The sequence below is a fragment of the Brachionichthys hirsutus genome, chromosome 12 (assembly GCF_040956055.1).
Source record: "Brachionichthys hirsutus isolate HB-005 chromosome 12, CSIRO-AGI_Bhir_v1, whole genome shotgun sequence".
Classification (NCBI taxonomy): Eukaryota; Metazoa; Chordata; class Actinopteri; order Lophiiformes; family Brachionichthyidae; genus Brachionichthys; species Brachionichthys hirsutus.
This window is the reverse complement of record NC_090908.1, coordinates 9101845-9173933: the sequence shown is the minus strand read 5'-3', so window position 1 is coordinate 9173933 and position 72089 is coordinate 9101845. Positions and strand designations below refer to the sequence as shown.

General features: G+C 42.1%; 2 protein-coding genes across 2 annotated transcripts; one reads left to right on the top strand and one right to left on the bottom strand.

Annotated features, from left to right (window-relative positions):
* Positions 1 to 14683: 14683 nt before the first annotated feature.
* On the bottom strand, positions 14684 to 20396 carry LOC137902100 (eIF5-mimic protein 2-A). Its single transcript, XM_068746156.1, has 12 exons — positions 20327 to 20396; positions 20002 to 20075; positions 19575 to 19751; positions 18071 to 18165; positions 17894 to 17959; positions 17609 to 17744; positions 16947 to 17056; positions 16601 to 16771; positions 16312 to 16458; positions 15929 to 16067; positions 15556 to 15678; positions 14684 to 15336 (listed from the first exon to the last, which is right to left on the bottom strand). The coding sequence occupies exons 2-12, from the start codon at positions 20063 to 20065 to the stop codon at positions 15305 to 15307; spliced, it is 1260 nt and encodes a 419-aa protein (XP_068602257.1). The 5' UTR covers positions 20066 to 20075; positions 20327 to 20396; the 3' UTR covers positions 14684 to 15304.
* Positions 20397 to 27783: 7387 nt separating this feature from the next.
* On the top strand, positions 27784 to 68944 carry myo1b (myosin IB). The gene is made up of 32 exons (XM_068746777.1): positions 27784 to 27909; positions 30447 to 30562; positions 42580 to 42674; positions 43671 to 43775; positions 47204 to 47250; positions 49279 to 49342; positions 50972 to 51070; positions 52022 to 52125; positions 53421 to 53568; positions 54076 to 54194; positions 54670 to 54756; positions 54864 to 54929; positions 55578 to 55583; positions 57597 to 57701; positions 58944 to 59006; positions 59154 to 59354; positions 59610 to 59836; positions 59935 to 60135; positions 61024 to 61117; positions 61844 to 61993; positions 62098 to 62166; positions 62268 to 62354; positions 62680 to 62766; positions 63890 to 63976; positions 64714 to 64800; positions 66218 to 66292; positions 66419 to 66553; positions 66857 to 66963; positions 67061 to 67193; positions 67804 to 67956; positions 68509 to 68639; positions 68734 to 68944. Exons 1-32 carry the CDS (start codon positions 27784 to 27786, stop codon positions 68864 to 68866), a joined length of 3507 nt encoding a protein of 1168 aa, XP_068602878.1. The 3' UTR covers positions 68867 to 68944.
* Positions 68945 to 72089: the final 3145 nt, after the last annotated feature.

The window sequence follows — 72089 nt, the reverse complement described above, 5'->3', positions numbered from 1 at the left end:
GGGGATTGGAGCAGATTTAGATAAAGCTTTGGAATGCATACACAAGTTCTGTCTGTGTTTCTGTTCAATAAACGAAACGAATGCTCAGAAGACAGTCGTGCTTTCAATCAGACAGCTATCAGTTATTATAGTTATTAGTAGTACTCTAAATAGTAGTAGTAGTATTACTAGAAATAGTAGTGGTGGTGATGGCGTTGATGCCAATAATTTTTTAAGTAATTACAGGAACAGTTCATCCCAAAATGCAGTCATAATCTACTCACCCCAAGTTAATAAAAAGTGCAGTTTATTCCCTAAACTTATTTCAAATTGAACAATGTTGTAGTATTCTTGGGCAGCACGGTGGCGCAGTGGCTAGCGCTGTTGCCTCACAGCAAGAAGGTTACAGATTCAAATCTGACTTGGGATCTTTCTGTGAGGAGTTTGCATGTTCTCCCCATGTCTCTCCAGCTTCCAGCTAATGGACAAAGTGGTTAAGAAGATGAGTGTAGTATTATTCCACAGAAATGAAGATGATGACCTGTTTTAAAATATTTTGATACAATGTGTATAAACATCAAATTACATCATAGGCTTCGTCCAAATCTTCTGAAACCCTGAAATCCCAAATCGACATAAAATTATGTAATTAAAGAAAAAAAATGTATCGTTGCTGTAGCCTCTAAGCTAAACGCAAACAAACTTGTGTCGATGGAAGACGGGATTTAAAAAGATGTGATACTCCAGGACAAATCCATACGAATGGCTTTCATAGGTTTCATCTACTTTCATCACACGTGTTCTTTTTTTTACTGCCATATTATAGAAAAAAACTTTGTGGTGGTCAGCTTGTTGATTTAATGCCACTGGCTCCTGTTATGAACAATCAATGTTCCGCTGCCCAGTGTACTGTGGCTTCTTGGCTGGAGTGCCAAAATATGTTTTAAAAGTAGTGACAGAGCAATATAGCAAAGAAAAAATAAACAGCACTCTCCGCAATTTACACACCCGAGTTTCAGCAGCAGGGTGCTGGAAGATGCCCTGCTGCTCAATCTGTGTGGGGGGGAAATTTACTCGGGAGTTTAAAAATATAAAAAAATCGAACCGTAAAACTGTCAGCAACAGAGACGCAGGCGGAAGAGTATAAATGCTTACTGAAAAAGGAATTTTAATGGAAGTAAATCACTGTGGGGTGACATGCTTTTTGCTGCAGCTAAGCATCTTTACCTCACAGCAAGTTGGTTCTGGAATCTGGACCCATAGAGTTCACATTTTTGTCCTCCTGTTTGTATGGGTTCTGCACGCTCTAGTTTCTTCTCACAGTCCAGTTAAGTAGCATTCAATGGGAACTGATGACACTAAACTGACCATAGATGTGAATGTCACATTGTTGTTTGATTGGTTGGTTGATGGAGCCTTGAGTTTGACAGTGGTGTTGGGATATACTGAACTTAATGGAGGAGAATCATTTGGAGTTAATACGACAAAGCAAATGTGTATCATCAGATGATTAATATGCATTAATCCTAGTTAGCTCCTATTTTCAACACATTACAACGGGAGTCTTTGCTGACAATGTCTGTCAGTTGTCTCATGTTCCACTTACACTCTAAGGAAGAGGAATATGTCCTGGAATAAAATGTCCGAGAACAAGAATCAGGTTTATTTCAAAGAAGAAAAAATTCCATATGCATAAATGGAGCACAGTGTGCCTAACTTTGGCCAGATAATCAGGATATATTTCACAAAACAATTAAAAGAAAATTCAAACAGCAGGGTCGGACAAGATAAAACAAGCATAAGGTAAAAGCACTTTGGGAGAAAGCAATGTTAAGAAGATGTCAACTGTGTCAGAGCCTCTTTTGGCCTTAATATTGTGACCGACAAGTAACCAATTTCAAGATTTCGAGAAGGGGGTAAAGCGGGCTGCCTGTCTGTTTTTCATCAGACCACATGCTGCTTCATCCTCTTTGAGCTCTGGCAAAGCACTTTATTATAAACCCCAGACAGAAACCATCAGAATAATCCAGCCTGCAACTATTAAGTTATCTGTGTCTGGCATGGTTACACCCAAACCTCAATATTCCTTAAATGACATAAGGACTATTTAGTCCTAACATGCTCTTCATACTAAGTATGATGTTTTGTAAATAGAGTGTATTGACGATGTACTATTTGTGACCAAACATTACTCATCTCCTGGAACCTGCTGAGGGCAGAATCACTCTGGAGTGATGAGTCATGTTTTGTTAGCTGTGCACTGAGACTCCAGAGAGCAAGCAGGGGTCTGTAGTTTGTTGAAAGTAATACTGATGATCTTTCTTTCAGGTAAGAAGTTACCTGTGGAGAAAGTAAAAGGTGTGACGGCGGTGGCCAAGCAGATCGGATGACAGTTCTTGACGTACACTCAGAGGTGCATGGAAATAACAAGAAATTCTCCACTTTCAATTGATTTTAGCATCTAAGCAAATGGAGACAAGAACTATCAATGAGGATAGGCACAAATATTTAAAGACAGCGGCAATTAAAAGAAACTTGTAGTCTGACAAGAATTGCAAATAATAACATAACTGAGTATTTGGTCGGAAAAGCTCTAAAAGTAAGATGTTTTTAACTCAGAGAAGTTACATTATTCTGGAAATTAATTCTCTGAATTCTTGAGCTATGAACCATAGCCTAAAACAAAATGACTTCGCAATGTCTATTTTTTTGTAAGTTTCTCTCCTCTGAGGCTAAAATATATTTTCTTATCTTTCGGGCAAGCTGTACATGTTCTTACAAACTTAACTTGTAGGTCATCTTTCAATTGGAGTTTTGCTGAGGCAGCTTGAATCACAGACAGACACAGAGAACAGCTGGATGTCATGTCCCTAAGATGGACAGTTGAACTGACAACTAGCATTCCACCCAGACAGGAGTGAAGGAAAGGCGACGCACAAAGGTCAGACTGTGTCTTCACCCGTTCACACCTGCCTCGTCTCTGTGTAAACAAGCACCACCTGGCTATACGCTCGCCATTCCATGTATTATATGTCATAAATAGGAGGCAGATACATTTCCTCTCTATTGGTTAAGTGAACTCAGAATCATGCAGTGATATATTCTGATGCAATAAAAAGAAAATGCTGAAAGGTCAATTTATAGCCATGGAGGCTGGCTGATGAGGGCATGCACGACATCCTTATGCCTCCATCTCATTGTTCATCTTCACCATGACATGTCCTCCTCTGTTTTTATCACGTAGCTGCCATTCGCTCAATAAAGCGTCCGACTTTCAACATCGCCAGTGATTACATTATTATTACCCAGACCTGCAAGCCGCACGCTTTCATATTGGTCTCACAATTTATCTACTCAGCCTCCCCTGGATATAGTTTTAAGAATAGAACAGCCTTCATTTTACCGTTCATTATAGATTTGAATATGCTGATGAGGCAGTTACATATATTTAGTAAGTACATTTCATTTTCATGGGCCAGCAATTCTAGTACAACCAAATAGGTATACAGTAATTATCATTTTATAGGTTGTGATTGTAAATGTTACAGCCTTTGTCATGCTACATGCTATCGAGAAATATCCAAATTAGGGTAGAATAAAATAAAGCAATACACGCACATATTCCAAGTCACTCAGACAGTATTTTTCATTTGCATTTAGAATCCAAAGAAGAAGGATTAAAAAATAAAAAAATAACCCCATTCCTCACCAGGAAAGCTCTAGCAGAGTTTAACCAAAGATAACAAATACACAGCAGTTGTGCGTCAGTGTAATTCTTTTGGAAGAACATAAATCTGACAAATACTTGCTTGAAGAAAAACTTTTCATGGTGAAACGCTGTTGTAGTGATTCCATAAATGAATGACTTTGTTGTTGACTGTGTTGGTCTGCACATATCAATGCATTCCCAAGAGTATGTGTGTGTTACATTTCCACTGCTGCTTTTTGTGTGTGTGTGTGTGTGCTTTATGGAGTTTTAATGCAGCTGTTTTAATACACACTGTCTGAATGACTTAGTCCCACTGTCTCCTATCAGCCGTGCAGAAATAAATCAGGGCTTGTTGGCTGCTTGCTGAGGCACCAACTGTGCTGTGTATTCTGATTTGCAATACATTTACCCAGTTTACAAGTTGCACCATGTATTTGTATACCAATCCCTTCTCCCTGGGATGAAGAGAAACATGAGATTTTTTTGACATCTTTGTTTGGTTGAGTCAGACATTCCTGGGTGATGCTGATATGTGTGTGTGTGTGGGGGGGGGGGGGGGGGTTACTGTATTTAGCTCAAATAATCCAGCGAATGAAATGTGCTTTTGAGCAAACGTAATGCTTTCATGCTCCATGCTCTCAAATGACAAACAATAAATCCAATATTTCCATACCGGTATTAAGCAATTTTACATGAGCAGAAGTTTGCAGGCATTATCAATCAATCAATGAATCATGGCATTCACTAAATGTTGAATGGCAGCTGAGATGTTAAGCATACGCTTGTTTGATCTGCACTTCAGTCCATGGCAAACATATTTTATATATATTTTTTTATTTCTAACAGGTTGACTATTACAGTAAACCAATATCACAAACAGTCATCAATGTTAAAAGAGGATCAGAAGTTTCCCCATCCAGAGTGATGGATGAACTACATCAAAATGTGAAAACATTGGCTGGATTTTGTGGCACTTTTGCTTCAGCACGAGTATAAAGTTGCACTCAGATGACAAATAGCGTCTTTGCCTTTGATTCATGGATGAGTAGACAAGGCAGTGCAGCGTGGAGAGGCAGCTCCCATCTCTGCTGTGACTGTTTCAAGCGCACACACATGCCTCCTCCTCGCAGAAAGACTCTTAGCATCTGTGCCAACACCATGGCAGAGCCAGAACCAGGTGACACTCAGCATTTCCAAACACCTTGAACTGCAGGGGAGACACATTTTGGTGGGATTCAAGCTGGGCGGGATTTGTGTTGATATAGCTTCGTGTCACACCAGCGAGATTAAACTCTATCCGTCTTCCCCACTAGATGCACGAGCCGATACGATGATGTAACATAAAGGGAGACAATATAAATGGGAAAAACCCGACAGCCACAGTTCACAGAGAGACACATGAAAAGGGCAACAACCAAAGAGGCCTGCCGATACTATTCTTATCACCACATTAGCGGTTAGCGTCCTGGGGTAAAATGAGATAGTGTGGAATTGATTCATGTTGGTAGTCTAACTTAATAAGTAGATCTGAGGCAGAATTTGTTCAGCGTATCATAATTGGTTAATCTATTGAGCTTTGGCATTAAAAATGCACATTTTTGTTCTAGAGGCAGGGGCTAGATGGAGATAAGATGAGCCAGGGAGCAGTTTCTGAGACATTTAGTATGGAAAACTTTGAGTCGGTTGCTGATTTCCATTGTGACCAGTATTCAGTGCTTTTACAGCCAATCGCTACTTCAGCATCTTGTAGCTACAATCTGTGTACAGCTGAATTTATTGTTCTGCAACAAACAATTGAGACTATTTCCTTAAACTTTTGTAGTCTCTTAAATACGATGATATTTTGTTCTGGTGAATAATGAGTTTTACACTAATAAATAGTCACTTGAGTTGTAAGAAGAGATTTGTGTCTGTGTTATATAACACAGACACAATTCATTGTTCGCTGTCTCAAAAATTCTATTCTATCAGCTGCTAGCCAGTGAAAGCCTTTGCTGCATGATTCGAACCACAGCAGAGCCTCAGAGAGTCTTTCAAATGAATTCGGAGCAATTAATTAAGGAAATCTCAAATACAAACAGGGAACCATCTGGCAAATTACAAACAAACAGTTTCTATTGGCTCTAATTTATCTACAGAGGTTCAGTTCAAGACCAGTGGGATATGTATGTTATTGAGGTTGAGGGGAATGCTCAGTTGTCCTTATAAAAAAATATTCTAATGTTTAATCTGGTTGTGAATGTCTCATCAAATCAGGACAGAGGGTCATTTTAACAATGGAGACCTTACACTGCGTCATCTAAATAGACCCTGCTATTTGAAGAGTAATGTTTAGGGCACACATGCACAAATAAAAAAATTGACTGTGTATGATTTGGAGGAATTTAGCAGTATAAATTTAGTAGTGCATCACCTGAAAAGTAAGACGTGTTTATTCTGAATTTAGATTGAGATTATAATATCTACAGATTGAGCTGGTCCTCTTCCACAATTTCTAAAAACAAGTTACCTAGAAAGGACAAAGTCTTGTTCAAGACAAGTTGTGTAATGGAGCCTCATTGCTACGTAGATACCACTACTAAAGCCTACAAACGGTGCATTGTGGGTCCTGGATGTAATCACATATGCAGTACTTTACCTGTGCAAAAAAATATCTAACCCTGAGATAAACTATTAGAAAAGAAGAGATGCACAATTAAATCAGAGGCTCCCAAGATGCAAACGGTTACACCGCTGGTTAATTTGACACTATAACAGAAGAAGCTGACATTTTTGCATGCGAGTGTTTGTGTTAGTTCAGTATCCTACATGATTCATTATTTCTTGGCTATAAAAAAATTGCCAAAGCCAGTTTAATTAGAATTATTTTGACCTGTTGGTCAGCAGTGTGCAATGACGCATGGATAAAACCCTATAGCGTATCTAATGTATGCTGCAGAGAATGATCTGCGCAAACATGCTGCAAGCACAGTTTCTTCAATAAGCACCTCGCACTATTCAGTTTGAAGGATCAGTTTTTAATTTTATTTGGAAATTGAACCATATTGGATTCAGCAAAAATCAGTAAACAATGAAAATGCTGCATTAAATGCTGAAGAAAGTATAAGATATTGTGAGCATGCTCATGCTCTTGGGCTGAAGCCTCACAATCAAATGTATCGCTTAAAAATCTGTCTGCACGGTCTATTCCCCTGCTTTGAAAGGCTGAATCAATAAGGCATGATGGTCTTTCACCCCCTTTAACTCATCTCCGACAAAGGGGAAACTGTTCTTATTGTGTATATGCTGAGAAATAGCTAGAGAAAAATTCTGTGAATCACAGTTTTAGTACACTTCTCGTCATACATGTGTGTAAAAAGGCAATTTTTTTCATCAATCAATATAAAACCATCATCTGCTTCATAGGGTTGAAATTACTGCAGAAGACAGCAAGTGTGTCTCAGTTGAGCATCGGAAGAGGCTAGCAAAACACACATAGACATGAATACAACATTGAATAGACTTACAACCAACTTTGTTGTACTTTGTGTTTAACTAGGTGTGTGTGCATGCAGCATCACTTTAGACTTTCAGCAGGTGTTATAAGAACAGGAAATCATTTTTGTTTTCAATAAGGATGACCATGTAGATATTTGTTGAAAGAAAGGTTCAATAATTCATAAAAGTACTTTGCTGTTTTCGACATTTTTATTTGGAAATATTGATATTCTCATACAGAAATTAAGGGGGGAAAACAGACGCTACCGTGATTGACTAGTTTGCTTCCCGAGAATAGAGGGGAAAACAGCTCGCGTTCTTTGTCCAGGCACCGACTGGGACTTTTGTAGCTCACACTCATTGTTTTGGTTGTTTAATCTATCTAAAATCTATATTGTAAAGACAACATTTGTGGTTTCACACAGGCAATGTTTCAGACAATTAGCCTCAGCAAAACACAGATGCATTACTCATAGAGAAGTGGAGCTATATTATTAGAGTATGAACAATTTAAGCCTCTGGTCTGATTATGCTTCATCATCAGTCACTTTTTGTATAATACTGATATCCATCCATCCTTTTTCTTGTAGATGAGACGATTGTCTCAAATAACAAAGTCAACAACCAGCACACAAACTGAGATGGTGTAATATATTATCGATGTAATTACAAATTCTAGGGGCAGATTTTCATGCTCCAAGAGACATTATGAGGGTCAAACTTGCACGGAGCTGTTGCCGGTTGGTGCGATAACATAATGGGAAAAACGAGCTGCCTTGTTGGAGACTGGCGCTCTCGGACTCGGAGTGCTGTCTAGTCTGAAATATGAAGCAGATTAATGCAAGTCTTTGACAAAGGTTATTTTGCAAATGTATTTCAATTAAAGGCTGATGCCTTGTAACATTGCATTTAGGATTTGGGAGGAAATATACTGTTGTGCAACACAGCCAATAATTTTTAAAATGACGGTTATAAATCTGTTGATATTCATTTCAATTTAATTAATTGTAATTTTGACATGATGCATATTTTTATGTGGATGTCTGCCCCGGGTGTAAATCAGGTTTATTAAGCATATGGAAGATTCGGAGACGAGTCCAACGAGCATCTACTGTAAAGAGGTTTTATTCTGCCGGCTCCTTAACTGAGCGAGAGAGGCTAGGAGAATCACCCAACTGTTAGTGATCTATTGACCGAACTCAAGGTTAGTGAGGTTGCTGGTGCAGCTTCTTAATCTGTTAGTTTGGGTAACTATATTGAGTAAAGTGGTCAGTGTCTTAACTGTGTTATCGTTTTAGATGTTTGATTATATTTGTTCATTCAAATTTACAAAAATCATATCTTGTAAAATATCCATTCTATTCACTCATAAAGGGGTCCGATATGCAATATCATGCAAAATGTCTTCTGAATCTGATCCAGAATCAGTTAAAAATACGCATCAACTCTGATTCACTTGTACTTTTCATGGTTGGTGTATAAAGACACCGAGAACAATTTAGAACATTTTGATGATGATCCAGATCACCATGTGGATGGTGCAAATCCATCCACATGGTTAATAAGTACTTCTAACCAGAAAAGCACTCCACCTCCACCGAGTACCTCTGTCTCCATATATTGTGATTTACACCAAAGATAATAGCCCTACATTTACTTTATCTATATTTTTAGATTCCTTAACCATGAAAACAATTTAGCAATAGGCTTCACATTGATATCGTTATTAGTTTAGAGGTTATTCACAAAAAGCATACCTGAAAATACTGATGAAACAGAGGATGTTCTGGGGGAGAACTGCCCAGAGAGGCAGGAGCTGATTAGGTGAGATTTGGAACCGGTGTGTCTCGTTCAGTTCAGCAATGCCTCTGCAGCTGTGCAGGGGCAGAAATCAGCCTGCAGCAAAAGTCACCATAGCAACCCTCACAACCGCATTCTGGAACCGATCCGGATGAAATTTGGTGGTGAGATAGATATCCCCACCCTACATGACTGTGTCAAATTTCATAAACATCGGTCAATAATCAACAGAGATATTGATGAACAAACTTTGAAGCTCCACTGACTTCAGTGTTTCCGAAACTTCCGAAAGTGGTTCCACAAGAGTCTCGTGTGGATCATCACCAAAATGTAATCAACTGTTCCTGGTAACATTCCCAACATTTCCTGTCACGTCATCAAGATCCGTCCAGAACCTTTGAGTTATCTTGCTAACAGACAGACAAACAAACCAATGCAGTCGAAAACATAACCTCCTCAGCGGAGGTAATTAATTACATTTGCACTGAAATATACGTCCAAAGATCCAGTTGCATGAAGTTTTATGGTAAGTACAGTATACAAAGGGTGATTATTCTCCCTCAATGTACAGTATGTTAATAGATACTGTATGTCCATCAGTATATAGACTATACACCATCGTATTTCTATACATCTTTTTCATAAAAAAGAAATGCACGCATAGGAAGGCGATGAATCTTTGAAAAAATATGGCTCTGGTTTGAGGAGATCTCTCAGGAAGTAACTCCCACTTGCTCCTCACATATATTTTTATAATTAAAAAAAAGTATTTTTTTCCCTGTCATTATGTTAGAAAGGTATACTTCTACAGCACTTAAAAAGTGACTCATCCACTCTCTCACCAGTGTACCTGTACTTGTATATGTTATCAAGGTGCACTGTTAAAATAAAGTCTAATTTGACAGCATCTGATATATTTTTTTCATTGTCTAACAATTAGTGGACTATCCCATCTCCTTTGATATAACTGTTATTTTTATTTTGGAAGAACAGTATGTCACCACCGACTCTTTGCTATGGAGACAAAAAGAAATGAGGCGAGTATCGCTATTGAGTAGTTGAATGAAAGTAATATGGCCTTTCTCTCTAAGAGAGCTGTGTGGCCCCTGGGAGAGGAAGGACAGACGAAGCTGGAAGACCTCCTCTAGATGAAGGAAAACGTTCAGCACTCAATGGAGGTAAATCTGGAGGTGCTCCAGCATGTCAGGGAGGAGAGCCACATCAGACATTTTATTGTATAACCTCTTAGGACGTCAGAGCACAGGTGCAGTGTGAAATTCAGGGTTTGAGATTTGGAAAAATAAATAGCATGTAAAACATAGGTTTCAATTCATCTGAGCAACTTTACAAGGAGCTGGCTGACAGAAAAGAATGCCTGCAGAGAGAGAAGAGACCTTTAAGAGGGAATCGGCAGAGCAAGTGGAGGAGTCACAAAAGCATCTCTTCAAAAGAGAAATGCTTCCCATGAAGCGGCTCCCAGAGAAGGAGGCGAGCCTCGGGGAGGTGGTCTTTGACAGAAAGAAGCTGTCTGAAATGTGGAGAAGAGGGCACGTCAGTTGGAGTGAGGAAATAGTAAACTCGAGCACTTTTATAAAAATAAACATCTGTCATTCATTGAAGGTTAAAAAAGAGCAAATAAAAGAGTAGAACACTCAGCCACAGGTGCGATTTCACAGCTCCTATTATACGTTCTAATAATTAATTCCAAATACTTTAAATAATGGGAGCAGTACAAACTTATCACGAGAAAGAATAATGTGCTGGTTTGCGCGGTCCCTGTGTGACCAAACGGCTGATGCAGGTGTAGCTTTAGCACAAATTAAACATTTCTTTTTCTTTTCTTTTCTTTTCAGGAGCTCTCAGTGAAAAGCACTTAAAATATTAAATGAATAACAAAAAAATAAATGTGAAAAGAGACATTTTAGCCCAAAAATGCACACTCTTACATGAATGTTACAATGAATTTGAGGGCAAATAACATGTTAATATAGGCCTACGTATCCATGGTGATACGAATGACCCAAAAGGCCAAGGAGATCTGGTTATGCTGTTGTCCTTGCACTGCCTCTGGAGAGGGTGATAGCATCTGTGATGAACAGCAAAGCCCATTCACACCATCTTAACATCATCCATATAAAAATACATAATTAGCAGTTTTAACTTTTAGCTTAATAATAGCACTGATTCTTCCTTGCCTTGTGAAAACAATATATCCTGTATCCTCAGTAAGATGGAAAAAGAGCAACTACCGAGTGATGTCAGACTAAATGTTGCTTCTTTCACATTAATATTGCATTGAGGAAAAACTGTTCTGATAAATGTATGCCACAAGATTATATGTGAACAAAAAACTCATTTTGCGTTCCTTTGAGAAAAGCTTTTTCATCTTGTTTATCTAATCTGTCATTGGCATGGTTTTTTTTTATAATTACGTTTCGGAATATTATAAATGTTTCGGTCGGTTTTATTGAATATTTTCAATGCAACAGGATTTTTTTTACTATTAAATAGATTCCTCATCCATAATCTGCCATTCCTTTACAAAAACAAACAGTTTTGTAGAGGCTTTTTCAAGTCTTCTCACAGCCTGTCTGAGTCCCTGGAGCCGCTGGTGCATAAACGGGCAAAAGAATGTTGAGAGATGCATGCAGACCTAACACTCACGCTCCCTCTCTCTTTTCCAGAGCTCCACAGTCATTATGCCCCACTCCAGGGAGACTCGTTAAAAACATTCTGGAGATGCAAACTTTCATTCCATTTGCCACTTACCAGTTCGGTTTGTCCCAGCCAGCGTTGTGATGTAGCTGTGGCGTTCCCATGAGGCGTTCTGTCAAAGTGCCCAGCCCTCTTTCCCTTTACACTACTTGCACAGCTCCAACAGGAAGGAGCCACTGTACCTCCAGCGGTGGCGTGTTACGCCTTGACGATGATGATTAGGTGTGTGAATAATTAGCAGAAACTCTCCAGTAAGCAACGTGAGGTGTGGCTGGTGACGGCGACTGCTGTTTTTGCTGAGGATACGGAGCCAGAGATGAGCACATGCTCTGGAAATAAAAGGTGCCTGTGTCAATCATTGCTTTATCATACTAGGCCATCCATCCTTCTGCTCCCAGTCGTTTGTACACAGCTATCAGACCTGGGCCTGAGCTGAAGATGGGGGGGAAAGGACATGCCAAGGGAAAGTAATGATGTTTGTGATGAGCCTCAGTGTTGACTCAAGTCGAGCTGTAAAATCCCTGGATTCTCCCAGGCAGGCCATTACACACAGTCAGTGTGGGCACCGTCAAGTAGTAGGGAGGCTTTCAGGGAAGATGCTCCGATTGGAGGCTCTGGCGCTCACCAGATCAGTGAACCATGTTTACACAATCTATACATTCAACCCCCCCCCCCCCCCCCCCCCTTTTCAATTATGAAGCTTTTCAATCGTTTTGTAGCACACACCTTTATACTATAAGATTCGGCTTCACTCGTCTTAGTTACACGCCCATAGTAGTCATCTTTAAGCCACTCAGCACATGATGGATACCCTCCGGAATAGAGACTCTGTGTTTCCCGCCTCCCAGAGGTGAAAGCTGGCGTGGACGGCATCGTCACTCCCAGGGACAGCCTGAGCCGAGCTGACGTCAGCAGCTGTGAGCCATTAAACCAAAAGCCCTTTTGGTTTGGAGAGGGAGGCGGCTATTTCCCATCACGGAGGTGCTCAGGTGTCCATAATATGACTCCATTGAGATTGGGAGTCAGCCCCCGCCTTAGGATGTTTGGCAAGAGTTGATCCGGGGACAACCTGGCAGCACTTAGTGAGCCAACATGTTGATCCTCATTTCCATATTCCACCTGGGTGCGAAGCCAAGCATAAGCGTTGTCTTCGCATCCAAAAGCAGGAGAATGGGAATAAATGTTGTGCAACACATGCAGTGTGAAAAGCAGGTATCACTCACTTACATTTCGGCCAAAACGCAAGGAATCTTTTGTCTCCTGCAAATCAAGACACACCAAAAAGGGAAGGTTTATTTGTTTTTTCCCTTTTTACTGGAAAACTCATATTATTTTGAGTCTCCCTCATCTCCTTCCTCTTGTTTCTCCTCGTTTTCTGACAGCATCCAGACGAGCGCTGCATTGCGGTCCAAGTCGTGTTTACTGACCAAAGCTGCAGTGTGAAATCCAGAATAATTGCTCTCCTCAACTCCCCCGGCATTCCCTGGAACACTGTGCCGGTTTGCTCACATCAAGAGGGAACGGAGACAAAGATTTTGCTAAACAGAGCTAACGTCAGTGTTCTGTCGCATTTCATGTCAGTGGAGAGGGAAAAATAAACCTGCAAAAAAATATAAACCTGTATATTTATCACACCTTGACATGCCTTAAGATAGATCTTTGATAAAAAAAAAGAAGACCACCCTTAGGCAATTTCATACGCTGCCGGATGTGCATCCTAAGTGACCAAGACAAGCATGCCAGGCCACCATGTGCACAGATCTGTATTGCAGTCACTTTCTATGCACAGCAATGCTCAGTGCCTGTACAAAATGCCACGCAGGGAGGAGCCCTGTGTGTGTGGCGTGAAGTGAGGCAGCACTGCTTACAAGCAGGCAACAGTCCCGCCAAGATGGTAATGCTCGATGCTTTGCACAGAAGGGGTTGGGCCGGGGCGGCATCATTGCCATTCAGTGTGGCAACGCTTGCAACTCATCTGCACAGTTTCTCTCACAGGAATCTTAAATGCAGCCGTTTCCACCTGCCGGCACGTCATTCTTCCACATTGTTTCATGTTCTGTAGAGTGACTAAATAAAACCAAAAGGAAAACAAATCCTCCTGGGACCAAAAAGCAAGAGAAAGTACTTGATGGATGCTTTGTAGTTCTGCCTGTGTCTAATACTTTCTAGTCGGGTTTCTTCAAACTGACATTTTCTATTTGAGCTTGATTCTTACACTGAGGAAGGCTTTATCAGGGACAGGAGCAATCTCTTAAGGGCTTGCTGCCCTCTGTTGGTTCTGAATGAAAACGATTGTCCATTCAAAACTATGCTCAAATATTGTGCCGCAGATATAATACATTTTTAGTAGTTTGACGGCATCCAACTTGATGATTGTTAAAACTTTAATTGTCTATTTCAACCCAAAATTACTCCAGCATGTACAAATGTACCTTTCCCAGAGACTGAGAAGCCCAGGCATGCTAAATGCGTCAGACACAAACGCTTTGATCTACTGGTGGAGGCGAGACCAAGTTTCCAGGCACAGCCCAAGTACGGGTTAAAGGGACACAAAATATTAGCATCCCAGCACAGCATTTACGTGAATGGTCCTCTGGAAAGTGACGTGCAATGATTGTGCATGGACCTCTAGTTTTGTAACATCTTGAACCTGCATCTCACATCCATTTGTGAATGCTTGACTGAGCCATAATTACCATTTAAAGAGGTGAGGTGAAAGAAATGGTTACACATGCTAGCCTGCTTTTCTTGATTCAGTGGAGCCAGAGTGACTCAACCACTGGAAGGTTTTAAGGCAAGATCAGGCTGATCTGCAACGCAGGATATTGGATTTTACATTCCTACAAGAATTTCAACAGGTATCTGGCTACAATGTGTGATGTGGCCACTATCTAGTCACACATGAACACAAAACATTTGTAATATTTATCTTTAGTACCTTCACACTATCATTACTTGGAGCAACTACATGAAATAATTAACTACAGCAGTAATATAAACCATTCATTCCCTTTTATTTTAAAAATCCAAACATTATGGTAAAGGGACAAAAACTACAAAGCTAGCATGGATATTTTACGTAATTAAAGGTCATTCTAGCATTGTAGCCAAAACCACTGTGGTTTGAAATCTCCATCATCAATAACGGTAATAACATCTAAGAACTGGCCACAATTTTTCACGCAACAGAATTGGCAGAAGAGTGAAATGAGATGACAAAAACAACTTTCAGGATATCATGGATACTTTGATGGGCCTTATTCCATAATAAATGTAATAACAGATACGGCACCAGAATAGATTCAATTTGTTATTAAAAAGGGACCGTCTGTAGAAAAAAGTTCCCCTTTGTTACAAGGGGATTTGATCTGTTTAGCTAAATGTGCCATTGTGACTCAGTCCCGGAGGAGAACAAAGAAGAGTACTGAGCACTGGTTCAAACAGGAAACATGTTGAAAATTAAAGCCAATATTAAAGCCCTTTGTAGATGTTATGAAGAGGTCAGGAACAGAAGCGGAAAAACCCTAATTAAGAGACAGGCTTTTGTGAGGAAAAGAAAATAATTGTTCTACTGCATCTGGTGCTTTATTTAAGTAGAAATACAAATCAACATGACAGAGGTCCTCAGTCTGCCTCCTCTTCTTCAGATTCGGACTCTGGAAGACAAGAATGACCGCATCAGCGCTATTCCCAAACATCAATGCACAATATGGATCGGCAACAACTGCACTTAAAGATCAACGGGGGTAAAGGAAGAAGCACTGGGCGCAATTATTCAGGGCAAATGAGCTACACCAGAGACCCGTGCCGTGTTTCTGGGAACCAAGAACAACATTTTGGGAAAGCAAAGAATGACTGAGGACCGGGAGGCTCACCTTCCTCCGCATTTTTGAGCCACTCCACAAACTTCTTCATCTGCTCCAGGAAAAAGCTCTTTCCTTTGGGGAGGTGGGCTTCAGTGTACCACTTCAGAATGGCCTCCTCACTCAACACATCCGCTTTAAGAAACAAAAGAAAAAGGGACAAAAATAAACAAGTGAAAATTGTACTCAACACGGTGCCAACAGCACATATGCGTTTCACAGGTGCTGGAAAAAACAAATGCCGTCAGGGACTTTGGTGACGTCAACACCAAGTTTTGATTATAATCTTTAGCCATCTGGCATCATTCACTCACAGCTACCCACTGTGAAATGAACAGTTCCCCCCACACATGTGAAGTTGGAGAATGGAGCACATAAAATGTACCTTTGTAGAGCAGAACAACAATATTCTGGAAGGTCTTCATGAAGTGGATGTTGTCATAGCAGTACTCCTGGATCTTCAGCAGCAGAGTAAGTTCTGAGAGGCCCTGGGAGGTAAAAGCTTTCAACAGTGGGCTGTATTGCTGCGAATGTAAAACAGGGGAACCAAAAGGTTTAGAGTTGTATGGAAAAATCATTCAAGACACTTTCTGACTATGTACATTTGAATGCCTTTGGGATAGCAAATCCATTTTCTCCTCTGTTAAGTTCAAAGCACGGATTTTGAAACATCTTGAAGGCATCTATCTATATGCGAGTTCAGATATCTTGTTTCCAACATTGTCGTGAAGTCAAGACACAGCAGAGCCATTCTAACCGAGAACTCACCTTCAAGAGTTTGATGGCTTGTTCTTTGACCAGTTCCTCCTTCTTGTTCCACTCCACAGAGCTCATCACGCTGGACCAAATGAGTCCAATCATCGTCTGCTCGGAAATGTTGCTCTTTTTGATCTCCTCTCGGATGTAGGTGATGATCTGTAAGACATGAGCAGCCGAGACGTAAAACCCCCGCCTCTGGCTGGACAAGGGGCTTTGGAGGAGGAGAGAATATTTTCAGGGTCACACGAGAAGAGACCGCTAATGAACAAGGAGGTGAGAATCTAAACAAAGGTCTTACATCTTTGAGGGGATCCCCGCGCGACATTTGCTCCTGCAGCTCTTTCTGTAGCTCCTTGCGAGCGCCTATTGACTGCTGGTTTCTGGCAAAGTCTGAAATCTCCTTGAGCCCAGCTTCAGTGAAGTACTTTGAGAAGTGCTCACAACTGCGCTTGTTGGCAGGGAACAGCTCCTGAAAAAGCCCAAAATTAAATACTGAGGCAGACTCTGCTCGATCGGACACGATTGTTCTTGAACTGCGCAAGTAATGAATACTGAAATAGCTTGAATACATGTAGATGATCAGTCTTATTTAGTGTCTGCCTCTTGGCTTTGTTACAGTTTCGCATGAAAGATGTCATTCTCACCATGAGCCTGTTGTCCATGCCAACCTTTCGCAGACTGGTGGCAACAGCGCCGATGTCCTTTTCAGAAAGCCAGGATTTGAAGAGTTTTACAGCAAAGCACGCAGAAACACCTGAACAAACGACGGAAGGGGTGTCAGCTGTTTCTCACAGACCTGCCAGGATAAAGTTAAGCCTGAATAATTCTCCTGTATCAACAACTTTGCAAAAGGCAGGTTTTAATCGGAAAAGATGTCCCCCAAGAATATACAAAATTAAAAAGCAGCTTACAAAATTACTGAAACGGAAAAAAAAAGTAGATCATGTCAATGACCATTTCATTGACATTTCACAAAGATAGTTAAAAGATAACTATCTTCCATCCATCACAATGGTATCAAAGGTAATGGCACCAAATGGTAATAGCCATCGGGACGTAGCAGTCCATTAGTCATAGTTTGCACTGTTCTACAAAACATTTCAAGCTTAAAACAAGCAGCTATATAAATGAGTTTATTCCAATTAAAATGTTCTGGTCTATGAAAGTGTTCAGGATGAATTTGAATGTATTAAATAATTACTCTCATTCGATCTAATCATTTCAATGCAACATCTATTTCTACTCCCAGATCATTGTCCTGCAACAAACAAAGCTCGGCAAGCCTTAAAGGCAGAGAAGAAGGTACCTTCTTTGACTAGGTTCTCGTTGAAGAGGCTGCTGAGAATGGCTGCAGAGAGATTGCCGTTGGCCAGAAGAATCCCCGTTAGCATGGCCAGCTTGTTGCGCTCAGACTCTGTGAAGCCCTTGAGAAACAGCAGCAGCTACCAACCACAAAGCAAAGAAACAGGCTGTAAATTTAATCAAACCAGGCACACCTTATGACTTTTTTTTATTTTTTATGAAACCATCCAAGTTCAAAGGTTTCGACCTGGACATGCACAATATGTTCTAGATATCTAGGAAATCAAACCTTTTTGATCTCGTCTTCAAACCCTCTCTCCAAGTATTTGTAGCGCCTGATGACTTTGTTAAAGACCTGAAAGTAAACAAAGTGTTTACCAACAGTTACACCAGCCGATAAACTAGAACTACATTTAACGTCCCTGTGATAACAGTGAAAACTGAGGGATAATTTATTGGTGCTCACCTGTGCATATGCCTGCATGGTTTCCATGTCCTCTTGTGCTTTGAAGAGACAGAACTCAGTGCAGGTCACCTCGTCTGACAAGGTTCCCCCTGGGGCTGAAAGGAAACACCGGATAGTACTTTAATTTACCTTTGTGTCAACGGTTCCATTAAAGTCAGGTAATATCACAATCTCTGTTCCAAGAAACTTTCGGACACACTGTAAAACATTGACGAAAAACAAGATGCGATAATTTCCAAATTCCTTTGAATTTCTGTTCCAACTGGAAGATCAATGTAAAGTTCTACTATTTCAGTGTCAGTGACTTTTGTAAGCAGGTAAATATACTTATTGGTAACAGGTGATATTAACATGACTGAAAGGAGCTCCCATTTTCGCGTTGTCGGCTTAAAGTGAAAGAAGACTGTTTCTCAACTCTGATGGAATTAAAGGATTTCATCAACAGTCAATGATGTCATCAAAAGACTCCAGAGAAGGAGCAGTCGACAACCAAGTCTGGATTCAAGTGACATTCGATCCGTAACACCAAATAAAAACTGCATTTTATGAAGCATATATTCCTTTATAGGCTCAGAAATACTCTTGTTAGTAAAACACAGTTCATTCATTCAGAAACCAATTATGAGATGCACATCTTCCTGCGGTAGCATTCCGGTGAGCTGGCTCTCATGGCTTGAGTAATCTCGACAGGTTTTGGAACGTCATAAGTCGCCATCCCTGCTATTTACCACATTCTGCTGCCTTACAACAGTGTAGCTTATGCGTAAAAAGGGCCCGGGCAGTAGACTGGCTTGCTTGCAGACCAGACTAGTACATAAATGAATATGCATGACATTATTATTATAAAGTGCCAAATATGAAAATATGTGCTCAACATGGATAGCATCGTTGCCTCACAAACAGTAAGAAGGTCACAGGATCAAATCCAACTTGCTGTTTCTTAGAGGAATTTTCATGTGCTCCCCTTATCAATGTGGGTTCTCGCCGGGTTTCCCGGCTTCCTCCCACCACTAAAAACCTGCAGCTTCGGTCCAGGTCGCTATTGCAAAATAGAATTAATCCACAATTAACTTACCTGGTTAAATAAAAGGTAAAAAAATAAAATAAATTAGACCATTGAACATTCCATTCCATCCATTCCTAAATCCCTCTCGGCGATAAATTAAGTGGCTTTTTTTTCTGATTCTATTTGAACAACTGATGTAGTATGTCAGTCAATAATTAAACAGAATTCCATGTTCAAAGCCTAAATAATTAGTGAATATTCATTACAAAAAACAATAAAGTTTATGAGCGTGAACATTATCTCATCTTTGCACTGTAGTCAATAGCATTGGAGAAAAAGAAAAAGGACTTGCTCATCATTGAAATTTGACGTGATGTCCCAACTCTTCTCCTTCATGAATTATTATGTGTGGTATTTACTGTCAATCACAGCAATACTACTCGCCTCTTAGTCATAATAACATTTGTACTTTTTAAATATATAATTTCTGCTTCTTACCCAGCATCCCACCGGCCACCAGGATGTCGAACAGGGTCTCAGCATAGCGCCGGTAGTCAAGTTTGGCACCAGAGGCATCAAGGAACTTTGCGACAGCGTCCAAATCAGTGCCAGTGTGATTCAGACCTTGTATAATGCTTTCCTGAAACTGGGAAGGGTCAAACTTCTCCTTTTCATCTGTGGAGAAGTAATGCATTTAGCAGAGTGTATCCAAAGACATAACCAAACCACAACAATACAATTCTCATTCATAAATCAATGCAATCACTCTTTTTCACAAGTCCTATAACACTTTGATGTTGTGTCTAATCCTTATTGTGCCCACTACCCTTTCCCCATTCCCAAATTCAGTTTTGAGACTAATCAAAAGAAGGCATTTACAATTGTAGGAGACTTAAAAAAAAAGCACCAGCTAATAAAGTCTCACCTCTTTTTCTGGTTTTGAAACGCTGGCCTGTTAGCGTAGGCTTCTGCTGCCTTTGATTACTCATAAAAAACACTCTGGAAGAAAAAATACATAGAAGACCAAGATGGCATAAACAAATATACTATTTCGCACGTGTGCTCATAGAATTAGGTATTCGGCAATGATGATATTTTTTAAACCGGAGCCATTTTAAATGTCCGACTAGTGTCCCGTTAGCTAAAACCGTTAGCTTTAGCTGCCTTTATTTCCCTATCGCAGGGCAACAGTACTCTAAATTATATACGCATCGCTTCGTCACATGAAACAAACACGAACATCATCTCACCGGAATCTTCTTTATGAGCAAGAACAGTCCGGGAAATAAAAACTAAAACCACTGTATAGCTTTGAACAATCAATTTCAGGAAAGGGAATATCTTTTTGTAGCGCATGCGCATTACGACGGGATTTTTTGTGGGTCATTGCATCTATGTGGGGGAGTTCTGCACATCAATTGTCAAGAAAACGGGGCAAACAAAAATGTCACAGTGACACTATCTTCTATTTTACCATGACATATGTATTTTTCTTTAGAGTATTTATACGTCTACTCTACTTAATATATAGGGCGTGATAATAGGAAGGCAGTGATTCCCCCCCCCCCCCCCCTATATTTTTCGAAGTCATTTCGTAGTCATTGAGTGAACGAGAGCGTCTTTTTCTAACCCTGCACAAAATAGCAACAAGACAAGTTTGTCGCTCCTCTCTTCAAATAGATGAGAATGATCGATAGTTAGTAGCTCAAATTAAACTGAGCCAACAAGTCGTTGCTAATCTAAAGTCAAAACACAGGAGGGGGATGTTGTGCTGCTGGGAAATCTCACTTTGTCGCGAAAACTCTTAAATCGTGGAGTTGAAATTCTCAAAATATTTCCTTTTAGGTTGTTTTTTGATGAACTGAACAAAACACGTTTAATCACCTTGCACGGTTTTGCAACACTCAACACTTTTATTAAGTAATTTTTACTGATAAAAAATGTCTGGTGTTCAGTAACTGGCGTTCTCAAAGCCTTTGAAAATGCCCCACACTACCTCGTGTGCTTAATTAGAAATAAAATAAAAATAAATCTTTAAATGTCCGATAACATATGAAAGCACCCCCCCCGCGTGCCGGAGGTGATTAAGGGGACGCTGGACTGACCCAGGGACGCTGTTCCAGCCACGCTGTTCCAGTCACCCCCCCGCGCCTGCAATCCCAGATCCATCCAGACTCCCAGAGCTCCATTCAAAGTGCCGACATCCGGGTGAGAGCCACGCTCGTTCAGCAGAACAGATCCGAGCTGAACTTTATCACAGCCGGGAAGGGCTTCTCCAGGAGCCGCTCCAGAGCCGCTCCAGAGCCGGGATACTGGTTTCTGTCCGCACCGTGGATTTAGGAGCTTGAGCAGATATAAAAGAGGCAAGTTTCACATCTTCTCTTGCTTGGCCGGGGACTGAAAAAAGGGGAGCGCTTGGTTTCCTTTGTCATCGTTTTGAACCTAAAACTTAATTACGTTGTTGCTGCGCTCGATGGCAAACTTTTCTCTGAAGTTAACTTTTCACAGGCGTCTTGCTTTCAGACCCATTCATACATTTCCTCTACGTGCAATAGAGGGGATTGTTATTATTATTATTATTTGTTGTATTGTTTCTTTTTCTCGTTGAGCAACATTGATGGACAATGTGGTCGCTAATTGTCCACAGCTGCTGTTTTTGTTTTTAAGCACAATATTTGCATTCGCTGCAGATCCACACGCACACGATCGTCCACTCTGTGCACGCGTTCGCAGCGCCGCCTTTTACGCGCAACCAAAACTTTGGTTTTCAACCGCGCTGCGCTGCACAGATGATGATTTTCATTTTCCATAACCCCGAAAATAGTTTTTCTGTCGCTGAAGAGAGTCAGTAAGGATGAGAATGATAGGAATAATTCACCAAAGTAAAATCCTGTTTAATTCAAATGGAATCCTCACTTTTCGCCAACAACAATCTGCGGGTTTATGATACAATAAGGTTGATGTCAGCTTTGAAGGTGGAAAAAGTGACTCTGTTGCCCTCGCTTTTAAGAGCTCTTAATGCTGCTGACTGGGGTAAATTGTGGCCAAACTTGGGCTCCCTGAATAAAACTCATTTTTTCCCCTTGTTGGAGTTTACCTGCTTTTCTCTCTGCTGAGATCCCCATGTGGGATTTAACCTGGATCCAATAAGAGCAACCAAGGAGGAGAAATCCTTGCGGTATAGAAAACAGTTTTGAAGGTTTAGGGAAAATCTGAATCACACTGAAATATATTTAAATATACTGTTTTATGACCTGGAAATAGATGATTATTTGGTGTTTAATGGAGGAAAGTAGCACACTGAAACTATTCATGGAACATTGCGTCACTCCAGAGGACTTGTTGAACAAATCAAATGATTCTCACATGAATGCGTTTAGGACAGACTCTACTATAAATATTCAACTTCTAACTCCATTTGTGAACTTAGAAATCCCAAGAGAAGAAAAGTCCTTTTTTTTTTTTAAATGTGGTTTTCAACAAATATGCCTCTGTCGTTTGGCCAGAGTCTCTCTTGTGAAAGAAGATGGGAACTTTATCGCTGCACTGATCAAACAGTGATGTAAGATGTGTGTGTGTGTGTGTGTGTGTGTGTGTGTGTGTGACTATCGTTTGCGTTAAGTTGTCAGATGCTTGAGAAAAGTAGCAAACCTTTAACTCGGACTTGGAGGACGGCAGCGTTTGGGGATGGCTGGCTCCTCCAGCTGCTCCCATGGGCGTGAGCTCATTGGCTAAAAGTTTTGAAGTCTGAACTTCAGTTTAAGATATGTATTTATTATATCCACTGTCTTAATGTGTTACAGTGGAAATGTGAAAACCTTTCTCTTTGCTTTCATGACTAAATCTTGTCATTCTTTTCTTCCGCTAATACAATAAACATGAAGGCTTTTCAAACAATCATATAACAAACAACAATCCTTCAACTTTTACGAGCCCATAATCTTCAACAAATGTTACTTTCAGAAGAAAACTCATCTATTATGTGACTTTACTTTCCTCTTATCTAAATCACATTTCAGCTGCGGCGTTAAAACGGCTTTGGGTCAGGAAGCTCACACCGTGTGCCTTCGGGGCGTTTCGGAGGTGGTCCGACTCGAACCCTCTTTCGCGATTAGGCTGCCTGAGCTTTAACTCCTCACCGGCTGATGACCTGACATTGTCAGAATTCAAATCCTCCCTCATGTACGGCACAGTCATCCTGACCCTGAGGGGGAGAAGCATCTCCGCAGCGTTCAGTCTTTACACTGCGGAGCGTCATGCTTGATTATTAGTGTTAAATGCTTGTGGAATTCTTTAATTGGTTTGAGACCCCCCCCCCGTCCAGACGGTTCTACTTTTGACAGAATACAGTCACAAAGGTGGTTTACAGCGTTTCCGAGATTGCATTTAAACTTCCAGTTTTTAACGTTTCTTGTTGTAAGCTGCTGATGCAGCAACTCGGTTAGCCATGTCGCTAACAATAGCGGCCACAATAGCTGACTTTAGTTTATGGGCTGCAAGGAGCCAACACCAGCAACTGATTTGTTTGCGGCCTTCTTGGCCTCTTTCACTTACTTGCGTCTTGGGATACTTTGGTCTTTTCTACGAATGCCTTTGGTCTCACTTGAGTCTTGCTGAGGAGCATAAAAAATACACAAATCTCTCGTGTGACATCGCGGGAACAGTTCCCACGTTGTCCATTCTCATGGACAAAAATCTGTTTTTAGTTTGCGAAGCTAACGGATCGTAACAAGTTGTAGCAGTCGCACGTCGCCCGCGAGTTTACTTTTTACACACTTAATTGATCCGTTATGTCGCGGCTGTTGGATCCTTTGTCATTGTAGTGTTTCTTGTATCTCCCAGCCTTGATGACTCCCTGTTTGTGCTGTATTGTAAATAAAGCTCCAGTGTTTGTTGGTTGACAGTTGTGTGTTGAAAACTCTTGTTTGATTTGTGCAGAAGACGGCAGTTACTCCACGGCTGTCATTATGTGTGCAGTTCACTCAGTCGTTTTCAGATCGTTCTTTTTGGTGTGAGTGGGCGTGGATGCCAGATTTGGTTTTATGCTCAATTTTTCTGACACATTTGACACACAGATCTAGACCCCGGGGGGGGGGGGGGGGGGGGACACCGGTGGGGCCTCGTCCTCTGTCTTCTCTGTCCTGTTCTTTGGCACAAATCCATGCCCTGCTGCTGCTCCACGTAGGTCGCCATCGTTGCCAGCGGCAGCCTGTGATGGCTTGATCCGTCAGACGTTTACAGACCATTACATTTCATAAAAGCTTTATTATGGTTTGTTTGCACATGGCCACAATAACGTGTTCTCTAACAAACCGCTCCCAAAGGTAGGGCTATACAATCAACTCTCTGCGTCGGTCACACAGTGGCCATTTCCTTCCTTGCAGGCCGCATGTCACCGTCGACTGCACGCTTGCTTTTCACGATTTGTGATGAAAATACAAATTGTTTGAACAGTTATAGTCAGTGTGAACGGTTTGTTTTTAATCAAGGACATGCATTCTAAATAGTAACAGCTGGTTTATTGGCTCCAGTTTATGTATTTGCAACTTAATTGCTCTACTACCAGCACGGCTGTCGAGTTGTGCACGATGGCTTCGCCCCTCGTCAAAGAAGAGAAAAGAGCAAGTGCTTTTTTCATGTTTCCTTGTGACTTGACTTTACCAACATGTAAAAAATAACTCATGGAACCCTGTTACACTTGCATGTTACCCCATCATTCCAAACAGGTTGCTGTTCATCCTCATGCAGCCATTTGAAATACGAATGTTTTTTGTTTTAACAGAATGTAATGTTTTTGTGAGTTCTGGTACACAGTCGGCTTTTAATGTGCCAAACATCAATGGTGAAACGGCAATCTGCCCTTCACAGGCTCTGGGCCAGTAAGAGGTGACGGCGTCCAGATGAGGGCATTTGAGCATACGCTTCAGTCCATCTCTGATTCATGAGATTTAGATTTGAGATTAATAAAGGCTAAACTGCGTGGGCGCATGACGCTTACTTCCCAAACATGCGTCAGAGAGATTTAATCAATCTCAGTCTGATGCAAAATGCATCAGAGAGATTGATAAAGCTGAAACCTCTTGATCCCGTTTCTGCTAGTGATTTATCAAAGGTTCCTACTGGGGTCATTTTAACGAATACTGAGAGTGCATTTAAAAAAAAAATTGTAATGACGCCAAGAGTATTTTTTTTTTTTGTCCTTTGTGTACACTGAGGCAAACCACAAGCAGCGAAGATAATCCCTGGTGTATTAATCAGGGCTGTCGGGTTTTCTCTCATTCTCCCTCTTTGGATCCGGTACAGCAGTTAGCAGCAGGCAGCAAGTCTTATTAATGGGGCCGTGTCACTGGCTGCCTAGAAGCCAGCTCTGAATCTGGGGTAGTGGGTTATCAGCAAAGGCGCTAAGGGCATCCTGCAGACAGATGCAATATGGCATTGGTCGGGGGGGGGGGGTTCTCTCTGGTCACCGACACGCTTCAACATGTGTTTTCACTGAGGTGTGTTCCAGTGGCTGGGGTAGTTAACTACTTTGTTTCAATTGGATTGGCCACTATTAGGTTTGACAGAATAATACATGCATTATCTGATGGGTTGAATAGTCATACTGAGTGATTCACCGTTGGTGGATGTCAGTATATTTACATGTACGGTACATAAATGCTAGTCTAATCAATTCTAGTTTATATCCCAGAATCACAAATTACAATTTGCCTCATAGGGCTTTACCATCTGTACAGTATTGCATCTATTTAAATGAATGTGGTCCTCGCCTCTATTGGGAATAAAAGAAAAAACACATTGCTATAGCAAAGCAGCAGCATTGCAAGGCCCGACGGAAAGAAGACGTACGGTGTGAAATCACAGAACAGGTAAGTGATGTAAAAAAGGAATGGCTTGATTAAAAAAAAAAAAAAAATTGCATTGCCAACATTCAAAACAGCTGGTAGAGAAGAGCGCTTACCAAGAAGACTTTGGCACGATGCCACCAGATCGGCACATCGCATTAGCTGAGAGGCTCAAAGCAACAGACGTCACTGAAATGCTGCGGGGGGGGAGCAAACAAATGCTTCTCCCTCGGTTCTGTACATCCCCGTCAGGCCAAACTGGGTGTCTTGCAGTCCTCTAGACATTTACATGCAAGTTTTAATTGTAGTATGAACTTTCATTTTTTTAGAACCCAGCTGTCTTTTCCCACTTTTCTCTTTGAAGATTGGTTTTCATGCTGAGCTTGAGCTTGAGCTCGAGCAGTGTTAGAACTGGAGTCTCACATCCTACTATAAGAAGCATGCAGGCAGGTTTTTTATGGGCCCTATAACGCCATGTCCTGCAGGAGAACAGACGCAGGGATGTTAAGCGGTACACAGGTTTAGGTTTTTTTCCTTCCAGGAATGCCATGCAACACAGTATTTGCTGCCTAAATTTGAAAGAGGGGTTTGTGCTAAATTTGTGCAGCTTTGACCCACTTGGTGAAGGCTGTCCAGCAGTCACTTCATCTGATTTCTACTCCCGTCGTTGCTTTAATTTGTTGGAAAGCATTTCTAAAAAAAAAAGGCTTTTATAAATTTGTAGATTTCTTCTATTTTATTTCTCAACCTTCCTGTTTCTGTTCTGTTCTGTTCATGCAAAAAAACGTTTTTACAAGGAGGCAATGAACTATAAATGGCTGCATGGCCTCATCTGTCTTTGACAACAGCAGACAGCAGGTCTTTAGTACTGCAAAGCCCCCGTATCGAGGTCCTGAATCCATTCTAGGCCCCTCTTTTATCTGCGGCCCTGCAGCATTGGATTATTGTCCCAAAGGACATGGGAAGGCAACACTGGACTGAAAACTGCCACAGACAGCAGTGTCTTTGTCATGGCGCTCTCCGGCACAAATTCTTCCCCAGCTGCAAATAATATATTGATGCAATAAGCAATCTGGGTCGGGGGGTGCTATGAAGCACTTCACTGTTTTTTTTTTTTTGTAGGGCCGTTTGGATTTAAAAGAAACACGGAAAAGGGCACGCATTCCAGCTGTGCAGAAAATCACAGGTCAAGGACAAAGTTCCTCAGTTATGTAATTTCCTGTGGGACGTTCTCACATGTGTTGCCACAGTAGAACGAGACTGAGTCGCCGATTAAAAGGCCCTCGCTCCTCTGTCGGAGCAAAGCCACTGCTGTACAAACATGCCCAACCCGGAGTTTATTTACACGGGCTAAATTTACGACTGCTTATTTTCTGCTGAGAGAATCTTTAAATATGCTGCTGAAGATCAATGGAAAAGCTACACGATATAAAGGCCCAGTAATATAGTACAGTGATCGGGATTACGAACCGCCACCTTATATTTCCTTCTTTGTAAAACACCTACCACATGATGAATGAGTGAGACTTTTTGACCACTGTAGCATGCATTCATTGTCTGTCTGGCGTTAATGGTGCGTTCTTCTTTTGGGCAATGGCGTTTGCAAATGGCCTGTTGGGTATAATACTTGCAGTGGTACTGCGTTTCTAACCAGGCATATGTAAAAACATGGGGAAAATGCTTTTAGTGAAAAGATAATCACGTTATACTGTTGGTTTGAATATTCCATAATGTCCATCCCTTTGAATTAACTCTGCATATAATTAACCTTCTCTTGTAGTTACTGATCAAACAGCATGTGTGATATCTCTCTGTTTCTCCTGTGTACTTCTGTGTAGGGTGGGGGGAAGCTTGCAGCCAAAATGGAGGTGAAGACATCACTTCTAGATGACATGATCGGGGTTGGCGACATGGTCCTCCTGGAACTCCTGACTGAAGACTCGTTCCTGGAGAACCTGAGGAAGCGCTTTGACCACAACGAGATCTATGTAATTAAACAATTTTATGTTTAGTAACTGTTACATTAACATTGTGTCCTATGGGAATCTTTGGAATCTCCTGACCTCCAGCGACTTCCATAGACTGCTTCTCAAAGGAGTAACTTTTTGTCATTCTGTTATTCCTCTCATCCCTCGATCATTTCAGGTGGCCACAGAAACAGACACCACAGTGACCAACCAGTCAGTAAATCAAATCACCAAAGGCTGTAGATAATATCTTGAAATGAGGCATGGGATCCAGGGTTCAGAGATAAGATGGAACTGGCTGACTCACTGTTTATCTCTAGAAAAAAGGGAGGGGGGGGGGTTGTTGTTGAACTATCACGCCTGCGTCAGTCAACTGGAGCTGAGCTTTGTGCTTTGGCACGCTCCTCCGCAGGTCGGCTGCTGCGCATGTAAGCCGAGATGATTGCAGCCCCGCTCTGGTTGCTGTTGGCTCGCAGGACTCGGCACAGGGAATGATGTCATCTCGTAAAGCAATGATTGCTTTAGTGGTGCGAGAGATTTTGTCGCGATGCAGCCCACATCCTGCTGAGGAATGGGAATCTGTATTTGCATTTCAGATGTCCTCAATCCTCTGTCCAAAACTAGCTCAGTGCTTTTTTTTTTTTCTTCTTCCTACGTGGTGATGACCTAAATGTTGTGCAGTTATTGAAACATGCATATTTTTCTCATATCTGACCATCTTTGAGGCAAGAGTTTAAATGGCAACTTTATGGAAAGATAAATGGTTTGATCTATACTCAAAGTTTTTATTTTTTTGTGGAGTAAGCAGCACCTCAGGAGCCTGTATTTTTCCTTGGTGGCATCATTCCTTATAAATGGCCCCAACCCCCAGCCCAGATATGGGCTGGGGTTCATATGACAGCTCACAGCAGAGGAGACCAGAGGGGACAAGCACATCATGTATCCAATTATGTGTGGAAAATCAAAAGACAATGAAAGTTGCCATCTGAACTGTCGCCCTCCTTCCCGTGCCTCATTCTCTAAGAGTCACCGTTTTATTTAACTTGTGATGATTCTTTTGTTTCCACTGCATCATGAGCTGCAGGATTAGGTCTGCCATCTTCTTCTTCTTCACGCATTAGCTGAAGCAGGATCGGCTTGAATATGTAATGAGCATCAGCTTGAGTCTTTTTTTTTTGTGGCTTTTTCGTGATAGATGACGAGATCAAGATACTGATTTGTTTCCTGCATAATCCCACCGGTTTCAGCCCAATTCAGTACAAAGTACCAATCATTGGCTTTTCCACAAACGTCCAGACATTTTTGAAGTGACGCGTTTGCAACATTGCGGGTAAAGGGGCGAAGGGGCGAATAACACGAGGGGAAAAAAGTAATTGTGACATTTTTTTATTTATATGATTTTTTGGGGGGCATGTGGTGCCATAATTTTAGCGACTGAACAGATGGACATTCATAACAAGCGGGGCAACAGATGTAGAATTGCAAAAGAAAACACACAGCAGAAATTGCTCTACAGTAATTATTGCTGCTGATAAGCACTATCCTTTAGGATTTTTGGCTAAAAACCTCCATGGAAAAAAAGAGAATGATATTAGTACTGAGCCGGAAAAAATAGGGACGGAATTATATTTTTGGGATGGACTTTAAAGCTGCTCATGGATCCAATAATGAGCTTTCCTGATGGATTGTGAGACGACCCTTCAAGTAACAATGAAGTCCCTCATAAGTAGGCTCCTTTTAAAATGTGCGCTTTTTTCTCACGAGAGCCCTTCATCAGCACAGGATACTTGCTTTACTCTGTGCACACTGTTGCCTTCGTACCTGTCCTCCGCACTTGAAAGGCCTCATTTTGCCTGTGATGGGCTATTGAATAAGGGGGCTGTGGGACATTGTGGTTTTGCCACTGAGAAGTGCCATGCTCCAATCCCTGTCAGAGTGGATTATGCAACAGCCATTACTGTGGAAGGCAAAGCAAATGTTTCAGGGTGATGTTTGAAAGTGCTCTCTGGGCTCTGTTTGGCGCGTAGGAGGATGATGACGAGTTGCATTGGCTTTCAGAGATATTGGAGCTGGGTGACTGTTGCATAAAGGTGGTCTGTCTTTACATAGTTTCATTGTTTGTTGTTGCTACTCACTGGTTAGTATTTTTCAATTAGATATCATGTGACTGATTTGCGTAAAGGCAAGTGATTTTCTTCTTTTCAGGCGATTTAAGAGGCTTTTGGTCACACCAGCTCCTTTAATGCATGCCGGTGGGACGTAGCTGTGGAAGCGTAACACCCTTCCATGCTTTCCTGTCTGTGTTTACTGCTCAGCCCAACATATTTGTTTTTACGTGCCTTCAATTTCACTGTCGCCGTTGCACGCTTTCAACATTGCAGCTGAAGAAGTGTCTCACAGAGGCAGAATTTCTCCCACCCACGGACAAACACACACATGAATTGGATGAGAGGGAAATTACGGAAGCTGTTGCTCCCGTCAGTCAGCATGAGGTAATGAAAACGCCATTGCCAAGTGGATTCATCTCTAAATGTCATTTTTTTGGCCTCTTCCTGTAGACCTACATCGGCAGCGTGGTGATCTCCATGAACCCCTACAGGTCCCTGCCCATCTACACCCCAGACAAGGTGGAGGAATATCGCAACAGGAATTTCTACGAGCTGAGTCCGCACGTGTAAGCACAAATCCAGCCACTGTGTGTGGCCTTTTAAATTTAAATCCATTGAAAGCTGGATGGTTTATTTATTGGGACTTCATGAGGACTTCCAAGGCCTTTTGTTTGTGTGATTTGTTGTCATCTGTCTGTCGAAGATGCACTGCGTTGTGACCTCTGAGGATTGTCAGTTTGGACCCAGCCACCAATGAGGAGGGGTAGAGTGGGGATTGACATCAGACGGACACTAACTCTTGTATGGAAAGTCATTCTGGTGCTTCAGCCAGCCATTCAGCGTCGTGGCATGCCATCTGTCCTCTGGCAACGCTAAGTCAGCATTTCTGTTCAGCCGACAAAACAAAGCCCGGTAGTCAATTAGCCTGCTGCATCTCCAGGCTGCAGCGAAACCAGTCAGAGAGACGGAATGAAAGGCTCCGAGCGCCTACATCCAAGAACAAATACACTCCCTGCAGACAAAGTTTCCTGGCGCTGGTTTAGTGTCGGCTTAAATACTGATGTGATGCAGTCTCAGGCTGGTTCACCCCATTTGGGTTTTCAGTGCCTTTCTGGGGCTCCCAGTGTGCACAAGGATACTTTTTCTTTGTTGGAAGATTACTGTTTTGTTTTAAAGTAATAGATGTGCATTTTTAGGGGGGTATCCTGACTTATCTGTTGTGTAATGAGGGGTTAAAAAAATGTCCCGTGTACAGCGTGCTTGTCTTCATCCCAAAGCTTAGTTGGCCTCATGTTAATTGTCTGTAGCTCATAAATGAACCGCTCAAACAGAGATGTTGGATAATACTATAATAATTGGATGGATTGTTGATATTGGAGGATTTGGCCGCTTCTACACAATTTGCATCGACACTAAAGCATAAAAGGCCAAACATTTGTCAATATCTTTGCAAGGTCATTTGCATATCACGTGGATATGAACTGAAGCGAGCGGCGATGATACAAAGCATGATTCATCTGCATGAGCCGAACATGCAAGAGCACATGTTAATGCTTGTTCCAGGAAATTGCCTTATTTGCGTTAGTGTCAATGACTTCCCCCCCGGTTTATTTGAGCTGCCTCGACTGTTCTGTCTAAAATAAATCAAGACAATGCCACAACCGTCTGTAAGCACTGTTTAATGGCACAGGCCCTTGCACACGGCATGAAATGTTCATCAAAGACTGATCACTTCAACATCAAATTGATCTGTATCTTCCGGACAGGTCATCTGGACTAAGCTTGTGGCTTTTGCATTGACTGTCCTTAAGCAATACAAAATCCTCATTTAGGTCCAAATCTTCAGCGTATTTATTTTCAATTTGGGTATTTTTTTTGTTCCGCTAGTGTCTTAGTTCCTTATTTAAATGAGCTGTTCCCAGGATAGGACCCTGAAGCACACCGGGAACAGAAGAGAGGAATGGACCTATAGTATAGTTTCTATTTAATCGTATATTTAAACGATGTGTAGTGAGGCACTTTTTCACCATGCTCTAGATATGTCAAATAAATGCTGATTCACAGTATCTAGTAATGGCATGATACCGTTTTTCCTCAGGGTCCACAGAGAGCAACCTTTAGAAAGGGTTGTAAAAAAATAGAGTTGTCCTTTGTCCACAGATTGCGATAAGCTATGATAAGACTAATCGACCTCTGCACGGAAATGCAAAGGTCCACCCCTTCTAGGATCCATTTGTAAGTGTTATTTACAGCCCTGTGTCTTTTTGGAACTGCAAAGTTTGCTTTTAAAACCACATTCATCATATGAAGTTGTATTTTGGACTCCCTGAGTCTGCTAATCTTCTCACACAGTTCCTGCTGTGAAACATGCAAGTTTTCATCCCACATTTATAGTTTTCATTGTCAACGTTATGTTTCATGTTATGTGTCTTCTGGTGTGTTGACAAAAACAAAAAGTCCATGTACAGTGCGTTTTTGAATGGCTTTCCCACAACTTGTAGCCGCACTGTGGTTGTGCTTAAAGTTTTCTATAATGACTGTTTAAACTACCGTATATCTGAGACAATGTTTGGACTAAAACATTTTTCAGTGTCAAAGTCTTGGATATACAGACGTAGAAGCAGCTGGATATTTGTGGTTATGCACATTTGGATGTTTTAATTTGAATACATTTGACATGACTGGTATTCAAATTAGAGCAGCGTCACTGCAGGTAATAATGCACGCCTCCCCTGTTTGTCAGGCTGTCGGCACAAAGCAAATCATTTCCTTGCTTTTTTTTCTGTTAATGCTCTAGTTTCTTTTCACATTAATTTCAGTTAGTCTTAATTTTAAGGCAACAGAAGGTGAAAGTAATGCATTTTAATTCACTTATTACTTGAATGCATGTTATCAATTTTAGTTGGAGCCTTGCTATGACTTGCTTAATTTGTTTCATTGTGATGTGTCCAAACTAGAGTCTGGTTGAGAGGCATTATCACCACACAGTCTGAGGGGGGGGGGGCAGTGATTGGCTTTCATTTAGATCACAACTGGGGGTCCCTAGAATCCCTCGTCTTCCTGTCTTTGAGCAACATTTAGACCCGTAAACATTATAAAATCAGCATTGCAGAACTGGTCGCATAAGTAGTTTGCTCGGATGATTTAATTCCATTCCCTTCCACTTCCCGAAAGAAAATGGGCTTCCTATCTGACGCCTCATTGACTTGCTTTGTGGAATTTGACAGTGTTTTTTTTTTTACTGCTATCACTTTGTGGTGTAAACTGGCATTGATCGGCTGTAACTATTGGTAGAATGCATTTGTCGCTATTGTCATTGATTGGATTTCTGCAGAGATAATTGTCTTCACGCTACACATCTCTGGCAAATGCAGCAGAGAAACAGTCAAATGGGATTGAAGGGAAAATGCAGCACTTTCTTTCATTGCAAAAATAGTCATTTGCAATTAGTTCAGATATAGTCCTTCAGATACAGGACAGATACAGAATTTTACACGATGTATAAAGAACTCTAGTGAAATTGTGTCCATAAATTGTATGACTCAATTAATATATTTTTGTTTTGATTGTGTCCTGTTTTAAATATACACAAATGCTATACATGAAGCTGAAGACCACTCATTTCCTCAGCCGGCCAATTTAGCAAACGGCTGTTGGCCCAGATGAGGCACCTTGTAATTAACTGGCAGGTGTTTTTTGTCCCCTCTGCACACAACTGAGCCATTAGAAGACTAATAAGTGGCCTTTCCCAATGCAGAGCAGCTTTACAGATGGCCTGCAGTCATCCTTTGTATGTCACCCAAGCCAAGCACAGATTGAGAAAAGTGTGTGTGTGTGTGTGTGCGCAGGCCACTAGCCCCATGTCTCCAGGGCAGGATTGAATTTATCCAATGCTTAATGAGGTATTGAGACCCCTAATGGTCTCAGTGCTCAGTACCTTGTGCCTTGTGCCACCAGAGCATTGGCTACAGGGGTCATCACGAGTGGCTAATGGACCAGAGAGGCACCACACGGGGCATATGCCATGGCTTTCATCTGGCCTGGCTGTACCGCTTTATTATAGATGTCTGACATCTAGGCTTTCTATGAGTCTTTTATTACTTTCCAGTAAGGGAGATAATTTATTCTCTTACAATAATTTTGGGGTATAAAAAGGTATACTAATTGTGATAAACTACACACCATATTTTGCAGTAATGGTGTGTACTGCAAACAATGCCTTGCTGCTATCGTTGCAGTAAGGCATAGAAGATATCATGCAGTGAATGTTTCCCCAGTATTCCTGTGCTAAGTCAATCGTTCCAGTGAAACGCCGGCGGTGTATGAATAAGCAGGAGGTTGAAGGGCTCACCCTGGTGAAATTAGTCAAACTGGCCTCACGACAGCCAAGTTAGTAAATACGATACAAGTGATGCTATAGTGCAAGCCCACAAAAATCACAACTAGGGGAGACTAATGACATTTTTTTGACTTTGTATCTCCTAAATAATATACAGTATGTATGTATGTGGTCACTTCACTGAAATTAATGTGCCTCTTGTGGTGGTATCAAATTGAAATTCTTGCTAAAATATAACATTCGTCAACATTTGTTGTGAGTAAATGAGTTGCTCAAGTTAATCGTCATATTCCAGCATTTGTTCTTTGAGTTCCACAGCTTGACAGTTGTGTGCCTTTTTCTATGTATTTTTTTTATCCACAGCTGTAGCTTGATATCAAGCCACGTCCTGTTATATTTTGTTTATGTGTATAAAAATGACTGTTTTCAAGGAGGCTGTAGTTGCAGCCTGGACCCTGTACGTAGGTAGATTTAATAAGTGGGCACTTGTTGAAATGGCATTCTGACACAGGTGGGCAGAGTGAGCCCTCTCCAGCTTGAGTGTTGGCGTAATGATGAGCTCAGTCGAGTATGCTCCTTCTTTTCCCACCCACCTGTCCAACCAAAAAATAACATCCAAATGCATGAAATTGGGATAATACAACGTTTATCAATTGCTAAATTTGTGCACATTGGTAACACTCGAGCAATGACATGGTCTTCACCCACTACTTGCATGCACACGCACACACGCACGCATGGTCGCTTGTAGATCCTAAGTAGAGCAGAGTGTTAACTTGACAATTAGCCTGGAGACACTTGTCTGTCTTGGAGTGTGTTGGCGATGGCCCTCCCTTAACACACACAGTAACCACCAGTCTCACTTATTCTAATTCGGTGTGTGACTTGTTTTGCATGTTATCCCCTTCTCTCCCCTTGTTGCCTTTTTTTAAAGTTGTAAAAATCTCCCAGAAAGGCAGCAAAAGTAATCAAATTTGTGTGTTATAATAAAGAAGGAACATTGCAAGAAATCAGTGGTCATTTTTTTTTTTATTATTCTTGTAATTGCTGTATGAACCAGCTTCTGTACCTGAACAGGCTTAGTTCCAATCATTAATAGACAGATTATGAATTCCTCTGTTCTTTCCAAAGATGACAATCTGCAGGTACTTTAACACAACATGAGGTAAACATTGCCTGCTCCGTCAGTCATTGCCTCTGTGAACTTCAGATTTTATCTTGCAGATTTCCCATTTTGTCCGTGACTGTCCAAAAAGCCATTGTGAGCTCTGTCTATTCAGAGCCAGAACAATGGGTATGGGGAATTGTATGTGTGTACACAGCTTGAATAACACACAAGAGAGGCAAACCAAGATGAAGCCCAATAGCTGTGTGGGATATAATTGCGTCATGAAACCGTATATCCCTGACAATTCTAGCGTGCTAACATTCTAGGGGACTATTATCTGCATGTAAAAAGGTTAATCATCAGCTAATCCTAATCTTAGTCTTCATGCTTGCTTTATTTTACATGTATATGCACGTGTCTGGGGATATGATCATACACAGCAGTGCTGTAGTCGAAGTGAAACAGTTTAGGGTCGGATGGACAACTGGACCTCCTGGTGTTGCCCTCCTTCTGAGGAGCTTTTTTTTTTTTTTTTTTTTTTTTTCTTTTTTACAAGTGCAAGTGATTTGTGTAGATTGTAAAAAACTAAATGCTATTTGAAATCTCTTTTCCCAGACAGCGGTACGAGCTTCAGCTTCTGTTAACCAGTGTCCAACACCAGGCTGGCTTGTTTGCATGGATAATTTGTACTATATTATTCGGTGTATGGGATAATTGTCAGTTGTTTTTTTCTTTGTTCATTTCAATCCAAAAACATTGTTTAATTTATTCTCCTTTAAGTAAATGCACATCAAATGCTGAAATCGGACTCCCTGAGGAGTACCTACACAAACATACATATCTGGAAGCTGTGGCTAAACAACCATAAAATACTAATGTGTTGTCTTTGATTGTTGAATGGTTTTAACTTCTTTACATCTTTTTATTTTGGCTTTTGGCTGTATATTGTTTAAGTTTGACTCTGTTAAAGAAAAAAAAAAAGAAATACGCCTTTGACAAATGAATTTACTTCTTGTCTGTGGTCTCCTTATTTCCTGGTGGAGAGCAGAAGGTGGTGCCTCCCACCTTGAAAACATGCTAAGAGATCTCGTCTTCGATAAGACATTATGTCTGTGCAGCGTTTGTGTTGGTGTTTGTGCAGGGGATGTTGTTATTAATGCCTGTAGTGCTCAAAGATTACCCATTTCTAATAAAAAATAATCTGTCCTCAAGAGATGGAGCAACAGCAATCTGAAAAACATCAGCATTGTATTTTGGTGTGAAAGAGCATGATTTTTTTAAATAATTGCACAACAGAATTATTTTTGAAAAATCTACCCATATTGTATCTGATTTCCCAGTGATCCTCAGAACAGTTTGTTTTTTGTTACCCTCAGGTGCAGTAATAAAATCAATCGCAACTTTCCTCCACTTTAACTCGGGACTGGCAGATTTTAATATTATATTAGAATCAAAGTAAAATGTTTATTCCCAAGGATGAAAATAATTGTACTTTAATTCCTTTCGGCTCTGGCACAGTGCTCACTCCACACACCAGACACTTTTGGCTTCCATTGCATCACTTTCAGCAAACTTCAGAGGGAACAAAACCAGCATCTCCTGTTTCGTTTAATAGAATAGTCTCTGCGCAAAATCTGATGAAATCTGTCACCGTGTTGGCACATCATTCACTGCCGACTCTGAAAGCAGTACCAGAAACAGTCTTTACTTTAATGTGCTCCAGTCTGTACGGGTGGAGCGGCCCCACCCTCTGTCAAACAGATGGGGAGAAGATGCGCATGACAGCAAAACATGTATGAAATCTCCTGATTCATGACAGTTAAGGTAACTCTCTTGGCCCTTTTTAACATCTGATAATTGGGAGTAATTTAGGTGTTATATATTTGTAACACGCTGCATGTTAATCAACGTCACTCTGAAAGACTCTGAGTTCTGCTTGCAGGTTATTTTAGAATTTTTTACCTTACTCGGCATGCTTATTAACGGCGCTTTCAAGGATCACACAAACAGCTTGACCCTGTGTTTTTCTCTGCTTTGGAAACACCAAATTGCAGTGCAGAGTACCCAAGCAGTTTGATGTATAGGTGAGGGAGTATCAGTGAGTAATTTGACAGAGCTTTTGGGCTTGCTTTTAGTGAGTGTTGAATGAATAAGCTGTGTGGCAGCAGTGTGCCACCCTGAACTTTAATTTAGACAGACAGATGTGGATGATTTTTATTACAACTCTTTATTATACCTTGTAATTTGCGCATTGAAAGTGTTTTTTTGAATATGGGGCTGTCGAGGTGTTTGATGGATGCATGTGTGCTGATCTTCTCCCAACTCCTTATTTAACAATGGTGCGTATTCATAACCGGGACACACAGATGGGCTAAATCTTTTTCAAACCAACGTGCCAGCCCACGCCAAAAGGTTCGCAGGCCTACAATTGGTGAATAAATCCCATTGTACTTCTATCAAATGTTTATGTACTGCAACAGCCCCCCCCCCCCCCCCCCCTTCCACCTGCTCGTAAAGCATTAGGAAAGAGTTGCTTCCTTGGCTGAGCCATCAGAGCGAGGCGGATTTCCTGTGGCCTCCGTTGGAGCCATTTCACACTGAGATCACAGGCTCCTGCACCGCCTCCCCTTCCAGTGCTTTAAAACAACGAATTGAGCCCGAGCTGGATTTAGCATCAAAGTAGTGATCTGTATTTGTCCATTTTAGTGCTGGGAAATGAACAAGGGTGCCTTTTCTTTATATGTACATATATAAATATATAAAAAATAAATAAAAATATGTAAATGTGATGCTTGGCTTGTATGAGTACATGTTCTGAAGTCTGTAGCTGGTTTAGGGCGCCGTTATCCAGCCCATACAACAGGGTGCTACTTAAGCATCCCCAATTCCCGACTACAAAGTGCTCCCAATCTGCCCTCAAAGTGTACTCCACCCTTTTTTTTTTTTTTTTTTTTTGATTCAGGTCACACATGGTAGGCCCATCATCTCCTCCTGTGCTACAGTTAGCAGAGGTTGGTAGTTAAAAAAAAAAAAGGACTGAGTACACTATTTTCTACTTCTTACATCATGCCAGTGTGGCTTTTTGTTCCCCACGTGCAAGCTCAAATTACAGCCTGCAGGCAGATGTGAAAGGGAGGCTTCAAGCAGCACTTGATTTCCAAGGCCTCCTTCCAGTCCAGCCCCCATCTCCACAAGCTGAGTCATTTGGGATGTTGGTGCCTTCTGATGGGGACCTTGGTGCATCGTCACTATTTTGATTTCCACATTTATCTAATTGTACTACCAGTCACCGTTCTTACTGCTTTCATGGTTCTAGTTATGGCACAATGTTCTTGCCAAAGTGGTGTACTGTAATTATAGTCGTGCAAGTGTTTCTTGCTTTTTTGTCCGGAAATTAAGTGCACATTAGTTCCTTGTGAGAGGGCTTGGATTTCTTCATTTTACAATTCTAAGATGTGAACATGTTTGCGCTTGCACAAATGTTGACGTGGTCCCTTGCTCCCACCGATAACTACCGTATTCATATTGTGTTTGTCATGGCCATTCATATTTATTAGACTTGGAAATCTGTATCTGCGTGTCTTTTGGTGTGTGTGTGTGTGGCAAGGGGCCTCTCTCCGGGTACACCGCCCCACTATTGGCCTCCTCTGTGGGGTGAGATAATTGTGTGATGTTTTGTCATTGTCAGGATCAGGCCGGGCAGCAGGAGTGTTTTCATAAATCCGACATCTGATGCGCTCTGCTGCCCTTTTCATCAGCGACATAACACGATACGCATGAGAGATGGGCAGTAGTTGGGCTTGGATTGTTGGGATGTGGAGGCAGAATGAGGCACTCTTACTTTCCAGTTTACAATACTAAGTCCATGCTTAACAGTGGTGAACTGTCTTGAACACGGCTACATCTGTGTCTGTTCATTGAGAATCTTTCGGGAGAGCATGCCCTGGTTATCCAGCCCTGCCGACCAGCCAGGGGTACGCAAATAAACTATTAAAAACATACTAGCCAACCCTAGCAGTCCCATCATTTATTCAGTAACCTCTTTTTTTTTCATTAAACCATAATGTTGTTGTACTTGCAAAAACTAGACATGTAAAAAGTGGCCCCTTTCAAGCATTGCGTACCTTCTATGTGAGCAGTTCTTTTTGGGGGGGATAGCCCAGAGGTGGGTCTGCTGACTGGGGGACTGGTTGCAGGGTTGCATGGGCTTTGGTCCAAAGCAATGTGTGACGATGCGGGACTGTAAGCACCATTGTCCAGCCAGAGCTTAACTTTATAGTGTGGCCTGCCATGCATTCATCTGGATACTCATCTGTGGTCCACTCTGTCATGGCTTCATATCGGTGTTTGTTCAGTGTGTGATCCTATGCTTAATGTTCTGCTCCTCACTGGTCCGACTCCACTAATGCTTTCATTTTTCTATACCCCTAAATTAGACTTGGTGTATTTGTCGAAGCTTTCGCTACATAATTAAATAATCAAATAGCAGAAGGACATGGCAAAACCATTAATCACAGAGCTTTAAACAATCTTAAAATCTCTCTGAGTGATCATTTTGACCCATGTCTTACAAGTGCATTAGCCCGCTGGTTGGGGGTTGGAGGTCCCTAGATTTGAATGTGCAGTGTGCTTTAATGTCATCACATTGAATCTACAAGTAAATGTAATCACGGCAACCGTGCTTCGAGAGATTCACTCTGGAATTTCAATTCCTGCAATGTGGCCCATCAGTTGTGCCGTATTGAAAACCCCATTAGCGTTTGTGAATGTCGGACATTCCATCCTGCATCTGTGCCTCGTACATTTAGTGCATATAACTACGTGATTAATGCTATTACTCAGACATGGGAGTCTTGGACTGCCCTCACCGTTCTGGGCAAGGACTAAATTAGTCACTCGGGAAAGACTACTGTATTTATATGCATTCTTTCCAAATTGCTTCCAGATAGATATCCTCCTGCACTCGGTGTGAAACAAGTAAAAGTGTTGATCTTATCTCCATATTTAAAAGGCTGTGTTCTCTCCGTTTACACTGCCATGTAGCCCGCTTTCTTTCTTCACCAAGCAGTACAGACTCTCCTTAACCATGCTGGGTGCATCATGGAGGTCTGAGATAAAATAGTCTCCAATCCACTTTACCTTGTATCAAATTGTCTTAACCAGTTTTTCAAAGGGAAAGACATTTTGAGCGTGCCATAAAGTACGATCAAAGTTATTACCAGACATGTCTCTTCGTGGGAAAAAAAAAGTAATGAATGCAGGGGAACAGGAAATGAAGGAAACTCATTATCAGCTTTGTGTCTTACAGCAAGAGGAAGTGAGAACATGTTGCTTGCAATATACTAAGTAACTGCTTGCTTTCCAAACGGAAACTGTAAAAGCTATTGCTGTGACATCACCCTTTAGTATTTGTTCTTTGTGGGTGTGGGTGGCTTTGAAATGACAGATTCATTCATTTTATTTTGTTTCATTCATTTATTTATTTGATAGGGACAGTGCACATTAATTAACATCATTACAGACAAATCTAATGGATGTAAATAGGCCGGATTTTAGCAAAAATGCTAATTTACATCCGCAGTCCCTAGGCGGGTAAAAGAGACACGACAAGACTTTAAAAAGAACCAGAGATTACAATAAAAACACTGCACAATACAGTAAGTTACTAAAATGTTTCGAGCTAGTGGTTACAGGACTGGTTTACTTTCAGCCACTGCTTGAGGTGAGTTTTGAAGGTTTGTAATGTGGGACGCTCCCTGACGGCGAGTGGAAGACTGTTCTAGATCTTACTGGCCTTTACAGAAAGAGCATTTTGTCCAAAGGCTGTTTTTCTGAGTGGGACCTCACGGTCCCCTCTAGAGGAGCCTTTGGTCCTGGAACCGCTGTGAGACCTTTTTTTAAGAAAGTCCGACATGGGTGGCGGGGCAAGTCCATGTAACACCTTGTACATTAGACAAGCCATTTTAAAACTTTTAAAATTCTCAAGGCTCAATAAATTGTACTTTTTAAAAATGTTACAAACATGGAATGACATTGGTTTTCTATCAAAGACCTTTAACGATTTTTTATAGAGTGATTCTATGATTTTGCATGTATCACTGGAGATCGCTCTCCCGCAGAAGATAAAATGTTGTCATTGGGATTTGGCCCTTGTACCATCCACACCCTTCTCTTAAACCATCATGAAATGTATAAAGCCAACAAATAATATATTGTCCTGGAGATCTGTCGAGAGATTGGATGAGGTGTAAACGCAATAATCGGGCTCAATTTCCCATTAAATCGCTGTCCTTAAATTTGCAACAATACTTCATTTTATAATATGCACTCCTCTTTTATAATTTACCAATCCAAGAGGCTTATTTTACATTCTCAGTGACTAATTACATTATTAAAACCCCTGCCAGGGTATAATTAAAGAAGATGCGCTTTTAATTGATGTTTCTCTCAGACTGGAACAAGGAGGGGGGGGGGTATTTAAACATGCATTTAGTGATGTGTGTTTTTTCTGGAATTCTTTTTTCACAGCCAATATTTTGAATACACTCAAATATTTCAATTCCGTGGAACAAGAGTTCCACTCCATTGGAGATTTATGATGCAAATATGCTTCCTTTTAGCCCACTATATTTTGATATTTGAATTATTTCACACGATCAATTGTTTCGTGTTTAATAGGCTTTGACTTTCAATCACTAAGATGGTTTCATTCAATATATATAATACAAGAACGGCAATATCAAAGTAGTGCATCTTTTCGTTAATTAACTTTATCTACCATAGTGTACGTATAGGGTTTCAGTAATCTACCATAGTACAAAATCTGTATTTGAATAATCATTAATGTTGATTATCAGGCGATCTCTTTTGCAATTTGTATGTAGTAGATCCTTTTCAGGAAAGAAGTATTCATGGGAAATATTATACCTATTCATGCCAATTCCCAAATGTCAAACATAGCCTAATTAGAAAAAAGCAACTTTCCATTTATTGGGAAGATATTTTGTGGATTGGTACCATAGCATATAATTTCTTAACGTGTTTTTAACCTTATGAGAAGAATGATTTCTTGATCACCTTAGCTGTAGGATGTGTTTGTGATGTGAAGGCCTGATTTTATGCTTTTTGTGTTCCAGCTATGCTTTGGCAGATGAGGCCTACCGTTCTCTGAGGGACCAGGACAAGGACCAGTGTATCCTCATCACTGGAGAGAGTGGGGCTGGGAAAACCGGTGTGTCCAAATGGCAACTATTTTTCAATTCACTGTGTGTTCGTTCCAACACACACACACACACACACAGTAGCAAAAACTTATACCGTAAAATTTGATGAGATTCTAAGGTAGCATGGTATTAAAGATGAGGTAAGAAAATTTGTTTCATTTATTTAAACAGTGAGTGAAAATTGTAGCTTACAAGATTTCGAAAAGTAAAGTGAACAATGGAGAGGTAAAGTGCAACAAGTGGCCTTTTGTGGCAGCTTTTTTTTAGCTTGATACTGAACATGTGAGGAGCTACTAGGCAGCCTAGCCTCCAGGTTAAGTAAAAATGAATCATGGCAGCCAATAATTTGTCCGAATTAAAATCTTTACCCATTTTAGCGGAGTGGCTTAAGGCTTGGTTGCGGATCAAATACATTCAGAAATAAACCCGTTTTTGTGACGGCTTGTTTTTAAACCCGAAATGCTCCCACACATCTGCTTACAAGCATTTATACTCGCCGCCATGCTCCTGAGTTGCTCCGCTCTAACCGGAAGAGAAAGACGTCGGCTCTGGCTACCTTGCGAGAAATGCTCTACACAGCAACACTAGCGGCTGGAAAGCGGCTTGTAAACGGTTTATTGTAGCATCTGCTGTGGAGCTCCTTTCTATCCTTCCTTGGCGCATGACACGCATCGGGGTTTGGGTCGCTGTTATCTCGCTGGATGAGATGGATCCTAACTCAACTTTGATCAGACCGCACAAGATTCATTTTGAGCCCGCGTCTCATTTATAATCCAGAACATTATTTTTGGTAAAACACTTCAAACACTGAGTTCTCCAGATCAGCTTTCTTTGAAATACAAGAACTCTATTTAGATGATGTAAACTTGTTGCAATAACAGTCCCATGTAACTAAACAAATTATTTATTTTTTTGAGACCAATGATCCCACCCTGCCCTGATGGGTATCGGGGGGGGGGAAATGTACAGTGAAGGCTTCAACCAAATGTTGATCTGTGTTCCAGAGGCCAGTAAACTGGTGATGTCTTATGTGGCAGCGGTGTGTGGGAAGGGCCAGGAGGTGAATAAGGTCAAGGAGCAGCTGCTGCAGTCCAATCCCGTGCTGGAGGGTGAGTTCACGCTCAAGCTGTGCCTACCTCACGGCAGATATGTGCACGTCTCAAAATCCAGGTCAAGTCCAAGTCTTTGACCGGCCCGCAAGTCCAAGTCAAGTCTCAAGTCTGTGGGCGCATCCAAGTAACGTCCAAATTCTTATGTTTTGTTTTTTATACAAATAATATTTATATAATTTCAAGTGATAAAGAGACCATTTGAAAACAGCTATCTGACTATTAAAGGACAGGGGCACCCCTGTCTCCAATACAAACAATACAAACAAACACAAACCATGAACAAAACTATTTCTATGCAATGGATGATGTCCGTGCTTCTGAACCTGCACTTCTGTATTCTGCTGCTCCATGTTGTCAACCAATATCTGCCTATTCCACCATTCTACCTATCAGATACATGCACGTCCCCAAAACAAATCTATTTCAGGTTCATCTAAGTAATACCTTAAGTTAAATCAAATTCTAGAACTACATCACAATATTTATATTTAAATAAATTGTCAATACTATAAACAGAGTGAGTGGACAAGCACATATTTTTATTCTAAAAGAGAACCAGTCATCCTTGGCATTTAGGGAATCTCTTGTCCTGCTGCTGGATACAATTTAAAGGCAAAAGATATAATGCTCGGAGAGTGAGGCCGTGATACAGACTGGTTTGGAACTCATGTTGTTCACACGAGTCCCAAAACCACGAGTCCGAGCCAAGTCTCGAGTCTTTAGGGCATGAGTCCAAGTCGAGTCGCGAGTGACAACGTGATTACATGCACTGCACAAGGAACGCACAACATTTATTTTGGTATTGCTATGACTGATTTACATTGAAGTGACGTCACATAATACAGATGAACAGGGGCTTAAAAATGTCAGGGGGTGGACGACGTGATGACGAAGCAGGAAGAATCTTCATTCAACCATGAGACAGCCACGAGGAACATGGTTGAATCTCAGCGCTGTAGGGGTTCTAAACCCCTTCCGGTTCTTGTTCTCCATCGTGGGTGCGTAGTCAACGAGGAGAATGTGGGTTAAGATTAAGACATTTATATAATTAACAGATCAGTACAGTTAGTTCGGATATCAGCGCTGAGATTCCAGTATGATTCTGGTGGCCGCGCCATGCTGGAATGAAGATGCTTCTTGCTTCGCCCTGAAGGCGGGGCTTTGCCCCAGCCAATCTAAGCCCATGTTTATCTGTGTTGTGTGACGTCACTGTTGTGAGACGGTCGATGGAAATCAGTCATAGCAATACCAAATTAATTGTTGTGCTAGTGATGTCGGCATGTAAATTACGTTGTGGAATCCCACCTAATACAACATTCAGTGACAGTTCCGGGCAGTCGGGACGGTCAGGCAGGCCTCCCAAGGAGCAGGCGAGTAGACTGGAATCAGGCAGGGTCAATACACAAGGGGGGTTGATCTGGAACCCTGGAAAATGGGGATCATCCCTAAAAATCTGGCACGGGTGTGGTGTCTGTTTAAAGGCAAACGATAGGAGATGTGTTGCAGGTGATGGGGGCACGTGACAGGAATGAACTGATTGCAGGAGGTGGATCTGAGAAGACAGGGGAAGTTAGTGTGGAAAGGACGCAGGCCGGCCTCAAGGTGTGACAATTGATGGGCCTGACTGTCTGAAGTCCAGGCCCTGAATCTGCATGAAAGGGGGGTTGCTTTCAAGCAAAGTAAAAACTAAAATATCAAAAACACACTATGCTCCAGTAAAGCCCTGTGTACTTCCAAAAAGTCTCAAGATCTCGGAGTAACGTTTGGTCTTTCAATGTCTGTCTGTGTAGTTCTTCGTTACGCTTCTCGAGCGCCTTCAGATTTTTTTCTCTTGTTTTGTGTCAATTTTGTGCGCACAAAGCAGTTCTGTAGCCTTCGCTAGTTCCTTCTCAAGCTGCTTCCCTTGAACCCGAAGCTTTTCATTCTCGACCGCAAGCATGAAATTGGAAAGGCTAAGATCCCTCGCTCTGGCCCCCAATTTCTGAAACTGATCTGTGTTCGGTGTCGACACGTTTTGCGTTTCCAAATCTTTGTCATAACTGTTATTCAGTTTTTTCCAACCTTTACGGTGAGAACGTATTAATGGTTTATGCATATCCATTCCAGATCTCCTGATGACCCTTACAATAAATAGAAATCTATCAACAAGGTCTTTGATCTATGTCTTTGATCTAATTCACATCAAAGCCTCAGTGCAATGGTCTCTGATGATCAAAGCAAGTTGTCAAAAAGAACTACTAATCCAAATACTTTTTGGTGGTTTCATTTACTTGCTCCCACCTTCATCTTTATTACCTTTTTAAGTCAAAGTTCCGGACGGATCTTGAAAAGGTTTTAGGAAATGTTGGAAATGGTACCTAACAGATTATTACATTTTGGTGATGATCCGGAAGAGATCCCTGGATTATGGAGCAGTTTGACATTTTCTGTAACATTGCAGTCAATGGAGTCTTAACCTTCAAACAGTCCTTTGAAGTTGAGAAGACTGCCTAACAATCCCTCACTTTCCAAAACTAATGTTGGTTAAAAGTTGTTGTACTTTGCAGCAAATACCACACACACAGTCTAGACCATTGGCACATTTCACTGCTGGCACAACAGCTGTATTTTAATTGGGGGTCATTGACAGGAAATGCCCATAAATTGTGAGGCATACGCCTGGGTTGAGTTGCTGTAGAAACCTTGTACATCTGCAAGAGCTTAACTCCTGCTGCTGTAATTGCTATGAAACAAGGAAGGACAGGGAGCATAGTTGTGCTGCACCTCGCAATGCATGTGATTATTTCAGAATCTTGATTGGTTTCTTTGTCACCCTCCATTTCTTTTCATTTCTTGCATTGTTCTTCTTCCTCTCTTCATGGTAGATCCAAACAAATTTTAATCAGCCTTTATCGCATAATGACAATAAAGTATCTTGAATCTTGAATGATCTAATAGCACTGCATGTGCCTGGCACATAAAGCATTTTAATGTTTGAATGTGGTTAGGAGCAAATTGAGAGGGCCGTTCCAAAAGACTAACATGCACATAAAGCCCTTTGCTGGTCATGCCTTGAAAATGTCCCTGAACAATTCATCCTTGACGACAGCCAATGTGGTGATTGTTTCTTTCCATGCACTGGCACAAATATATAAAAGCTGTTCAGTTGTATGTGGCCCAACAGGGAAGTTCAGGCCGCATAATGCTGAGAATTAAGCAAAGGCTTAATTCATACAGAATTATGAGGCAACATCTCTACAAATGGCTATCACATTCAGCCCCAATATGATTGACAACTAGGCCAATTGTTACAGGTCATTAGTATTGCTTGGGCTATTATAGCTAGCTTTGGCTATAACCTTCTACTAGGCTGCTGGGCATATCATTAAATATACATTACTGGTTAAGATGTTAATATGTCCCATTATGATTCTCCTCCTTTTCAGCCTTTGGAAATGCGAAAACAGTGAGGAATGACAATTCATCCAGATTTGTAAGTATATGCTCCTAAAAACTGCTAAACACGTACTTGATAATTAGACCTCATCGACTAATTATTATTCATAGCTCCGATGTTTTTAACTCGGGCTTTTTTCAAGTCGGTGCATAATCCACCACTTTCAACTACAGTAATACCTTGACATGCGAGTATAATTTGTTCCACGGAAGGTGGTACTTCCGTGCACCTGAACTGAACGAGGGATGTGCACTCCCAGCGTTCGGCCATTTAGCTCCAGCATCTGGAAGTTGCTTGTGTCTCATAGCAAAATATAGTTTGCAGGTTTGCTTGTGTCTCACTTGGATGTCGAGGTATTACTGCAAGTTCTTTCCTCCCTTCAAAATAAGTCTCAGAGTATTCTTTAATTCCATTTTGTGTCTTTCTCACACTGATCATTTAATCTCTGACAAGTCAGAACGAAACTGAACTTTGAGCTGTATTGAGAGTGATATCAATATTCAATCAGCTCATCTGTTTGCTATTTTGACCAAAGTCTGGTACAGATATTTGTGCCTGAGAACTGTGTTAACTTGTGGAAAAAGGGTACATAATATGGGACCCTTAAAGGTTTGATAGTCTGATATATGATTCTGGTTATACATTGCTATGACACAATTTCTAGCATGAATGGAATAGCAAAGGAAGTTGCGCCCTTTATCGCAGGTCTTTCCACATGCATGTTGGGGTACATTTCCTATGTATAATGTCTGCATTGTTCCAGTTTACACACTCCTTGAGTTACAGCAGACATTACATATTGGATATATCACACCGGCCACATGTTAAATTGCCTTTGTAAATGCATTTTGATATGGCATACGAGACGAGGCCTTTCGACTGTAGATTATAGCCAAATTCAAATACAGACCCAAGCACACTACTCACTTGGTCAGTTTTTCCTCTGAGAGTACACTCTTGGATTTTTCTTTTTAATACTAACCTTTCTCTATTGTACAAAATAGCACGTCTGAAATAATTCACCCCCAAACAGCTTGCTGTAATGATTACCTGTGCAGCCTTTGGTGGTCTGAGGAGTAGGAAGCTGCAGAATTTCCTCTGGAAGGCTCAGCTGGCAACATAACAATGAGTCTGTGTGTGCATCCCTCTTTATGGACACCAATCCCCCAAAACATGTTATTTCAATCCAATTGCAGAGGAATAACGAGAACGGCTATATTTCTCTTTAGCCATTCCACACTCTTCGGCTCAATGTTCTTTTATAATCCAACAGCAGCATCCTGCTTCAGTTTCTTTCCCTATCGTAAGACAATAGATCAGATTACCACAATCTCTCCACAACATATCCATGTTACAATAAATATGGATTTGGCTGCTTTGAAAAATCGAGCTTGTAAATGGGGGGGAAAAAAATTCACAGTGCATCCAAAAGTGCAGTTGGGAAATCATGTCTTCCATTAATGACACCAGTGCAATGCATTGAAGTCTGAATGGTTTTGATGGAAACTGATCATACTAAGCAGTAAGAGCTTGCAGGCTAACCACCAAAATAAACTTTTTCAAGTTTTAGATTTCCATTTCACATTGTTTTTTTATCGATTTTCTACATGCGTGCGTATTTTGACTTGCAGTTGCAAGGGACAGCATTACAAAGGGCTATGGCTGTGAATCAATTTCTATATAGGTAACCTTAGCATAAACCTCCAGACGAGGTCGCCGCACTGCACACCACGTCAATAAAGATTCATCAGTTTATCACTTATGAATCAAGGTTTCTCTTCATTTTACTGCGTTTGGCTGGAGCCCACTCACCAGTAGACCTGAGCCTGTTCTGAGGATATGTGATATGGCTATTAATACATTAGTAAGGGGGGGGGGGGAGAATCAAGCACAGAACTCGTGTGTTCCAACTTTCAGGTTGGAGGCAGAAGGAGAGAGAGGGCCTGAAATGGGTTCTTTCTGCTGATATATGAACACTGCATGTGCCCCACTCTAAAGTGTACCGAACTCATGAGGTGGCTTTTGGACACAAGTTCAGTTGTAAACTTTCACTCTAATCCACAGGGGAAGTACATGGACATTGAGTTTGACTTCAAAGGAGATCCTCTGGGTGGAGTCATCAGCAACTGTGAGTAGTATCGGAAAGGACTTGGCCCTAGAATCATGTTTATTCGTGCAATAGTTTATTTAATTTAATAAAACTGGAATTAATCACACACGCATCTGCTGTTGATCTTCCAAAGATCGCTAAGGATTTTTATGGTAGTTGCTGCATCTCTCAGAAGCCTGAAAAGGAAGGCTTAATTGAAACCAGCCACTGACAATGACGCTCTTCTCTCTCGGTTTTATCTTGCCTCTGGTTAAATTGTTCTGTCCATAGTGATTCCTCCACCAAGGGCCACAGATACAAAGAGCAGGCCCAAGGCACAAATGAACCCAAGTTACTTCAACACAAGGGACTGTCTGTCAATCCCACTGACAATGTGACCACCTCAGACAGATGGTTGACAATGTCCTTGCAGGGCTGGATGTTTCCTTCACCTCTCTGTTAATTAGTTTGCCCTTAATTGTACATCCGTCAAGCCCTCGGTGCTTCCTACTACTGAGATTAAAGGGCTACAATTTTTGAAAATCCAATTCTCTGCAGCTGTGGTAATGATAGTGTGATGGGATGTTTTTGGCAGCAAGACAAGCCAAAGCCTTTAGTCAAAACATAACCGGATATTGTTCCCTCTTTTAATGTGTGTTTGCATTATCTCTGGAAGAGAGGGACATATTGTGAGGAGAGTGTGCAAGGAATGGCCTTCAGCATTGCTTTACGCCACAAAATGGGAAGCTGCGGCTCTGAAAAGAAATTGAAAGACTGTACGTTGGCATGAAAAGGTCATTTCAGTTGCATTCAGGTGAGAATAAAGAGACTATTTACAAAAAATAAAAAATAAATCAATTTCAATGTTAACACACAGTGAACATTGTCTTACTGCTTCCCATCGCTCGGCCGTGGATGTAACAAGGACTGCTGGTTGACAATAACATTCAGTGTGATCCACTGCTGACTCCCCCAAAATCTGTGCAGAGCTCTCGACTCATATTTCTGTTGCGCTTCTGCAGCTTGAGTGCGAAGTGGCTTTTCTGTCCTTTAACCACGTACTGACTGGCGAGTCAGAATTTGAGAAATCAAATGACTGTTAAAGCTAAGAGCAGTTCTTCAGGATTGGTCAGTTCAGTCAAGCCTCGATTCTCAAATGCTTTCTCAGCCAAATAAAATCCCACTATCCAGCCTCGGGCCAGGCTGGTGCAGAGGATCTTAAGCAGCCTTGCATGCTCGACTATCTTTGGCCTTTAGTGAAATCACACTCAGTCTGATGCGGTGAGCAGGCAATGCCTCCCCTTCTAATCAGGTACCGTTGCACTTGGTTGTTAGCCCAGAAGAAAGGGTTGACTTTTGATATTCACATGGGGTTTCTTCTGTGCATGCTTCCTGTTAAGAGCTCGCACACAATCATTCAGTAATTGCCATCATGTACTTGGTTGCCTTGACAACGTAGAGTAAATATGCATGTTAGTTTGGAGCAAGAAGCCCTCTGTGCTCCATGCACAGGTCAGACTTCCTTAAAATCTGCTACGGCGGGCCAGCCACATTTAAGATTCAAGGACCATTTTCCTGTAAATACCTTTTTTTTTTAGGAAATGACTTTTTGTCATTATTCAGTGTGTCATGGTTTCCTTCCGTTGTCTTTCTGGCTTTTTTTTTTAGATCTGCTGGAGAAGTCACGTGTGGTAAAGCAGCCGCGGGGAGAGAGGAACTTCCACATCTTTTATCAGCTCTTGTCTGGAGCCTCTGATGACACGCTCAGTAAGTCATTGAAACGGGAGCTGAATGGAAACATGGGATTTCTTTTGTATTTTTTTTAATCACTTGGATAGGAACAAACGTAACTCAAACATTAAAAGGACTCTGAGGTGTCTGGGGAAAGGGAAGTCTGGAAATCCTGCTGCCTCCTCTACCCGTCCCAACCTGAGCTTTAGGTTTGGGCTGCAACATGAACGTGCGCTTTGTGTTCCATCGATTCATGTTTTTGAATTTAAAGTGCTTTCATTGACATTTTATGAAATACCATTAGGAAGCCCCACCGCTGTGTTCCTTATGGTAAAATCTAAGACATAGCTGCTTCTCAGGGAAAACTGCAGCTGCACGAACACACGGCTGAAGCACTAATGGCCCAGTCTTCCTGTTTAGAATACAGCGCAGATGACAAAGGCTAGCCGTGAAAGCCTTTCCTCCTGTTTGGCTTTCTGTGGACGGAGGGCATTGTTTTATGTCCTGAACACAAGAGAACAATATAATGGTCATGGATTCTAGCGTAAACACAAAGGGGGGGGGGGGGGGGGGGGGGCTTGATTCAACTGTAGCTAATGCAGCCACTAATGTAATCTGACACGTGCCCACGAGAGGGATAGGTTTCTGTGCTGCGGCGATAGGGGGGCTTCTAAGAGGTACCTTTGATCTTCAAGAGAAATGGTCACCGTAGTCCTGAAAGTCGGACAGATTTTGTGCTTGGGGTGCTTAGATGTTGCCCAATTGAACCGTCAAGCGATATTTGTTCTAAATGGCCCTTAAAGAATGCAGATTATTGCCATATAGTCCCCCCACCCCCACCCCCACCACACACACACACACACACACAGCTGTGAGTGTGTAGTTGTGTAGCATGCATTTAATGTAAACAAGGATTAAATGGCGTTGAGCCAATGTGATTTAAACAAATGTAGCTCAAATAGGAACCACATGCTTTGCTTGCCACAGAGAAGCTGAAGCTGGATCGGGACTTCAGCAAGTTCAACTACCTGAGCCTGGACTCTGCTGTGGTCAACGGCCTGGATGATGCCACCAACTTCAGGACAGTCAGGGCAAGTAGTTGTTACAGAGATGTTTAAATCGTACCCTGATGGAGACATGATGCCATGCAATGTTTTAGGAATAGCCACAAGTTATGCCAGTGCAGAGGCAGAAATGTTCTCAAGTTCGATATAAAATGTCCTGATGGCAGTTTTTCTTTTTTTAATGGCCCAAAGATCGAAGAGCAAGGGATTGACTTTGTTTCATCGCAGTGTTAATCTAAATCCTGCTTCGAGGGGAGAGGTGATCTGATTTCTTCTTATCACCACATGGCAAAATTAGCCAAGTATGGATTATAAAAGTCTCCTCAATCAATCCTTGAACTGAACTTGACCTTTACTTGAAAGTCAACTAGGAGTTACATTAATGTTGCACTGATCAAACAACACTTAGCAAAAGCTTTATATGAATACACTATCTTGTCTGCGTGCAGCTGCTTCTTATCCCCTACATCATGTTGTGTCTACTGTATATGGCCGGCTGCAATCTGTTATCATTCGTGCTCCAGCATGCCCTCTTCTGCTGCAGTGTTACTCCATTCGTTGCATCCTTTTTCACTTGTTCAACTCCTGCTTCTCAACACCACCCACATGACTGTTCACAGTATTCCCAAATACAGCTGCATTCCACCACTGGGAAAAAACAAGAGAACATTCCCTCTGAACAATATGTCTGCACGCAGGGCATTGTGATGTGGCCACACTTCCATCCTTTTGAATGTTTAACATGTAGAACTCTGGCTACTGTATTTAGCATTCACTTCAACAATTATTGAAGTAGAACAGAGCCACAGCAAACAAGGGAACCTGCAACTGTGTGTTTTTGTCACACGGTGATCCCAAGTGTTTAACATATAGTAAGTTCAGCAATAAGATTTGAGACAGTTCAAGACATTTATTTATTTGTTTGTTTTTTAACTATTGAGTTTCGCTCATCATCTTTTTTTGGCCCTGCTCATTTATTATGTAAATCAAATGCACTCAGTTTCATTGAGTTAAAGGCTACAACAACCGGGTTGTTCGGACATGGTGCCTGGTTCAAATCATCTTTGTTTGCTGCTCCAATGTCAATAAATACAACTCAGTTTAACATTTTGCACTTCTTTTGCTCATGTTGTTGAATGTATGTAGCCTCATGTCTCAAATTAATTAATGCTGTAGTTTTTCTGAGCTGGTGTGTTTGCACGGTCATACACACTGTCACTTTACAACACTTTAATAGACTACGTCCCATTTATAGCTGCATTATTGTCTCTAAAGATTCATCAACATCAACCTGTCTGTGACTTATTGCCCCCTCCCCACAGAATGCAATGCAGATCGTGGGCTTCATGCAGGACGAGGTGCAGTCTGTGTTGGAGGTGGTGGCGGCTGTGCTGAAGCTGGGAAACATCGAGTTCAAACCAGAGTCGCGCTGCAACGGCAACGACGAGAGCCGCATCAAAGACAAAAACGGTGGGTTTGATTACGAAGCGAGTATCTTTGGTCATTTCTTTATGCTTTCCCAATAAATTGAATTGATTGACACCTGAGCCACGAGGGGAGCCTGAATGCATTCATTTATTCCTTGAGTTTTCAGTTTCCCCATGACATTTATTTTTTCCACAAAGCTTTACCTGTTAAAGTGATGTTGAGACACTGCCCCCTATTGGCTGCTTTGATCTCCGTTCATACTAAATAGTGTCAGGAGCTATTTGAACCTGCAATTCTACAGCTTTTCACTTTTGGCTTCTATTGCACTTTTCCTGAGGGGAAATAACATGTAGATATAGTCACCAAAGGTTTAAAAAATAAAAAAATAACAGTAACGAACTGAAAAGTTACCGGTTTGTTTTTGTTTGTTTTTATCGCGACCTAAATCTGCCCGTGGATCAAATAAAGAATGATGACGGCAACAAGATCATCATCGTCTTCTATCGCTGCAGAAATGTTAATTGTTCTGTCTTGTGTGTGTATTTGCAGATTTGAAAGAGATGTGTGAGCTACTGGGCATCGAGCAGTCAGTGCTGGAAAGAGCGTTCAGCTACCGCACAGTGGAGGCCAAGCTGGAGAAAGTCTCCACTACCCTGAATGTGGCCCAGGTCAGAGGGAAAATGGCACACACACACACACACACTCATATACTGCGCATACAAAGATATAGGGACATTTTTTCTGCCTGACTTGAACCTCTGGCTGCCGTCTCTCATCCGCCTCAATGCTACATGAAAACCTCTCCATTATAGATAGGCCATATTCCTCCTGGGAATTCAAATGTGGGTCATTTGTTTGTGCTTACTGAGCTCATTCGGGCTGCTTATAAGAAGTGGATGCTGCAAACATGTGCCCTCTTTGCCCCTGAGTCAGAAGAGGAAGGAGGAAATGGTTCAAAGAATTAGCGCCACCTCAAAATTGTGCCGCTGGTGTCCTTGAGTCTTGACTTTAGTGAGTGTTTGTGACACTAGCGCTTCTTCATTCTTGTCTCGAGTGTTATCTTTTTAGGATTTTTTAAAGAGTCCGAGTCTGAGCATGCAGAAAGGTTGTGAAAACAACTGAAAAATGTGTCTTTATTTCCAGGCTTACTATGCCCGGGATGCACTTGCCAAAAACCTGTACAGTCGTCTGTTTAGCTGGCTAGTTACCAGGATCAATGAGAGCATTAAAGTAAGTATGATGTGCAGAATGTTTTTGTTTGTTGGTTTATTTCCTCATTCTGCTTTCAAACCAGCAGCATGCCACTTCTATATTGTATTTCTTTCATCTGCCTGCAGGCACAAACTAAAGCTCGCCACAAGGTCATGGGCGTCCTCGACATCTATGGGTTCGAAATATTTGAGGTAAGACTAGCAACCAATCAAAACATGCTCCCCTTGTTCTGATAAGCCACAAGGACAGAATCTGACAAACAGAACATTTTATTGCATGTTAAAGGATTTTGGCTCCAGGCTGTGTGTGTGTGTGTGTGTGTGTTTGGTACTTGTGAGGAGCTTATCGCTAACTACGGGCCGATAGGACCACAGTCAGATCAGATTAGTTCATCTTTATTGCTCCCTGGGGTGAAATTACTTTCAGTGCCAATGTGATTTCATCACTGAAATCAGCATTTCACAGTAGGAAAATGGCCGCAACAAGCAAGAACTGCTGAATGCAGAGAAAAGGGCTCATTCTCAACACGTCATATAGTAGATGTCAAGGCTGAACTGGCAAAGATATATACCCCGTAGTGGGCAGTCTATGAAACCCCGGCCTCTCCCATAGTATCCAAATGGTTTGTTCCCATCCGTGTGTCAAGGTGCACGTAAGAATGCATGTACATGTGAACAGATTTGGGGTGCTGTACAGACTAGACTGATATTGACTTGTCTTGCCCTGTTGCCTGATGCCCTCAGTCCCGCCCCCATTTGTTCATGTCTTTTTCATACCCCCTGCTTGTTCACCCTCAAGTCCTTCCTCTCCTCTGACTGTTGTTGTGTCTGGGTCACCAGGATGGAGTAAGTAACACCTGCAGCAGCCTGTTTGCTGTGCCAGTGTGCATGCTGTGATCTGAACGGCCCTTCGAATAATTCAGCTCCTCATTATAGACTATCAAGAGTCTTTTTTTAGCCACACTGGTGGAAAAATATGCTAAAAAAAGCTTGATAGAGGGACCAGTTGGCCAAATGTTTCCGTGTGACTAGCTGAAACCGATGCAGTTCAATACAACAGCCTGAATAAACCCAGCATTCATGAAGGTTTGCTGTTTATTACTGTACAAGCTCCATATTGAGAGGTGTTTCCATATCAACTGCTGTTTTATAAGACGTATGTTTTCCAAGGATTGATCATTTGCAGGCTGTTGTATGAGGCTACATTAGTTTTAGCCATTAGGTAATAAACTGCTAACTCTGTGTTGCTGCTGTGTGTGTGTGTGTAGGTGTGTGTGTGTGTGTATAATATATAAAATAAAATATGGAACCTACTGTGACAAATAAAATGAATTTTACACAATTAAACAAACAAGATATAATAATTAGATTATTGTACTAAGAGAAAGATATATGCTCTATTTAGTAATAGAAATGGATGTAGGTGTCATCGATACATCCGCAAGAGGATGCATGAGGTGAAGAGACAAATGTTTTGACTAAAACAAATATGGCAGTTGTTTACCTGCACTGCCCCCCTCCCTCCATCAAGTCTTTAATAGTGTAGCATATTGACGGAAGGCTTCATTCACATCGCTAATGGGCTTTCATTTGATGAAGACGAGCTGTTTCAGGATATTTGGGGAGGCTGTGGGCGCACAGAAATTTCAAGAGTTTGCGAAACTGTTGTACTTTTGCCACCTATAAATGTTGGTTTAAACAGTCACCGCGAATATGAATTGGAAGGACTTTGTTCTCTCTGAGAAATTGGTTTGAAGATTGTTACTTCCTCAAACTGCTATGAACTGCTTGTCATCAAACGGGTGCAGATGAAATCGTATAGGGCTCTGTCGTGTGTGTGTGTGTGTGGTGAAGATGACCTTTTGGTTTCTCAGTGAAAGTAACTTGTCCATTTCCTGGTTTCTGAGAAACAGACTAAACGCGCTGCCCTAACCGTTGTTGTTGTTTCCTTTACTAACCCAACCTAACCTGTCAACCTAACTTTGCAAACAATAAGGCTCGCCGGCATGACTCACCACTCAATGGTCATAATTGACAGCCATAATAATTGAGAAACATGAGGAATAAAACCGGCTTAAATGGGTAAATGTGTTTAATATTTAATGAAGCCTCTAACATGAACTTGTTCTGATAAACGTTTACGAGGTGCGCCAGTAAGGGTTTATTGCCATTACTCGTTTACTCTCCAGATTTATGATTGTGTGCTCAGTGATGGTTGTCAAAGCGATGGGTTGGGGAACCGTTGAGAAGAACGAGGTGATTATTAACAGTTTTTATTAGCTTTGACGCCAATGCGACGCGTTCAGGTGAGTTAGAGATTTCATTTTATGATCCAACTGGATTCCACTTTGGACTTTCTTTTGATCAAGTTTTTTTTGGGATGATAACCTCACTTGGGTTGTCTTTCATAGACAGACACTCAAGTTCCCTTCATTATTCATTATTACAGATTGGTATTGACTTCTTAAAGTGAACGCCTCGGGAAGAAAAGGAACCAGATTATTCCATGCTTTTCTTAAATGCTTATTTAGAGTTGTGGAATGCTGAAAAAGATCACGAGTTGGTAGATCAGAGGTGATTCTATCGTGACGTTATGTAAAGGCGCATCCTAGAAAGGCTGAGTCATTCAAAACTAAAAAACTAAAGATGGACTAAGGTTCATCACTGTTGTGTTGATGTTTTTGTGAACTTTGAATCCACTGTTCTGGCTGTTTTTGAATTGGGATTGGATTTTTCCCCCTCTAATACAAAAAAGTAAAAATATTTTACTGGCAACGGCATCAAACTTGAATTTCCAATATAACTCCATGATGGCTGGAACTGATTGTTTTTGTTTTCCTGCCGCTGCGTCTCCAACAGGACAACAGTTTCGAGCAGTTCATCATCAACTACTGCAACGAGAAGCTGCAGCAGATCTTCATCGAGCTGACCCTGCGTGAAGAGCAGGAGGAGTATGTCAGAGAGGCACGTTTGTTTCATCAATTCACACTCGCACATAATCCCCGACTGGATTCGTACATTCCCCATCAAGCCCCTCCCCCACCCGTGTCCATGGAAACACTCACTCACCTGAAACTGGACATCACTCATCTAACATGCAGGCCGCTCCATCGCTGCGGGCCGGCCCGATTCACACCGGGTCATGGCACTCATCTGGTTAACATTTTTCAGTGTAGCTTGCCTTTGTCCCGTTGACACAAACACATTTCTACCCCATTCGTGTCTTCTATCCCGTCTTTATTGTCCATCACACTGAGCCATTTCTCCCTCTGTGGGGGCTCAGGGACGGAAGTCATCCGTCACCCCAGCAAGAATAAACACTCCCCCCATTGTGGGAGCTATTAAGCTCTGTTTGTTTTGAAAGCTCTGTGTCTAAGAGTTCTGTTGTGGTGCCCCCCCCCCCCCCCCCCCACACACACACACACACACACCACACACTAGCAACACCACCACCAATATCCTCCTCCCGGACTCTATTCAGCATGCTGCATGGGAAAATACCACAGCACTAGAGAGAGGCTGAATGTTACCACTCCCCTATCCATGTAAGCCACACCCCTCTTTTTTTGTGTGTGTTTTGTTGTTGTTGTTTTTTCCAATTATAAAAGTCCCCATGTCCCTCTTTGGTAATGATAAACTCCAGATTCATTTTGTGTTTTAAGAAACTTCATCTGACTTTCCTGCGTAGGTGTCTGAAATGTTATTGCAGAGCTCTCTTTCGCCCCCCCCTCCTGTTTCCCTTTAGTCCTTTTTTAATTTTCAAAGCTCCAAGAGATGAGTCGATGAACAACAAGAAAAAATGTGTCCTAAATATAGAGGAACCAGAAGTTCATTCATGCAGATGAGCTGCTATTGAACTCGTGTAATTGGTTGCTGCTTTAGATCACACGTACCAGGTTTCATAAAAGTGGAAGTAGGCAGCGTGTGTCTCGCGCTTCTTACAGCTCTTCTTACAGCTCTTCTAAAATGAATTCTGCCCCCCTTGGTGAGTGCTGCTGTGAGAGCAGCACTAATGAGGTAGATCTCTGTCCTTCCTTCAGGTGCTCAACGCGGTGCTTATTTGATGTTGCCGTTGCCTGATGGTCGTTTCCTCGACCACATTATTCTGCGTCAGCTGAGCTGCTGTGGGAAAACTGTCCCTGTCCCTGGCTCTTTTGAATGATGGCAAGGCTATTGTCTCTTTGACCTTCCTTCCTTTTGTTACAGGGCATCGAGTGGACCAACATTGAATATTTCAACAACGCCACTATCTGCGACCTCATTGAGAATGTGAGTTAATTGTGAATCCACTTTCAAGTGTGAAATTTCTAGCATTTTTCAGCATGGGTTCAGAGGTCATTTACATACAAAAAGAATACAATTTAGCCTGTCTATGTTTTTGTTTTTAAACATTTTATTTGCACTTGCTCCTTGCAGAACCAAAACGGAATCTTGGCCATGTTGGACGAGGAGTGCCTGAGGCCGGGGACGGTCACTGATGAGACCTTCCTGGACAAACTGAACACCATCTGTGCTGAGCACCAGCACTTTGAGAGTCGCCTCAGCAAGAATTCAAAGTTCCTCACCGACCACAGCCTGCCGCACAGTTGCTTTCGAATCCAGCACTACGCTGGGAAGGTACGGGACATTATTCTGCATCACAATACAAAGTAAACGCTAGAAGTTTGACGAGAGATACAGCACCGTGAACGCAATGAGTAAACGGCAATAAAACACGGATGTAGCATGATCAATTAATGAATCTGTTCAGACTAAATTATTGGTGTGTACTTTGTAGAAGTGTCTGACAGCTGAAAGAAGAGTGTTTTGTATGATGCACAATGAAAGGAAAATACTTCTCAGTCGTTTCTGGTTTCTGTTCTGGACATCAAGGTGCTGTACCGCCTCGAGGGCTTTGTAGACAAGAACAACGATCTCCTGTACCGCGACTTGTCGCAGGCTATGTACAAAGCCACCCACAGCCTCATCAAACAGCTTTTCCCAGAAGGCAATCCAGCCAAAGTCAATCTGAAGAGACCACCAACTGCTGGATTCCAGTTCAGAGCCTCAGTGGGTACGCTGATGAAGAACCTGAAGACCAAGAACCCCAACTACATCCGGTAAAGCCCCATTATTCATACGGTTTGAATAAAAAATATGCCTGTCAGTCTAATTGATCTCATTTTGTGCTCCCCTTTAACCTGAACCTGCTTCACAGGTGCATCAAGCCCAATGACAAGAAGGCGTCCCATATCTTCACGGAATCTCTGGTCCGCCATCAGGTGCGTTACCTGGGACTGATGGAGAATGTCCGCGTGAGGAGAGCGGGCTACGCCTTCCGGCAGCCCTACGAGCCTTGCCTGGAACGCTACAAAATGCTCTGCAAGCGGACCTGGCCCCACTGGGAAGGGCCTGCCAGGTAATGTTTGTGCTTACGCTGAAGCGTCGGCTAATTGCGGGGCTGCTGAGGGGAGCAGACGAGGGATTTTATTCCACTGGAAGGCTGCCAAAACCAATCCCACCGAGGCTTTTTTTCTTTTGTGAGAGTGTGGAAAATGAGAAACACTCTCAGGTGTCTTTAACTAAAGCACTGAAGCTCAAACTATTCCCAGCGGAGCGACTGCGGCCGGCGCTAATAGACTGTAGTTGGAGTGGTCAGCTCCCTGGTGTGATTGTGTAGAGCTGTGTGACTGGGAAGGAGGTTATTGCTGGAAAAATGACTTTCCCTAGAAAAAATAAAGGTTGAAAATGGGGCAAAATAATTAGATGAGAAAAAAATGTACAGCTTGGTCAAACAAATGTAAACACTTATGTTTATGTGAATATATAAATACATCTATTTTAATATTACTTGTTGCTTACCGTGTTGGTGTAATGCAACCTAATTTTATGCAATTCCACCCTCGACATGAAACTCCTGAATGTCTTCTCAGAAATTAGCAGCAACCATGTCACACGCTACTCTCAGCAGAAACGAACCGCAGCGTGTCGGGGCGTCTCGTCCTTATCGGTCTTCTCTGCTGCTCAACAGTCAAACTTTGTGTTTCGTCCTCTGCGCTGGCAAAAGCACCGATTCCTATCTGCTCTACCACACATTAGTATCTTTGCAGGCCTCCTGCCATTGCTGTGTGCACTTTCCTTCAACTTTGTCTCGACCTTTTCCTTTGAATCATTGCTGTTCTCTTCCAGCTTCTCTCCTGTGTCCAATTTGCTCAAAGTGCTTTTGTACAGTTGCTTCTCTGTAGTTTGTGACCACGTTAAGCGGCGAGCTTTGGATGACTTACGTGACCCTTCCTGCTTCCCACAGGGACGGGGTGAAGGTAATGATGGGTGATCTACAGATCCCTACCGAGGAATACGCATACGGACGCTCCAAGATCTTCATCAGGAACCCCAGAACTGTAGGAAACACAGATAAAGCAGCTCCACATCCCAGAATTCTCTGCTGTGTACTGTAGTAGATCACGCTGTGCTGGAATGTCTGAATATGTGCTCAGCAGCCCAGATTTCTCACAGTAAGATGTTTGTTAAGCAGGATGGGCTGCATTTAGACCCCCCCCCCCCCAAAAAAAACAAAAAAAACTTCAGCAATTAGCATGCAACCACCACACTGAAAACACATGGTTTCACTTAGCTGTCCCATCTAACATGGGAAACGACCTCCTTTACTCTTTCAGGTTAGCAACTGCTGAAGCTTGCAGAGTTTGAGTGAACAGAAATAGCAGGATCTCATACTGGGAGAATATTTTTTATTAATTCTTTAATTGCTTTTTTTTTCCATCTCACCAATTAATCTCCCATAGCTGTGAAATCACATCGTGAAGTCTGGTTGAACGGACTTGAATCCGTGTTTCCAGACTTTCATTTGGCTGCTCAACCATTGCAGCCACTGCTCATGCATTTTGTTAACACTGATCTTCATTCACAGACGATGCAGGTAAAACCTGTTAAGATACTCCACCTACAGATACTTTCCTCCAAAGTTTCCGTGTACCCGTCTCTTTCACATTAATAAAGTAGCTTTCCTTACGATCTCTTTGCTCCGCTACGGATGTTTATATTACAATGCCTGTGCAGTAAGTGTTGTTTTGTTTCAAGCAGTTTATTCTCTCCACTTTCCCCTCCAGCTCTTCTTCCTGGAGGAGAGGAGAAGGAAATGCCTGCAAGACCTGGCCACACTCATTCAGAAGATCTACCGCGGCTGGAAGTGCCGCAGACAGTTCTTGTTGATGAAGAAGAGCCAGATAGTGGTGGCAGCATGGTGCCGCCGATACGCTGTGAGGACATGCACTGAAAGCCGCACAACAGACCACGATGAAGACATCGGCAGTGACGCGTTGAGTGTGGTTCAAGTCTCGTCTTTGCCTTTCCTGTCTTTCAGCAACAAAAGAAGTACAAGAAGATTAAGAGCGCCACCACCGTGGTGCAGTCCTACACCAGAGGATGGCAGGTTTGTCTTTTTTTGTTTGTTTTTTTACAAATCTGTTTGCAATTGTTGTAGCAGGAAATGAGAAGCAATGCGATATTCACCGTTTGTCATGTGGCCACCAGGCCCGCAAACTTCTGAGAGAGCTGAAGTATCAAAAGAGATGCAAGGAAGCGGTGACCACCATTTCAGCCTTCTGGCACGGCACCCAGGTAACTGGAATACAAAGCAATGAGCATCGGAGTGAGATGTTTGATGCAGGCTTCATATTCATTTCAAAGAGGGGGGGACGGACGACAACTCTTGAAATCTTGACGGGGTTGAAAGTTCCTGCCAAACGACCAAATGAAGTTCTTCAACCAAGCTATCCTTCATTTCCACTGGTTGCCTTTTACTCCTGCTTCTTTTGCTGATCACACGACTGCCACTTTCCCCCCCCCCACCCCCTTCTCTTTCACTATCCCTATCTCGTTTCTTCTCCTCCTCCTCCTCACATCCTCAACCTGCCTTTACGTAACGCCCACCGCGTCCCGCCAGGCTCGGATGGAGCTGAGACGCCTAAAACAAGAAGTGCGGAATAAACATGCCGTGACGGTAATTTGGGCATACTGGCAGGGAACCAAGGTATTTCAACCCCCAGCCCATAGCGTGTCTCTGTCCCGGCTGTCTTGTCATCCGTGTTGACCATGTCCCGTCCCCTCACATTCCCACTATGATGCTGTCTGATAGAAATATGCAAATGACCCTATCATAGAGTAGCAGCCCCTCCGAATAAACCTAAATTCCAGTCCTGCCCGTTACCCGTCTCCCTTATTAATGTGCTCCATCCTTGTTTGTTCCTTCTATTGTTTTGTTGCTGTCACATCGGATTGTTGCACCCTTGTAACCTGACCCTGCTTCACAGGTGCATCAAGCCCAGTGAAAAGAAGGCTGTTTTTGAACATTTGATTTCACTCATGGCTATAGAGATATGAAACCAGAGTTCTACAAAAAAAAAAAGAGCCGCTAGGATATTTCTACGCAGCTCAAGTTTTAAATAATTGCCCTTGGTTTTGGTTTTGCTATCCGACGCAGTGTTTCAAATTCTTCGCCTCCTCTCCTGTAGTCTCATTAGTTCAACCACGCAGATCATTTTCACTGTGCCATCTGCTCGGGCTCATGCTGAGAGGAATATGTGTAGCATAATGACGGCAACATCAAAACACCAGGAACTTCTTAATAAATAAATGTGGAAACATTGCAGGCTGATGGCACCTGTGGTGCTCTGTTGAAACGCCACAGTGGCTGTGTATCATAAGCATCACGGGGCCAGACGTTGGCGTCTTCGACGTGCCAGTCTCCTGCCAGACGTACCTGCGTTCATCTTGGGAGATGTGTTTTAGTTATTAGCAATCAATCTCTTATCTCCACGGTCTGGCAGCCCGCTGATAACTGTCCGTTATGGCTCATTTTACGCACCATTAAAGATTACTCCAGGAGCGAACTTTGTCCTCGGCGGACGTGAGTGCTTCTTATTTGCCAGCATCTTTATTAGGGTCTAGGTAATTTAGTAATTATCCGCACGTTCGCAGTTGCAGAACTGGAGCGCCCACTTAAGGCTGCCCACATGTCACACCCTTTGTCCCATTTCCTCGAGTCTTTTTGTTGTCCTCACAATACTGATTCCACACCTACTAAGTACCGGCACCTCTCCTGGGACAATTAAGATTAACCTCCTTCGCAACTGACCCCCCCCGCTTTTGATCAGGCCCGGCGAGAGCTGCGTCAGCTGAAGGAGGCGGCGAGGAATAAGCGTGCCGTATCGGTCATTTGGGCCGGCTGGCAGGGCACCAAGGTATTTGGGAAGCGTGTTGACTATGTGTTGTCTCCATCACCCCGCCGAACCCCTCCTACTTATAACCCCCCCCCCCCCCTAAAAAAAAGACCCTCAACATAACAATTGGTATGCTCAAGCCGTTACCGGCATTTCTTTAATAAGGTAGGCAACATCCTTGCAGTGGATGGCGAGGTGAGGTTTCACTAACACATTTGACGCTTTTTTTCTGCTCAAGGTTTTGCTTCTTCACTCCAAGTGAAGGTTTTGCGTTGCTAACCTAAAAATGCCTGGAAGCTACAAACACCCCTCAGATCAGGTGTTTGGTTGTGTTTTTACCTTCCGCCTCCCCAGAGCATGCCGCCTGCTGTTTGCATGACTACATCTTGTGCATATTTTCTCTTTTGTATTGCAGCTCTATTTGTCTTGTTGCAGCTGAAACTGCTCAGATCTCTTCAGGCAAGCGGCCATATTTTGTGACTTTTTGCCCCTCGCCTGCCAACTAAAAAACAACAACAACCTCCTCATCTGTTTCTCTTGCAGAAGTTTTATTAATATATTTTCAAATGTCAAACAGTGTGCCATAATTACAGTTGGAACAGCAGAGCTGTACGTTTAGCCTTGCAATGGTCGCAGACGGCTGCTGTACAGTGAATGTGTGTGGGTCGGACCTCGGGGCAGAAAAATGTCTCCCTCTTCATCTTCTCTTTCTTTATTTGTCCTCACACTCCGTCTTTTCCCGCCCTTCCCTTGAACAGGCTCGCAGGGAGCTGAGGAGACTGAAGGAAGGGGCCAGGCGCAAGCATGCTGTTGCTGTAATTTGGGCCTACTGGCAGGGACTCAAGGTACCTACGGGCCCACGGCGCAGCCATCCCCAAGCGAGTCACCTGCTCACCACCCTCTGACCCTCCTCATCCTCCACAACCGTCTCCTTTTTGTTCATCCCTGCAGGAAGCCAGCGTCTAACCCAGTGTTTTACTGCATGATTGTGTTATATTAATGCAATGCAATGACAAAATATTACATCTCGATAGGTGCGATATTTGATACCAGTAAATGGGGAGGTCCTTCAAATTGTCCTGATATAATTCTTCTACTGCAGTAGCTTGTTAATAGGACAGAGTTGTCTGTAGGCAGAACTAATCGACTGAAACGTTGCCATCCAAGCTGTCTAACGAGGATCTAAAGTTGTTTGAAACAACTCCCGAATACTCTCAACAATCGGAGTCGGCACCGTGTCTTGGGCGATGTAGCCGGTGATGGCGTTCGGATATCTTGTCCATCTGTCGCTTTTCTTTTCATGACTCCAGAAGCTTTTCATATTCGGAGCAGCGGTTCTTTCACAGATGGTGAAAATGGTCTTTAACGACCGGTGTGTTTGTAGTTTGCCTCAGCGGCCACCTTTCCGAGTGCAGACTTGCCACCGTGCGTGATACACGTCTCGTGACGTAGATGGTGGTGTCGGTTGTGGTTCCTAAAAACCTTCAGCTATTTCTGGAGCACATACCTTACATAAACTCCATGCACACTTACACTAGTTTATCCAGGAAATTACATTTCATTTGAGGCGTTTAGCAGCGAAACAATGAAAGCAGGTCACGAGTTTCAAAGTTCCCCGCTGCGCTGCCTACCCAACTGTAATTATTTTTTGAAGAAGGTAATTGAAAGTTTTAATGTAGCAAACTAATTCTTGTGTGATTCCACAGTTTAATTTTGGATAATTATAGCAGGGTGCTTTGTGTTAGTTCGTGCGTTCTCTCTGTTCTTCCCGACACGCGACTAACCCCTCATGATGCCGTTCTGTTTTGTCTGCTCAACTACGTGTCACTAACTCTCTCACTTCAGGTGTCTCGGGTTTTCGTGCGCCCTAATTTTTGGGCCATTCCATGTTGTGCAACTGTCCAGTTCCAGATAATGTAATTGTCGTTGCGCTGGCCATTTGTTGCCATGTTAATCTTTTCATCATGATAATTGAGCCGTTCTTGCACGCCCGTGCACCTGTTCACTCATTTACGCAATTGAGGTCAGGATGAAGGTCGTTTGTCATAACCATCATTGACTTTCCAGTAAATAAGTCCATTCCCGTTTAAATTAATCCCGGCAGCTTTGCCGTTCACTTTGTGTGTCGCAGATGTTCAGTGTTTGTGGCTAACCCATTGTATTTTACCCCAGTGCTGTCTAACAATCATTTTCTTCCCTACGATAATGTACGCAGATGCATAATTTATGGATTGTTTATTGTTTACTTGTTTGCTGTAAAAGGTACGCAGGGAGTACAGAAAATTCTTCAGGGCAAACGCTGGCAAGAAGATCTACGACTTCACCATCCAGAGAATTGTAAGTCAACACTTCACTCGAATCAAGGCGTAAAAAGTCTTCTTCCTGTGTGAAGGAGATTATCGGCTTCTTATTTGTCAGAAAGACATTCAGTCTGCAATCCTTTCCTTGTGTGTGTCTTTCCAGATGCAGAAATATTTCCTGAATCTGAAGAGCAACATGCCCCCCATGTCACCCGTAGACAATAAGTGGCCCAACAGGCCTTACCGCTTCCTGGATGGAGTCCATAAAGAGCTGCGAAGAATCTTCCATCACTGGAGGGTTGGTCACTTTCAGCCAGAGGCCCTCACTGATGTCTGTTCCCGTCATTGTTGTTATACTAATAATTACTGGCCATCAAATTTAAAGCCTTTACTAAATGTTACAAATTTGTTCTACTCAAACGAGGGTCTGAAACTGGGCAGCCAGAATTACGAACCGCTGAGACTGCAAGCTCAATAAATATTGATAAAACATTACAGAGAATATTAGTTGTGCATCCAAAGATCCATAGTGCAGAAAACGGTTGGGAAAAATGGCAAGTACAAGATATTAAAAGCGTGTATTGTGTGTTTGTACGCTCAGTGCAAGAAATACAGGAACCAGTTTACAGAGGAGAGGAAGACTGTTTATGAGGAGAAGCTGGAGGCCAGTAAGATCTTTAAGGACAAAAAGGCTCTTTACCCAAGCAGGTAATGTGTAAAATCCAAATTTAGCAAAAGATTAGCAAATCTTTCATTTCAAGTGTTGGAGCTCTGATGCGACTCGTCCGATTCTGTTCTGTCTCAGCGTGAACCAGCCCTTCAAAGGAGACTACCTGGAAATTAGCAAAAACCCCAAATATCAAAAGCTCAACAGCGCCATGGACGAGAAGGTCCTGCTGGCCGATGTGGTCAACAAGATCAACAGGGCCAACGGCAAGGTAAGAAAGGTTGTTCACACGTCAGGATTTTCAATTCCCTCCGCTTGATGTGTGAGTTGACATCCAAGCCGTGAGCTCTGGTTACTCGGCGGTGAACTGTCGTTTGACCTTCTGGGGGCTTTTCTACACCGGCTTACTGGAGCCCAAATCTATCGACCAGGTTTTTTTTTTCCACCCAGCTGTGCAGCAGCCCCATTTATTTATTTTTAAATCTCAACAGTCATTATTTCAGACATGTCTGCTCAGGTTTATCCTGTTTTGTTGTTATACAGACCTAATATTCAAAGCTTACATAAAAAAATGCACAACTACTACTGATGTACATACTGTATACTCGTGTTGTTTTGTCCTGCCCATGATCATACATTACTTTAAAAAAAAAAATGTAAGTACTCTTTCTCTCGCTCTTTCAAAAGAATTATAGAAAAGAAAAAAAACTCCTGAATTTGATCTAAATGTATTTCCTTGCCCATCTTTTGATTGATATCTAAAATCCATCCAGCAGTTTTTGCAAATTCTGCTACCAAACCAACTAATTATGACATAAAAATGTTAGACAGCATTCCAAATGCAGGCATCAGGATGAACCCGTTTCTGCTCCGGTTTCCAGGGCACCGCTCGAATCTTCCTGCTGACCAAGAAGAGCGTCGTCCTGGCAGACCAAAAGACGGGCCAGGTGAAGACCAGCGTTCCTCTGCTGGACCTGGACAGTGTGTCGGTGAGCACCCAGGCCGACGGCTTCTTTGCCCTCAGACTCAAAGAGGTAAGGGAGACCTGTTGTCGTGAGAAGAGCTTTATGATGAGTAGTCTTAGGGTTGCTCTCGTCTGGGGGAGTTTTTATTCACATTTATTACGGACAGAAGTCTAAATGATTCTCATTTAACCCTCAGGTGAGATAATTATGCTGTTAAAAGGCATTCAGTTTTCCGAATAAAAATAGCATCTAAAAGTCAATGGATGCTGATCTAAAACGTTCCGTAATATTCCAGGAGCCTGCAAGTCATACGCTCAGCATCGAGTAACTGAAGAGGATTTACCCTCATTGACTAAATGAAAATTGTGCTGTTGGTTCAAAGGCTGGTGGGAGATCCCAGACCAGAGGAGGTGCTCATTAAAAACGGTTTCAAAGAGGTTTCCTTAATGAATATTAAAGATTTATTATTGAATATAAGTGAGGAATGCTTGCAAATAAATATTTCACAAAATCATGCCTGCAGATGCAAACACAAAATGACAAGCAAAAGCCGTGAACATTAAATTCTGACCTCAGGGGACTCGAGGATGCAACATTTTCATTTTGGTGTTTTTACTTCAGGGCTCGGCTTCAGCCATCAAAGGAGACTTCTTACTCAGCAGTGAGCATCTAATCGAGATCATCACCAAGCTCCACCGCACTGGAGCCGTGGCTGCCGACAGGGAGCAACTGAACATTGACATCTCAGATGAGTAAGAGCGAATGGAGAGTCCGATCCGGTCACTCTGGTCCTTCGTCATCCAGCTGGATAGTGTTGATTGAATTTGTTTTTTGTGTGTGTTACAGGTTCCTGGTGCAGTTCAAGCAGGACAAAGTGTGTGTCAAATTCATCCAGGGAGTCTCTAAGAATGGCAACAGTGCATCCTGCAAGCGCAAGAACAACCGCCTGCTGGAGGTGTTGGTGCCGTCGTCGGCATAGTGCAGCTCCCTTTCCCGGTTGCCCAGTCAATTTTAACAGCAAACCCAACTTCTTGTCTGAAGAACCATCACCTCATTGCCCTTCCTGCGCCCCCTCCCCCCCCCCCCCAAAAAAACGAGTGCAAAAAAGATTGGCTTGTTGTGTTTCTCTCTTTTGGTCTCTAATGGAACTTCCTATGGCAGCACTATAGCTTGTAACCACATGCCACTTTTTGGGGGCAAAGAAAGCCCTTATCTGGGTTGCATGCCACAGAAATCTGGTGTCCTGTTTCACTGGTGTTTTTTCTTTAATCTGGTCTGTAAGAGTTTGAAGAGGGGGAGAAAAAAAAGCAGTGGAGGAGCACAAGAGACTTTTCTATTCCGTTCGGGGCATTGCTCAATGATTGTTCTGGCTTGTTCTGCGTCAAGTTAGTCTTCAGAGAAAGTGTTAAAATAATCGAGTGACGTGCTCCTGCCTCAAATGGCCTCGATTCATCTGTTTCTAAGTGGCCCTGGCTTGGATTTGAAAGGATCGGGGAACTTTTGGGCTGGGCTCGTCCTTTAGATTTCTCTGATGAACTTAAATACTGCACTTGTTTTCACTTGCCTGCAACCAAATGAGGATGACCTGAAAATGGCTTTGATTGTATGTTGTATTTTTAATACATATATTTTTTTCTCTGAAAAAAGTGATCAGCTGGGACGATAAATGTATTTTACAACGTAACCGGTATCCTTTGTGCCAATGAAGAGGATGACTTGTCAAATCCGAGCATTGATGTCATCACCAAGCATTTGTCCAACCTATGACGGCAGTTAACACGCGATCACCTTCCTCTTCCTCTCCAAGCGCAGTGTAATTCGTTTTCTTCCGGCAAGACTTTTATTTATATCTAAAAATAATGAGCCTAAAATTGAATCCTTGTCTGTTTGAGGGACTTGCTAAAAAAAAAAAGGAAATTGACCAATTCAGGATGGCGTTTCCAGTGGAATAATTCCTCCCCTGCCTTTCACAGTGTCTTCACCAGCTCAAGAGAAACCCTTAAATATTGATTTTCCGTGTGCAATAAATTAAACTTTGCTGACTGTCTACTCGCCAATGATCGCGTCACTGTACCATAAGGCTCTATAGGCTTCAGCCCTGGCATGGACAAAGGGGTTTCTGTTGTAATCTGATTTTACTTGCTGTGTTTGTGAAGTAGCTGCTTCTCTCCAGTACAGCTGGGCTTATTGTAGTGCTTTATTTACTCTGACTTGATCTGTATTTTCAAGAGGGCAATACCAAATATCATGCAGAGATGACTGTCAATTCTGAAGTCAACTCTAACTTTTACAGCTTATTTGTTTTCTCACATACAAATTGGGGTACACACATGACAGATTAGATTTTTCAGTGCTCTATTTTCATGCATAATCTATTTGGACGTACTTCTAGTAAAGATCCTGTAGGTAATTTTCTGCCGGATGGTGGCTGGTGACTTTAAGGGGATTTAACACAGCCGAGGTTGGCATTGCTGCCGTCTGAAATCCAGGGTACCTTGTTTTGCAAGTTGTCTTTGAACTATGTAGTATTTGTTTATGTCCGATGTGACATGGGGAATAATTAAGATGAATGGTTTGGATGTTTTCTCTTCCGTGGAAGCACAATTTTTCCGTATTTGAACAATAGCTAAATTATCTTCATCCGTGTGTGCCTGATGTTAACCTAACCTGAGAGGAGATGGAAATGTTTCAGTAGAACTCAGTGTAATATTTTTTTTAATTAAATAAAATCAGTAATAAAGTGTTTGTTCTGGCATTCTGTGGGATGTGTTTTAATGCTTCTGTTACATTAATTACAGCATTGCTGCACCAGCAATCCAGAAAACTTGCTTTCATATAGATCCAGTTTGTTAACATATTCCTGTGAGAGGATGTCGGTATTAACAGGAGACTGTCCAGTTTCTGAAAAGCCTAATTGGGCTTAGCAGCTCTGAGGTTGGGCAGCCAGAGTCAAACAGCTGGCCAGATGTTTTCCATCACCTCCGGGGAGAGTTGTCCTAGGGTTAAACTCCGCGGCTTGGGGTGAGTTGCCGGCTGCAGGTCCCGAGGGAGCAGCGCTCAGATTGTGGACCAAGTGGTAAAAATAGTATACCATTTTGGGCTACCCAGTACCCGGTTCCCACCATTCTGCAGGCTGGGAAAGGAAGGAGGAGCCTCAACCTCTCAGTGGAAAACCAACCCTCACTGGGAGTGCATAGGAATTGTTAAATGTAAAATCCCTTCTCCTGCAAAAGCTGTAGAAAATCAGCCCAACAATGTGGCTTGTGGAAATAAATGGTAATGTGAAGTAAACTAATGCAATCTGGCACTGGTCACAAGAAGCGTGTGTGTGTAACCCATCTCACACTGTCTGGGTTAATTAGAATTTCGAAACATGGTCCTTTTGGTCTGTGATCAGACAGTCTTTAGCGGGCTCTATTGGATGCCAGCGGTATTACAAGATAAAAAGACATAACCCCAGAGGAGCAACAACTGTAGTCATTTTACTGATCCAAATCAACCGAATAGCATTGAAAAAATATTATTTGAAATTTGGAACGTCATGAAAATTAATTAAAAGGTCCGTTTCTTAAGGGTTATGTCAATATATAGCCGACTTCCGTCCTACATTTGAGAATAAATGAAGAAAAGAGCGTACACTAAACCATTTCCAAAATGCATTGTTCAGTTTCCATGCAGAATGTTGCTGTGGCTTATATTGACCAGACAAGAATAGTTTGCAAACAACTGGATGGCCTGGAGAATTGGGATTTCCTATCCAATCTGAGCTGCAGAGAACTCAATGCTGCTGGCAATAAATACATTAGAAAATACACGTAATTTGTATAAGTGTACTGCAAAGTATGTAATTCACTTTTTAAAATAAATATCTCATCAGTTATTTAATTATTTCAAGGATTTTTTTTTTCTTGCTGATGGTGCAGACTGATGTGTTGGAATCTAATAGGACCATTTCTTCAAGATGCTAAAATGGAACTGTAATATTCCATAGGAAAGGGTGGAGTGCAATTAAATGTTAATCAAGATGATTCCAAAGTGCCAGCTGCCTCCATCACTAGGAGTAATACTAGACTGAATACACACCACGCTAACACACAGTGTCACATCACGCAAACACTATTAAAAGGAAAATGAAGCTCATTCCAGCTTAATGATTGTGTGTGTATTATGATGTGTGTCCTACACCAGTTGCCGTACTTGCC

Coding starts and splice junctions, on each gene's coding strand:
- LOC137902100 (XM_068746156.1), bottom strand. CDS start 20,065: ATGAGTAATCAAAGGCAGCAGAAGCCTACGCTAACAGGCCAGCGTTTC. Junction 17,960..18,070: donor CCATGCAGGCATATGCACAG/GTGAGCACCAAT, acceptor GTTTACTTTCAG/GTCTTTAACAAAGTCATCAG. Junction 16,772..16,946: donor GCATGGACAACAGGCTCATG/GTGAGAATGACA, acceptor GGGCTTTTTCAG/GAGCTGTTCCCTGCCAACAA.
- myo1b (XM_068746777.1), top strand. CDS start 27,784: ATGGAGGTGAAGACATCACTTCTAGATGACATGATCGGGGTTGGCGAC. Junction 66,293..66,418: donor ACTTCACCATCCAGAGAATT/GTAAGTCAACAC, acceptor GTGTCTTTCCAG/ATGCAGAAATATTTCCTGAA. Junction 66,554..66,856: donor GAATCTTCCATCACTGGAGG/GTTGGTCACTTT, acceptor TTGTACGCTCAG/TGCAAGAAATACAGGAACCA.